Below are 71,351 nucleotides of genomic sequence, written 5' to 3'. Positions count from 1 at the left end.
TGAGATTATCCGACTCTTGGTGCTTAGAATTCTCTCGTATTCCCATAATAAAAGACAACAAAACATCAATAAGCATAAACAACAAAACATAAACAATGATATCATTCACATTTTACCGGTATTTGCCCGAGCAACTTATGGCTTTTATAAATAATAATAACGTAAACAACAAAACATCAATGTATAATAATATTTATGAGTATATAGTTATGGCGATGATTGATATTATAAGAGTAATGATACAGCCACAAACTCTTGTACAAACTTATTTTGTACAAACTGACGTGTCATTAATTCATTAGTTGAATGAAAATATAAATTAATAAAAACAAATCATGTGGGCCAAGTAATATTTAATTCAACCAATCTTATCATGCCACATTAGTTTGTACAAAATAAGTTTGTACAAAATAAGTTTGTACAAAATAAGTTTGTACAAGAGTTTGTGGCTGTATCATTACTCATATTATAAATATTGAGGGTGTTAATATTTAAAAAAAATCAATATTTGATCCTATAAATTATTCGTAACATTCCTAATTATCTCTTTAATTAACATAAGAATACAATAAGCATTCTTTGTTAGTATTTCTCTCTTGTAATCTCTCTAAGTGAAATAAGTGGTTAAATTCAATTTTAACATTGATAATTAAGTTATTTTTTTACTTATTTATAATTAAAACAATTTTTTTTACTAAATTTAAAATGTCAAGAGAGAAAAATCGCTAAGAGAGAATGCTAATGCTATAAGAATAATCCATCAAGCAGTTTAACAAACCAACGAGAAAGCAAAATGTATTCATAAAACTTTTGTTGCCTTAAGTAATTGCTGAGTGAGTCAACTACTTGACTAGGCTCCTAATGTACTTCGACAAATTTGAGCCGTTGTGACCTTATATTCACACCCTTGTGACGATATATTTTTGACTTTTTTAACCTTTTTAATGCAATTTACTAATATATATTTCTTTTCCAAAAGTAATTGTTGAGTGTGTTCCTTTATTTGTTCTTTTTTTCCAAAAATAAAAATATATCTTTACCGTCTAGTAAAATTATAAAAATATATTCACACTTTTTTTTTGTTTAAAACATCCGATTTCTAGCGCTGGATTTAGGATGTAGTCACAATTAAAACTCTTTATCTCTCTTAAATTATGTATTTAATAAAAATCGAATCCGATAACTCTTTCTTCTTACCCAATTTATGCTGTTAGCTGAGCCACAACTGTTTGGTTAAAAAATATATCCACACTTTAAAAAATAAAAAAACCCATGAGTCCATGACTTTTCTGCAAAGAGCGCGATCTTCTGCCACGTAGGCGTATGCACTGTGTGGGGACCAACATCCCCTCTCTGATTTAATTGTCTGTTTTTTGATTGCCTGTCAAAATATTAATTGGTATGTGGTCCCGGCTTGGCTTTCATCCGTCGCCCTTCGATTAAGACCAGCGGGTGATTGTTTGACAGTCAGAAGATGAGATCGATACCCGCATGCTTGTCGAAATTTTTCAATTGCTTTTTTTTTTTTTTGACAATAAATTTTTCAATTGCTTGCACGTGAAAAACACGTGAGAAATTAGTCGACAACAAAATTTCAACAAAAATGATTTTACCTAATAAAGTGTAAAATTAAGTTGAATAATATATAATTATATCTAAATTATTTAGTTTAGGAAACTAGTACTTTACAATCCTTATTTTTTAAAACAGTAATAAGCTTTTTTTTTTAATCTCTAATCAATTACAAAATTTTCATTGTTAATAAGTACAACGAAAAAATTGCAATTGGTGCAATACTGAAATGTATAATAATTGTAACGAGGAGCTGTACAGAGAGCCTAACATTGTATGTAATAGGGATACTATCATTTTACCACCTAATAATTTTTTGATATATCACTTTATCATTTAAGTTTTCTAACAACTATTTTTTACCCACTTAATATTTTTATTTTTATTATTTTATCATCAAACTATTAAAGTTAACCAAAATTTTAACTAAAGTTATAAAATCTTGGTGTAATTTAACCTTCTAAAATAAAAAAATACAAAATTAATTATATATAAAGAAATAATAATTTTATCAATTAATTATACAAAAATAATTAATTGATAAAATTATAAATATTATACCTCGTGAAATTCTTAAAATACTAAATATACTAGAATTCTTAAAATATCCCTTTGACATCAATAATTTATTAATGGAACTAATGGTTTACTAGTTAAAAAATAAAAAATTGAAACTTTAAATGGGAAATAGCAATTGTCAGAGAAATTTGTTAGTAAAATGGTATGTCAAAGGCATTAGTTGATAAAATAATAATATTCGTATATAATATTAGTTGCAAATAAAATTTGAATTTTATCTTATCAAACATTCATTGTGCGTCACTTATTAATTAATGCTCATAAACAATAATTATCAGATTAATATATTAAATATAAACTATAGAAGTAGCTCAATTCTAAATCTCCTACTATAATATAATATGAATATGAGTTGAGTGGATGTACTTTCTAAAATAATTGATTTATGAAGTTATATAGACCTCTAGATTTAAATTGTAATAAGTTTCCTATATGTATGTAATAATTGTAGAGTTTGCCTATGTTGCAACAGTTGCTACGTACAAAAACTTTTGTCTTTTTGTATTTAATTACATTACATCACCTTATATTTTCTGCAAAATTCATTAGGAACTAAAAGTTACAAATTTTTACATATAAGTTCATTTTTAAAATAAAATGAAAATTGAAAAGAATTTTAATTTTATTATTATTATTATTATTATCATTATTATTATTATATAAGATTATTGCTATTAAATTTTATTATTTTAATTGTTGTTATTTATGATTATTACTGTCATTATTATTATTAAAATTTATTACTTTTATTATTTTAATTGTTATTATACTGTAATTAATTCATTATTATTAATATTTATCTTGTTATGATTAAAATTAATGTTATTATTAAAATATATTAAATTTTTTTATTTTAATTATTGTTGTTATTATTTTTATTAATAATATTATTATTAAAACTTATAAATAATTTTTATTATTTTAATTATTATCATTATTAATATTATTATTTCAGTTAATTTTGTTGTTGTTGTTGTTAAACTTTATCAATTTTTTGTTTTAATTAACATTATTGTCATAATTATTATTTTTAGTTTTATTATTATTGTTTTAATTATAATATATACAAATAATATTAGGGACACAATTAACAAAGGGCATTTTAATAATTTATAATAGTTTATTCCAATTATAAAATAAAGTAAACACATCAATGAGAATGTTGTTCATTCCGATTTCTTATTACGATTCTATCTCATTTCGATTCTTATTTAATAAACGCACCATTAGAATGTGCTTAGAATATAGTATTGTATATTGTTATAATATTGTTCACATTAATTTATTACTTACCTATGTTTGGAAGTTTTAAAAGTTAGATTGTAGTCAATTATATAATTCACTCAATGTGTTAAATTTTGTCTTAATTGAAACGTTAAATATATTTAAATTATAATTTTCTTTTTACTATAATAATTATAATATTAAAAATAAATTATATTATAATATTATTTTATCATATTATATTTATATTAATAATTAATATAAAAATAATAATTAAATATCATTTTTAATAAATTTACATAATGAGAGTAGATCTAGAAATGATAGTAATAATTAAAAAAATATGAAATATTTATGAATTTGTGGAATAAATAAACGTATTTATCTTTTTGAAGTTAGGACGCAAACATAAACTTTATTTTAACAAGTTGTGGCTCTTATAAACTAGTATTGAATCATGTATTGTAATTACATAATATCAATAATAAAAGTCCTCTTAAATTTCCTACTTATTCATATCATTTAACAACTAAGCCAATAAATAAAATAATAATAATTATATTTTTTTCTGACATTTCAGAAAATAAAAGGGATTGCAATGAAAATAATCTAAATAAATGCAGTCTGCCGTTAGATTTGCTTTTACAATTCTTGTCTTGATCCAATAGTTAAATTACAAAATGACAAAAGAAATGGTATGTTGCAACATAAGCTTATATATATATATATATATATAAATAAGGTTGGTGCTACGTTATGTTAATCGTAACGTACGTCACACATAGCAATAATAGCAGATCCCATCATAAGAACTGTTGTTTTGTGTGAATATACGTAACGTGGCGGTATCCAATATATAATTGTATGTGTGCTTATATATATATATAACTTGATAAGTCATTGTCATTGATTGATGTCACATACGGTAGGATAAGATGATTATATTTCAACTCTGAAAGTATGGCCTAACTCCCTACTAGGTTAGTACTTAGACTCAAAAGTTAATAGGCTGTCCATTTCGCTAGACCATAAGATCAAATGGATACTGTGTTGAGTTACCTAACCTAAGTTTTGTTATCTGGAAAAACTAAATAAGTTTAGTTATTTTCTAACATTTGTGATATTATATTATATTATACTTTTGTGTCTGTTTAGTTTAATGTTTTAAACATGGGGGTATAGTTTTGTCCACTTTATTTTTCTTTTTCTTGAACAAAAAAATAAAAATTAGGGACCGACCTTTGGACAAAATTGAGAAAAATGGACAAACGTGGACCAACAACATTCATACCTAATCATAAAAACAAGGTGGAAAAAGCAAAAATATGTGGGCCTTTACACTACTTATTAGGCTGCTGGAAAATTGAATAGTTTGTTAGTTGAAGTGTTGAATCCTCGTGCACAATTTAGAAAACATGGGCATGACTCAACAGGCAGCCCCTGCCTAATTCGTCATCAATGTGATTTGATATATTCCTCTACCTTAGCTTCTTCCTTTATAATTTAGGATATCTACACTCTTACATTAGAGGTTAGCAGGTTCGAATCCAGCTCACACTAATAAATTTAGACCTGATTTAATTTGTATACACGTAATATTTAACATATGATGTTATGCGTTACATGTATCTTGGTAACGTTATTGGGACAATTGCATATTAAATTGGTGTCATTTTATGTGTTAATGCTAACAATTTTAGACTTTACAATATGCACACAAATAATGAGATGCATGTGTCCCATGTAAAATTTATTGATTGCTCTTTCTTTCACCGGCTCAATGCATGAAACTAAAAGGGAAAGAAAAAGCAGAAGTTGATTCATTAAAGTGACACATTATTGAAGTAAAAAGGCGAGTAGGCCTGCGGTTTTTAGGTTGATGGGTCTAATTGGCGTTATTTTAGGTCTCCAAAACAAAGAGCAACTTTGAATTCGCAGCCTTACTCGCACCAATGCAATGTTTTTTTTTTTAACAGGCCATGCGCCTTCTGCTGCTGCGACCCAAAAGTTCGAAGAAAAAAGCACTTTTGAGGGGGTTTAAATGGTTATTATCACTTCGGTAGGCGTGCCCGGCTACCCAAATTCGGCTTCGTGGCTCAAATGGCTTAACGAAGCAAATTCCTGTGAAACCGGTTACAGATCATTAATGGTAAGCTCACACTTTGAACTGGTGAAACGACGTAGTGTTGCAGTCGTTTACGGGAAAAAGAACAAGCGACGGTAGAGTTGCTAGAAGTTTACTGATGACGAGAGCGGCTGCTCTGTAGAATTAAGTTACATTACATCATACCATTAGAAAAGGCAACAAAAATTTGGAAAAAAAAAAAAATAATAATAATAATAATACAAAATCGGAAACAAACGTAAACTTATAAATTTACAATGCAAAAAGGCATGCCTTGAGTGGCAAGTCAATGGTACGAAAATGTCAACCGAAGGGAACATTGATTGTGACTTATTAATTAATTCAAAACAAATATATATATATTTTTTCCATTTTTCTGAAAGTAGATGATAAGTACTTATGTAGTAAACAATTTTTGAATACTTCTCCGATGATTGATGATATAAACAAATAGTATAAATATACCCAAAAAAAAGCATTTTTTTATTGTTTATTAATTTTTCAAAGGCGTTTTGTTAAAAAGTCAATGTATATACAACATCTCGAGGAATTTAATTTTTTATATGAAAAGTCTACGCACAATAGTCCAATTGCCATTTTAGCATAAAAATAAAAATTTAGTAAAATTTCAATTTGATACTACTCAATCTAAAACAAAAAAAACAAAAAAAACAAACAAACAAACAAACAATGATGACCATAACTAGGGTAAAAAGTTTTGAGTAGTGCTACACATTATTAATATTATCCTGAAATTTTTTTTACTAACTATACAATTAATGACACATAATTTGAGATTAAATTTAAAATAAAAAATTTGGGTTGTCTATTATTATTCAAAACTTTTTTAGTTCTTATAGTTTGATCAAAGTGTCTATTCGATCCTCATATTTTGAAATATATCTTGAAGTTAAAAAGTTAAAAATTTCTTTTTGAGTGTAGAACAATTATTTTGAATTAAAACAATTTAAAATTAAGAAAATCACTACATTAAAAATGTAGTTTAACAATTAAAAAAATAAATGACGTTAACAAATTAAAAATAAATTCAAGGTAGATTAAAAAAAAATGCAACCTAAAATCTACCCTTTCTCTTCTCTAACTGCCCACCACATCCCAAATCAAACTCAGAGCTTTCCATTTTACCTCTCTTCATGCCATCACTATTTCAATTGTCAAGACTCCATTATGTTCGCGCTGGGTAATTTTCAGAAACCTCCCTTGAGGTTTGGCTTATTCTCACTTATATAGAAAGTATCTGCGCATTCTCAATAGCCTCCCCTAACGTTAGTATTCTGTTTAGTATATGTTGAGTAGTGAGGGCAAGATTGTAAATTAAATATGTTAATGACATAACTATTCAAATTAACTTAATATTTTTGCATTGGACTTTGGAAATGATTTGACCATTGTTAATATTCAGTGGAAAATAAATTGAAGTACGCTTTTATCCAACAGACATTAACAAAATAAAAAGTGTTTGTCTCTCTACTCCACAAATCCAAAGCAACCAAGCAAAACCCATTTCATTTTCTCTCTAATGCTTTGATCAAGTACTTCGGCCATAAATTAAAGACCATGACGATGAAGCCAACTCTATTATCGGCTACGAATGATTCACGACCGCAAGTGAGTTTTGCTGGCAACTAGCCAAGGTATTAATTCTTTCAATGCATGCTAGTTTTATTAGCTGAAATTGGTAGTCTCGGTGAAAAATTAGCAAATGGATCTTGAAAATTTTTTAAGATTGTTGCTGTTGCTTTTGATTTTAGGGATACATAATGACTATATACGATTTGTTTCCCACTCTATGCATTAATTATTTTCTGCTATCAGAGTTTTTATTTGTATTGTTGTGATGATTGTAGATGTTCAACTTTTATTATTATTTGCAGAGAAAGATTATTAATCAACCCCTTGGCACTGTTAGAAAGGGCAAGACTGCTAATGATAATCTAGTGTTTGAAAAGAAAATTTTGAATGATAAAAAGCAATGTGCAGGGCATACTATGCTTGTTGACTTGGGGAAGGATGATGTTGGAAATGTTCATTCTTAATCTTATTTGGCCAGTTTTTCTTTTTTTGTGCTTCATGAACTTGTTCGTCTTGGTTTTGTGGTGATACAGACATTACCATACTTTCAGAACTACAGACTTCCCAACTGCAACACACGTTGACATTTTTATTCATATAAAGACATGGATAAGCAAAAGGAATAGATTGCTATGGCTGGCAGTGACCCTCATGACAAGCAAGAAGGTGCGGGAACAAAGCTGTTGCTCTTGCGTGTGCCATTCATGTTGCAAAGTCTCCATTTGTTGATAAATGATCAAAATTAATGCCTTATGGAATCTCTTGATTTTTGTTGAAAGAGTTTTTAAATGATTGATGAGGAGATAAAATGATATTTGCAGTGGTGGTTCGATACTAAAGAAGGAAGATGAATGATTTATCTTATATCTTGAGTTTGAGAAGCAAGTTGAAATTAAATTTTAAATTTTTTTCTATTTAAAAAATTCAAATTTTTTTCTATTCCCCCCCCCCCCCCCCCCCCCAAAAAAAAAGACTTCAAATTTTTTTCTCTTTTAGCTAAGTTATTTTGGAAAATGACAAGGGTGATTTGGTACTTTCATTGTGTTTATATCTATTTGGCGCCAAAACAAATATGATGCTATTAACCAATCGTACATATTGTACATTAATCTTAATATAAAAAATGTGTTGTTTTGAAGTCAAGGGTATGTTGGTCATTTTATCAATCAACAAACGGTCTAAGAGTAGAAATACTAATGTCAAGGGAGATTACTGAGAATACGCGAATACTTTCTATCTAAGTGAGAATACACCAAACCTCAGGGGAAGTTTCTGAAAATTAACCTTGGCGCTAATTGTGCTCCCATGCCGCACTACGGTAGATTAAAATGAAGTTGAAGCAGAGAAAAAAGAGTGGTGATGAGGAAAAATTGAAAGAAGCTTCATGTGGGTGACTGACGGAACACGCCAGTAACTAAAAGAAATTCTTTATTTCATTGAATTTTGTTGGTGGGGTTGAAATTGCTTACTTGAAAATCATATTTTAAACTTTGATTTGTTTGTTTCCAACAAATATCAATGAAATTTATTATATTATTATTTTTATTTGTGTGTATATATAATGAAATTTTTTGCATAGCTAAGATGAATCTTTTGTTTTAAGATTTATTTGTATAATGTAAATATTAGTTTTAATAATTACTTGTTTTAAAATATTTGAGTAGCCGTTAGTAAGTCCATTTATTATTACATCAGTCAATATCTAAAGAGTAAAGAAGTAATAGTAATATAAATATAACTTTTAACTCTAACGAAGACAACAATAAAAATATTTTAAGATATCTTTTTAAAATATAAAAATTAAACGAACACTTTAATTAAATTAACTGATACCCTATAATCATAATTCAAATTGGTTATGGACCCAAAAGGGCCAAAATGAAAATGGTGGAAACCCAATCATGAGAGGTACCACGTGTGCAGAAATAATGGATGATGACGTGGCAGAAGACAATTTGTAAAGCTCCAATGGTGGTGGGATGGGGATAAGGTAGCCCAAAGAAAGAAAATCTGGTTGCTGCCAAATTCCAAATGGACCCCCAACACAAAGAGAGAGTCACAAAACAATCTGATGCAAGTGGATGACATGTCGGCAACCTAACAAAATATTCTTTTCAATTTTTCATTTTCATTTCTATGTATCCAGTCTACCTACTCTTTGATGTGACCATCTCACTTGCAAATAACGTGATACAAAAAAATAAATAAACAAATAATTGTGGCTTTGGACTGGGTCTCGGTTCCCATGGTTTCGGTTGTACTGTTGTAGACAAAATTGGTGCATCAAAATCACAATTATATGCATAAAAATGATTTGGCTAACAATTTCGATCAGACGATCACATAACACTATCTAATCAAGCCATACAGTGAATTTGTAATGCTTCATTAATAATGTGAAAACTGTGAATTAATTAGATAATGTTACTTACTATAATTTTAAGTTTTGAATCAATTCATCGAACAAACATGATTTTTACTATTAATTTTTTAAAGACAAAGAGGTGCTTACTCCTTATGATTTAATCTCGGCTGGCTAGACACACATTTAACAAATATGTTATTAGAGCAAAGTAATATTTCAGCCTCCGTTTGCTTCTCTAGTCCCTTTAAATTCATGTGACCTCAAAATTTAATCACCCAATTGATCAAAACAGCTAATTAGAACTTCCTTTTTGGAGTTAAGTATTTCGGTTGGTTACCAATGGGCCTTTGGTCCAATGTGAGAAGCCTTGCACTTACAATGTTGAGTGCAAGGGTTCGAGCCTCCATAAGAGTATTATGGAGGTTAGTTTCAGTTCTTCCTCAATTATCAATTAATTAAGTGGAGACAGTCTCTCCCTTACTAAATGTGAGTGGAGCAGGCACCCCTCGAATATTAGAGAGGGTTTAAAATATCTGGGCATATACTTCAGTGCGTCAATGTATGGTGGTGGTTCCAGTTATATAATATGATTGTAAATATTAATTGTAATATCTGATGTAATATCAGTAATATCTGCGTATAACAGACTTAAAAAATATATATATATATTTCGGTTGGTTTTCTTCACTTTTAAGACTGGAGATTACGGTTATTAAGTTGTGGTATGGATGATTTAACAAGTCAATAATTTTTTTCTGTTGGATTGATGCCTGCAACTCAAATTATGAGGTTGGATCGAATTGGATTAGTTATATTAGTTGTTGATGCCAAAAAATGACCTCAACAGCTGAATTTGTTTATGGTGGGAAATTAGTACGAACCAAGCTTGAATATTGATCTGAACTTCAAGTCTGCAACCTGAAAACCATATAAATCGGTCAGGACTCGCCGGTGGGGGTTCCGGCTAGAACCCTCCGATGCTTAAGTTAGATTAGAAGTAAATTTAATAGTTCATTGGAAGGGAAATAACTCAAGCAAAATAACACAAAAAAAAAAAAGATCAAAAAACCGAAATCCCCTCCCCCTTTCCATGGAAGATTAATTTTCTTTTTTCATTCTCCTTAAAAGTCGCTTGTCAACATGGGTAGTTAGCTCACCTAGAATAACTGAACCCAACATTAGCAATGGGTTCAGTTACTATATCCTTACTTACAAATTAAATATCATCAGATTGTCGAAAAGTTAATAAAATCAGATCATTTGACGGTGCTTAGAGTGTAAAGTATTGTACCCTAATTATATAAATAATAGATCCATCTACAATGTCTTACCCATAACCTAATTCCATCGAATGGTTAAACAAAATCGAATCATCCGATGATGCGGTGACTATAAGATAAAGTACTTTAATTATGCAAGAAACTCCTTACCCAAAACAACTCAGGGGTCCTTTTGTAATTTAACAAAGGAATAAAGCTTGCTGTGGAGAGTGGAGGCTGGAGGGGGAGACGCGAGCAAGCCAGCAACCAAACTAGCAAAAGCTCGAAGTTGAATGTTTATATTCAGACCCCAAAATGAAAAATAAAAAAAAGGAAAAAAAATCATGACTGTGAGTCTGTGAGAGGTTGGAGGGCGGAAGAGATCTGAGGTAATCTAAATTTCTTTATCTAATTCGCTTTCAATGTCAATTTAGTTTCGTATGTTAAAAAATGGAATGGATTTGGTGTTTCCACGCTGTCTGTCAAATTGTCAATGATCTGATTTGATTAGTTAGAATTATGCTAAAGTTCCGTTAAAATGGTGAATGTGTCGAGCAGACTCCACCCAAAAAAAAAAAAAAAAGAAATAATTCTTTGGTGGTCTGGTGTGTTAAATCAATCCAATCTTCTTCCATCGAAGATTATGGACTGGTCCTACAAATTTGCATGCACTGATCTTTTCCATTAATTCTTTGGTGGTCTGGTGTGTTAATAGAAGATGGACATCTTCTCTTTTGTAAAACTAATTTTCTAAGTGCACTAACAATTTTCTGCACACATTCAGGAAATGATAAATAATTGTCTTTTGCAAATTTCGAATGCAAGAATGCTTCTGCTTTGTTGATCACTAATTAAAAAAAAAAATCATTCAGGGATCTGTAACAGAGTGATTCAGCAATTTTTTTTTTTGTTTCCCCCATAGTCAAGAACATCAATGACCCAGCAATTTCTTGTCAGAAGGGATGTTTTGTACTGGTTTGTATGTTTTAGTCTACCTCTGAACCTGTCAAAATGTTGTCTTTGAGGCATCTTAATTTTTAGTTTTCGCTGCTAATTAATCCACTCTCTAAATCTTCCCCATCTCCTGCAGCGAGAGTCAGCTCGTCAGCCCTCTTAGCCTGAAGTTTCCAGTCTGTGCGGATCAATGTGTATACCATCAAACACACACAGGAGATCTGCGCTGACAGTAGCCCAAACCAGAGTCCTTGGAAGCCAACTTTGAATTTGAAAGTCAAGAGAACTGCAATTGGTAATCCAACGAGGTAGAATGAACATAAATTTATGCGTGCGCCATCTTTAGGACGTGCAGTTCCTGTTAAGACCCCGCAGGCAGCCGTTTGTGGAGAGTTTCCCATTTCACATAGACCTACGATTGGAAGTGCAACTGAAATCAAATCAAGAATCTGAGGCTCGTCCGTGAACAGCTTCCCCCACATTGATTTCAGGACGGTTGTGAAAACAAAGGCAGAGAGTCCTAAACCAAATGCCATGGTGATGCCAATTATGGCTGTCCACTGCGCACGCGAAGGTTGGCCAGCACCCAAGGCATGGCCAACCCGTGTTGTTAAACTGCAGCTTAATGCAAATGGGAACACATACAACAATGCTGTTGTTTGAATAAGGATGCCCATAGCTGCAACACAAGCCTCTGGATTGCTGAGTAAGCCGCAAAGAAACAGCATTATTTCATACCACCACCATTCCAAGCACACAGATATGCAGCTAGGAACTGCTAGTCCCAGCAATGGCCCCCAGCCTTGAAAGAATGAGAGAATTGTAAACCCATGCCAAGGTTTGAGTGAATTTTTCGACATGATCACATAGATTATCAATCCCAGGTTCAAATTAAATGTATTACAGGCCAGAGCCAATGCAACACCTTTGATCCCCAAATTTAGATGTATTGCCAGAATGTAGTTAATGGGAACGTGGAGGACGACAGCACAAACGGCAGCAATCGTAAGGGGAGCCGTGAGGCCTTGTGTTCGTAAAAAAGCCCTTATCGGATGGAGGACAGCTTGGGCTAACAATTCTGGAATGGAGAACACCATGTAAACTTTAGCAACTCTGGAGATATCAGGATCTTGTCCTAAGCGTAGGAAGATCGGTTCAGCATTTAGCCACACGAGTGCAATGGGTATACAAATAAGCAAGAGGAGGCACAGAGTTTTCTGATAGATTTGGCTGAGAACCGAGAATCGTTTGGCTCCGTAGGCTTGGCCACAAATTGGATCCATTCCCATAGCCAGGCCTTTGATGACTGAATTGCCTGTGATATTTGCACACCCAAGTGCCAGGGCGCCTCCAGCTAACTCTATTTTGCCTAAATGACTCAAAAATAGCATAGAAATCACTGATCTTGAATATATAAGCAGTGTTGTTAACACTATTGGGCCTGCAATTTTTCCCAGCACCAATACCTCCTCTCCAACCTGCATCAAATTCATATAGTTAAGTGTTAATAGCATACAAACCAAGTATACAGAAAGATTTAGAGCATATTTGGGGTTGAGGTGTTTACACTGTGTGAAATACAATCATTGATTATAAAATACTTTTAATAGTTATGCTTTTAAAATTAAGTGCTTTGAAAATCTAAGTACGTTCGGAACAAAGTCACATAATAGCTTAAGAATTGGACTTTTTGTTGTCTCCCTTTTGGCCAATGTTGGAATCAGACTACAGTTGGTGAAATGACAAATATTCGGTCACCTTAAAAATATAAAAAATAAAATAAAATAAAATAAGAATTGGAACTCAAGAGCCTTTTCGGTTTATTAAATTCCATGTGTGTCCAAAAGTAAAGTGCAAAAGAGCATGGTTAACTCCTTAAAAGTATGTACTGGAAATTATTCTACTGTGCCCATGAATAAAAATATTTTTAAAAACATAATTCTGTCACGTCAATAGATTTAAATAAGGATCTCGCCATCTATAATTATCATTTTTATAGGGCAAGGTGAAAACTTTTGAGAAGCATTTCATATTTTAATTGCCGGAAAATAAATGGGATTGGGTTTGGGATTCACAGGTTAATGGGTCCTTTTCGTACCCAAATGAAATTAAAAAACAAAATCAGTATGATTCAGTGAATATATAGGATTGATTTGAATGTAAAAACAAATGAATACCGTCTAAGTTGTTATGGCCACCGTCACTTCTAGTCAAAATACGTACAACAAATATTGCTTTCTCTATAAATAATTTTTTATTTTATTTTATGAAGTTTAAAAACAAAAAATGTAACGTAGTACAGAGTGATAGCCTAAAAGTGGAATCCACTACCCACCTGAATTACACAGTTCTTTGTATGGACAAAGCATATCGGTCAATATTTGAAAGTAGCACGTACTTGGTTTTGTTTAAGAAACAGAGCATCACGAATTCCCAATCATAACAACTAAGCTCAAAGAATCAACCAAACAGTAAGTACACTGACTGCTGGCAAGCTTTCTGGCCCAGAAATCAAGATTGAAACTATAACTCGTCTTCCTCGAAATAGGTATCTATCCATTTCCAAAACCCACCATCCCATTTCAGAAAACAAGCTCTTAATGGGAAAATCACTTATTTTCTGTCAGAGGGGTCGTCGTCTAGGGTTATTAAGTGTTTACACATTATGTATCATATGGGGTTAACGAGAAAAAAAGAATATTACTGGTGTAGGTTTGGTGAAAGCGCTTATTTGGTAAGAAAATCACTCTCCTTATATTCATAACTTGTTTCCAAAATAAGCATAAGCTAATTGAATTTTGACATGTGAAAAATGGACTGTAAATATGAAGAAGAAGAGAGAGGCTTGCCTCATTCAATGGCAGTCCACGGAGACCATTCACCGGAAGTTTTCTAAAAATTTCTTGAACGAATCTGCTTTCTGTTCTTCTTGCTCTTATTCTTTCTTCATTGTAATCCCCTTCTTTTGCAACGATAATTTGATCACCACTCACGATTTCTGATGACGCCGCTCCACTTCCCGGACACATTATTGTTCCGAAAAAGTTGACGAACAAAACAATGAAATTAATAAACCCAGAAACAATAGAACCAAGGCCAATTTTTCAAAGAATAAATATCTGGATTGTCGTTGGAAACATGTTAAAAATTTATTAATAACAAAATCTTAGCATATATGTGTGTGTGCATATATTTATGTGAAGGGAAAAAATCTTTATAAATAAAAAAGAATCCCAAAAGAGAAATATTGTGAAGTTGTGTTGAGTGCTTAAGCTTTCAAAGCAACGGCATTGGAAGTAATTTTGAAGAAAGAACAGAGAACTATGTGCATTGGGACATGAAAATAAAGGGACCTAAAAAGCTTGAACATACAAATCCTAGGCCTTGAAATTTATACTCAAGTTGATTGCGATATGGCCACTTAACTTTTTGCTGCATCCAGGAATCTTTATTGTCTTATACAGTGTCTATTTATTAAAAAAAAAGAGTTGATATATCAGTGGACAAAGCAAATAATACAGCACAGTGCTTTTTTATTTTTATTTTTATTTTTCATTTTGATTTCTTTTCCCTAGTCAATAAAATAGGGGAATTCTACACTGAAATATATACTATACAATTTGGCCACACTCTAAGAGGCCACAAATTATGGATCATTGTTTTCAATTTTTTTTTAATTAAACACAAATACAAACTACTCAAACCTAAGACCTAAGCTTTAAAAAGATTGCCCACTAACGAATAAAACTAGGGCCTTGGTTGAAATGATGGAAGCATTTGGTATGACTTAAGTATATATTTTTTTTAATTAGAATTGAAAATGCTTTTAAATAGTGGCGTGAGTTGCTTAATTATCAAACTGAGGGCATTTGAATTGCTATTAAGTGCTTTTATTGATATGGTTGTAGGATCAAGGCTAAGACGCTGAGTATATATATAACTACCCAATAGATCACTCAACATGTCGCGAGAGCTAATATATCTATAGAGTTTTAAAGAAATGATGAATTTTGAATTATTTATTTTCCCATTAACTAATTATCTTTATATTATTCTCTTATGTTCAAAAACTTCAAGCTACCTTATTTTTGTTCAAAAAATGAATAAAAAAATAAGATTTAACAGAAGATGAGGTGTAAATTGAGATTTTTAAAAGTAAGGAGAATGATTTAACAATAATTAATTTATAGGAGATAATTTAAAATTAACCCTCTAAAAAAGTTAATTAAAAATCATTAACTAATTAATTCTCATAATGCATATTGTTACCCTTACATGAGATGAATTATTGCATAATTAATTTTCACATAAAAATAAGCTTAATTTTCACATACCGGCTCCGGACCTGTAGATTTGGATTGATTTAGACCTGTCACTTGCTGCATTTTAATGCAATTGCTACAAATGGGGAATCAATATCTTCTTATCAGATTTTTTTTCACGTTATGGGTTTATAATAAAACACACTTAGAATTGTACGTGGACAAATTAAAAAGAGGAATAAAAAGATCTTTCACATGATTTCCCTAAAGCCAAGAATGATGCTGTCTGCAATATTTCTGGATTCTACTGCTTGGCTGTTTTCCCATTTCATCAGTTATTTGATAGTAAACGATTTCTCAAGTTTACCAAATTTTATCTTTTTATATTATGAGTTTCATAGATTGCATTAATGTCGCTTAATACAAACTCAGTTGAGATGATCACAAAATTTGGTCCCAACAATTTAAAAGTTATACTGTTCATTGGGAGGAGTCAAATTTCGATATTAATTTTTCCGCGAGTAAGTTCATCTTCGTGGGCAGTGTCAAAACGCGTAATGGTAATTAATAATTAGAAAGAAGAAGAAGGAAAAAAAAAAAAGCTACCAAGTACCAACATTGCATCTCTAAAAGTAGACAAGTGTTAGGATACCCATACATTCGATTCGAATAATAGGAAGTCCTCCAGCCAAGAGGCCGACTTTCAGTTAGTCAGCCAAAATCCTTTACCAAACTTTTTCTTTTCTCTTTTTTTTTTTGGGGGGGGGTTTTTTTTTTTGGTTCGTTTTAGCATGGAAGAGGTAATATCGTGAATTTAATGAAGGTCCGAAGAAATTGAAATAGGTGAATTATTGAGACAAAATGATCACGTACGTTAGAGTTTGAACACAAAAAAATTTATTTTAATACCAGGTTAAATGAATTATATGATTTTCAAACTTAAGCTAGTAGGTAAGAATTCAAAATTGAAACGATAATTAAAGTTAAATCAAGAGGGTTGATTAAGAAATAAAATAGAGAGAAAAAAGTCTAAAATCTACTTTTGCATTGTGCCCAACAATAAGCATTATGCAATAAAGCAAAAAGGTTAAAGACATCAAATCACACTAAAAATTAATTAATTTTGAGACGGGGCAATAATATGTGGGTGGATTTTAAAGTTTCCTAGGCATGGCTAAACTTAGCACAAAAGTGTAAAGCCTTCTCTACCAGAAGAATTCATATTATGCAAACGAAGCTCTATCATCTTTGTTATCTTTAACTTGTTTCCTACATAGAACATGTAATATATATAATTGAACTTAAGAGTCAAAATTAATCATAGATTCCTCTTGCGACGTATACCTAACTTAGCCAGAAAAGAAGATGACAGTGATTGTAAGTGGGAAATGATCTTTGTCCCCACATGAAATTGCTGCCTTTCGAAATCAAAAAATTTAGCTGATCAGGCATGCGCATTAATGCAATTAAGAATCCAAATTAAATAAATATAATTACAGCTTATTTAACTTAACTTTTCGGTTTAAGTCAGTTCATTTCTGACAGATTACAAGATTTAAGGTGAGATTTAGCCCCTCTGTCGCTCAACATGGTCACTTTCTTTTCAAGTTGGTCCTCGCAAACTGCTGTAAGGTCTTAGCTGTGCTGAGTACGATTTGCTTTTCTTTCATGGGACTTAAACTCACTAAGCTCACTATAAATGGAAAAGAATATTTCTACTTTCACACATTTCTATCTTGAAAAAAAAAATAAAATGGTGGGTGGAGCACTCTTTATTAATATCTTTATAATATTACATAATAAAGATCAAGCTTAAGCCTTTTTCAGCCTTTGGAATTTTTTTTAAAGGACTCCTTTGAATTAAAAAAAGGAAAAATATTAAAGCTCCTTATCATATTTCCCTTCTTACTGCTGTTGTGTGTGTGTGTGTATGTATGTTTATGTGTGTATGGGTGTGTATAAAAAAAGAGAGAATAACTTTTCAAGAAAGGATTCATGACTATATTAAAATCATAGATGACTTAAAAGACAATAAAATACAAACTCTAATGCAATGTATTTTATCTTTCAGTATATTAAAATTTATATTTTTTTATCTTTAACTTATTCAAGACTCTAATATCGTCAGAAATCCTTAATTAGAAATTTACACTCTCTCTTTTCATATATATGGAGTAATGTTACTATAAGAGATTCTTTACTTTATTAAAGTAAAGAATGTTTAAGAATAGAATATTAAAATACACAACCAAAAAAGTTAATAGTTAACAGTTTCTTTAGCAGAAAAAGAAGTTTAATTGGATCGGTTTTCAAACATGAGTGAAGAAATAACGTGTTTTGATTAAGAATAAGTGGTTGGATCATATTTTTTTCAAAATAAGTTATATTGAACCATTTCGAACTCTCATCACATGAGTAGGAAGAAGATTAAATTATTTTTAGACTAAATAAAAAAAAAATTATACAGAATCATTCTACTTGCCTTTCCATTGTTAATTTTAGAGTCTAAAAGTCGAGTTCCTATCACAGACTTTACTTCTTTACACCTAGGATTTGTTCCTTTTAGGATCTCTGAGTAAGAGCCACCATTATGTTGGTAGTATGGCTTTTCAATTGAAAGAATACATGTTTTTTTTCCCCCCAAAAAAAATGCTGCTAGAAGTATGGGAACTAATAAAAAGTAGGTTTAGCCATGAGTACCCTTTTCTTATCGATTGGTTCTTATAACTTCAATTATTTGAGGTTTATTAACAAAATGATGATGGCATATAGTGCCCATGTCTCCTTTTATCCTCACAGTCACCTAATATTGTTAATTCAACTTCAATTTTAGGCGATTCTTTTTTCTCTATTTACCTCTGGCTCTGAATGTCTTGATAGAGACAAGTTTCAAATAATTGTTTGATGACTCAAGTGCTTCAGCTGCGGCTTCATTATACGCACGTCACGTATATACTTTGGAATAAAATTTCATATATGAGCCAATAAGATTTGATCGAACTCAAAACTTTTGTTTCAGATTGGGATGTAAAGAATATATTTTGTATGCCGGGTCTGATGAGCCATTATTGGAAGCCATGCATTAATCAAAGTTTTGAAAATGTACATAAATCGGCACAAGAGAATGATTGTATTACCATTTCTTAATAATTAATCAAAGTAATAATAATCTCTTTGAAACAGAATAAGTTCAGCGCTGGCAACATGAAGCCAAATTAAAACAAGTGGGTAGATAGCTTTGGCAACAAAAAGGATTAAATTACGTTGGGAATTGACAGCAATACTAATAACCAAATACATTAAAATCGCTCAGCAGGAACCTTTGCCTTCTGGTCCCGTAACCTAAAACTTGCTGCTTGTTAAGGATCTTTATGCTTCTTTAGTTGTTTTAACAAAGTAATTTTATAAAGAGAGCCGTACTTTATTTCTGCATGCGTGCTAAGTCAAAAAATTGCATTTGCATGTTTGCATTCAATCGGGACCAGGACCTTAACGGTACGAAAGATGCCAGATTGGCCAACCAAAGCTTCAGCATATGCAATCCGAAAATTCTGAAACTCTTGCACCAACTTGTCCATTTCATTCAAGCAGCAAAGATGTGGGCAATTAATTTGATAATTTGTATTGCATTTCTTTTAACATTAATTAACCTACTTTCTTTTTGTTTTTTAATGAATTTTAATTGACTGTCTCTACAACTTCGTTCATGTATTCATCACTCTTTGTTGATAATCAAAAACTCTTGAGACAACATGAAATGATGACATTGCTTTTCTTTTTCAATTAAAGGGTAGTAATAAATATGTTTGTTTGGCTTTGCTGAGTATTTTAAATGTTTAATTGTGAGGGTCATATGGAAAAATTAATTATTACACATCATTAAGTTATATTATCTCATTTAACTAAAATATTTTAATTTTCTATTTGGATAATGTTTTTCCTTGAAAGTAATTAACAAATCCCATAAGATGATAATAAAAACTGATTGCAAACACTTTATGAATTAGTTTATATGTGTATATAATTTGGAGGGAATAAGGCATACCCTATAGGTAAATGGTCTCCACATGGTTAAGGTTTTGCCTCAGCTTAATTACACGACAAAACATACTCCTCCTGCTTAACTTATTCTTAACTTTACATTAAGTGAGTTTAAAGTAGATGATTAATGTATTAACTAAACTATTTAAATATCTTCTAATGTAAGTGCATGCACTCTGAACATACGAATAAGAGTTCACTTAAACAAATATTTAAACAACTAATGTTCGTTTCTAAAACTTTGTATGTTCAATCTTTTATTATTCAAACAAAACCTAGCTAGATGTTTTATACCAAGGCAGTTTGCTTCCAGATCTGATTATTAGTCTACAACTGCTGTATGAAAGTTCAAGTGATTTCACATTTTCACTCCAAAGTTATCTGATGAAAAATCTATATGATCCTTGTTATTTTGGTAAAATCAATAACTTGAAATAATTCAGATTTGCTATTGTTATAAATTTTTATTCTAGAGTTATAGCTTCCATTTTTTTAGCAACGGTAGTTTTTAAGTTACAACACATAATATTTATTTCAAATTACTTACATTCTTTTTTTTTTCTTTTCTTTTTTAAGATAATTTGCATAGCATAGCATAAATTTATTGATAAATACTTTTGAATAAAATCTACAGGACTTAAAACTTAATCCAATGTCTTTGGGGATTTATCTGATCTCTTAAAGTCGAAATCCAGTCGAGAAAATCAACTCTCAAAGAAGAAAAGAAACATACTTCCACATAATTATAGGAAGATTCAAATTTTTGACCTCAACAATAAGGTAAAGAAATGTTGTCCGCTGAATTAAGAGGATATCATATCCCACAACCTACAATTTTTATAACAAATTTGAAAATTTTTTTTCCCCCACCTTTTTAAATATAGCTGTGAGGATAAAATCATATAGCTAGAGTACCTTCTATAAATGTGGTTATCAACAGCTTTTTCGGAAGGAAAAAAAAAAAATGCTTTCGTAGATATACTTTCGAGAAAAGAGAACACTTTTCCCGGACATCCCCTTGATCAATAAAGCCCTGTCATTCATTTTCCCACCCGAACTTTAAAAAGCCCTTGTGAGCCGAGAAAAAGTTGAAGACACTGTATGTGTTTGGTTTTATTTTTTATTTTTTAAAATAACTTTGTATTCGTAGATTCACCGCAGTGGGGACAAGCAATGCTCCCTCCATTGTCATCCCACTTTCTTTGATTTTTTTTTTTTTTATTTTTCAATCAGGAAAACGTCTAATCAAAACTAGTGGGTCCATCCATTTCGAAAAACAAATTGTTTTTGCTTTCGGGTTGATGATGATGATGATGATGATGATGATGCACCAAAAACTGGCTGTTGCCATTTGCTGCAAACTCAAATTATGACAAATGGCACTTTTGTTGTAAAGTCAAAACCTAGATGCTGCCTTGTGTTGTCGCAGCAACACCTGTACATGTCATGAATTTAGCAGCAAAAACAGTTATTTCGACATCCTCAAGATTCATCGCAGCAGAAACACAATACCACAACCCCAACACGCGCGCACACAGCTCTGCAGAAGAAAGTCTCCAAATCTCTGTATTTTATGATAATGTATATATATAAATTAAAAAGAAAAGATATTATTATTCCTTTTTTTGTTCTTTTTTTTTGGGTCCTAGCTAGGTACACAGCCTGCTATAAGCCAGCGTGCTCAAGTCACCGACCAACAAATTAATTTATAGAATCGGCGGCCATGTGATTATGTAAGAATTAATTAAAGTTCCAATAAAAATAAATAAATAAATAAGGCAAGTTGAAATAAAAATTATGATTTCAATCTGTTTTCATAAACTTGTCTGAAATAACAAGAGTGAACGTTGCTAAATGCACCCCACCAGTCTCCCCATACCCCAAACTTGCAAGCAAATGCAGCAGTTGTAACTCATTTAGAAAAGGGTTTGATTAGGATATAAGTAACGTTCTTTCAGCCATTTTTTTTCTTTCTTATTTTTTTTTAAATGTTACATTAATATATCTAAAATCTGTCTTAAATTAAATATATCTCGGTGATCTTAAGTAAGTTTTTAGCATGAAATAATGCGGACTGATGAGAATGGGCTTTCTTTTGATCGTTTTGTTCTAGGCCCAAGTTTGATCCAATCTACAAATGTGGAAAGTGGGCCTGCTTGGAAACTTGCTACTGCATCGACCGCTTGGATAACTAGTACGCAACCAAATTAGCATCCAAGAAGGAAACCAAATTCCTATACCCACAAGGTTTTGCCGCCTATAACTATAAATATGTCATTAGCCCATGCAACTCTTCCGTTCTCATCATCAAATTTATTAAGCCAAAAATGAAGATGGGTTCTGTTTTCAAGAAAACCTTCGGTGGAAGCCATTTGAAGAACCCTAATTACAAGCGGCTCTCGGTGGCTGATCACGATGCTGAGGAATCTGTTGGCATAATTTACAGAGCCGGTTACGTGCCGTTTTACGTCGGTGAAGAAGAGAAGAGATACCAAGTTCCTGTGAAGTTTGTACACTTTCCTCCATTTAGGGAACTGATGAAGCAGTCGTACGATCATGATGTGTATGACATGAAAATCAACGGTCCCATAAAACTTGCATGTACCCCCAAGGCATTTGAAGAGACATTGAAGCTTGCAAAGAAACTTTAGCGGGCATGCAGAAGCAGCGGCTCAATCGGAGAGCGGCCACTTTACTATATTTCATTTTGTTGAAGTCAAAAAATAAAATTGAAGGCTTTTTTGGCCAAAGAATAGAATTTGTCAATAAACTTGATAAATTGGCAAACATTGGATAATTTGTCAATTAACTTGACAAATTGGCCAAAGCAATACCCAACACTTTGACAAATTGCAAAGGGGTTGGTGCAGTAGTGCCATTGTTTTCTCTATAAATAGACGACACTCTTTCCATTCTAATCATCCCAAAATTTGAGAGTTTAAGAGAAATTGCAAGTGAAATAATTCTAGAATTCTGAGAGTGTGAGCAATTGAAGTGTGTGTGTGTGTGAGTGCTTTGGGTGTATTTAGGTTTTAGGAAGTGAAGTTTTCATTACTCAAATATTGTACTCCAATAATTGTTAGTAATACAATTATTGTTCTCTTGCTCCCGGAGACGTAGGCATAATTGCCGAACCACATAATTCTTGTGTTCTTTATTTTTTGTAATTATTTAGTGCGTTTGATTCCACATTTCGTGTGCAACACTTTTTTCTTGCTATTGTTTTCCCACTGTATTAATTTTTGAGAAAGAAGAGATTGGTTAATGTGAATTCTTTGTATTCTTTTTAATCAAGAAACAAAAATGTTAATATTCTTTTATATTCTTTACTGTTGCAAAAGCTTGCAAAGTTGCATGCGCGTCGAAGCAATTAAGTTAATTTGCCAGGAGCTTTTAGATGGATGATTCGACCTCAAAGGAACTTCCATTGAATGGATTAAGTCGATTTATTCGCTCAGCAGCTTTCTAAATGATACATAAGCTTAATTATTGATGAATATATCCAACGAAATCAAAACTTTAGATTCTTTATTCTTCCCCAAATTCTTTGTTTTTAAATATTAATTTTTTCGCCATTTCAAACAAAACAATGATTTTAATATACTTTTATTTTATATAAAACACTCAACAGACTACTTCGATCCACTCAAGTATTACAATAGAGGATTCAAGTTTATCATTAGGTGTTTTTTTTTTAACATCAAATTATTAGTTTATTATTTGTTTCATTTAATCATCTTTGGAGTCATTATGCTGCAGGAAAATATTACTAATACCTATAAAGGTCACCCTAGTAATTATATATTTAATAACTGTCGGTCCAATGTTACAAGAGGATTTTAATCATAAATTACAATTATTTATCCATGAGCCTTTTGGATAGTAGAATATTAATTTTATTAGTTATGAAGTTCAATATCTAATAGATAAATGACACATAATAGTTGGATTCAGATTGGAACTCAACTATTAGAATCTCGAGCATTATTAATAAAATATATATTTAAATAATAATATTAATTAAATAAATTTTGGATTCAAACAAGTTTATTTGACTCATCATCTAAGTTAAAAAAAGTAATACAGATAGGAGTTAAAAATTTAATTTGAATTTTATAAAAAAATTATCTAATGAAGTTTTATGAAAATTTATGAAAAAAAGGAAAAAAAAAACAATATTTAGGCTAATTATGATAAAAATTAAAATTTGGGTAGTTGCGTGTACTGTTGAACCATAATGAATAACAAAGACAATTCTATGAATCAAGATTTGACAAAGAACTAACAAAAGAACTTCTGCTTCTGCAAGAAAGAGGAGCGGTTAGTTAGGATAGCAGAAAAGATGAAAAAAGAATTCCAACTCTCTAGTCTAGAGAGAGAGAGGAAAAGGATTCCTATTTCATGGTCCACCATGTAACAAAAGAATAGACAAAATACCAAACAAGCAGAAGTATTAAAACTTACAACTTTATTGCGTTAGAAAATACAACAAAAGCCCAACTCCATAGAGCAGACATCACAAGCTTCGAAATTACACTAATAAAAGAAAAGAGGCAGATGGAAATGACCATTGCATGAAGAAGCAACAACAACAAATGTAGCGGCTCCCGTCAATTCCACTTTATGATTCAAGTCTTGGATTTGGATCTTGCATTAGCAAATTTTTTACTCATCTTAGCCAATTCTGCTTTCAGCTTAGTCACAAGAGTTTTCTCCTCACTCAAGCCGTCAAGCGTCTCTCCAATTCAGCAATCGTTCTTTCAGAAGCTTAAGCTGACTCAAGCAGCCCGTGTTTCTCTCCATCTCCAGTGTTCTCATTCTCCTCTTTGATGTTTGGATAGAGCAACCAAGCTTAAAAGAAAGAAACGAAAAATATTATCACTCAGTGGTTTCCCATACCAAAAATGGCACCAAGATAAAAAATGGTTAACAGACCTGGCGGAAGAAATAAAACATGGTAATGTATCACAAGGATCAGAATTCTTGATGTATCTCGCCTCCAACTTGATTTTTGCAGCAGCCTGTGATGATGATGCTGTGGTTAAATATTGTGGTCTGTCCCCAAGTAATCTTCTCAAGACCGGGTACCTACAAAACATTTTCTTTTTGCAAGCACCATTGTTAACAGGAGGCATGGCTAAAAGAAGGGGAAAAAAATTGGATGGGCCATGACAGTCTTTCAAAGTATAATGCCACCACGATAGGTAAGAGCAAAAATACTTAGCAGTTCAGTAAGTATTCAGAATTTGATTTAGCATATATGAGCATATACAGGACCATGCAATATAATGAATAAGACTATGTTCTATGAGAATGTAAACTTTAATAGTAGAACAACACCGTTTAATTCACATTATAACAAGAAGAGCTGGCGAGTACAAACCACTGAATTAACAAAATACAAATATATACTTGTAATCTTTGCACATGCTTTATGATTAAAACTTTAAACACATGTAACTACAATCGTCTTGTTACTAAATTCATAATCACTCTTAACATATATATATACAAACAGGGCTTGCAACAGCATAGCATTTTTAAGTTATCATGAAAGGTATATTCGTTTTTCAAAAGGGAATAGAAGATATATTTTACCTGAGTGATCAGCCCAAGATCAACATAACTTGATAATCCCGCAAGTTTAAAGCAGTAACTCGTTCTTGGCCGGAGCTAAAGTCGTCAATTACTATGCACGTAATTGGCCTCTCGGCTAGAGTTGAGAATTGATTTTTTTTTTTTAAAAAAAAAAACGCGGTGAACAGTAACATGGTTTGAACAATATTATCAGTTTGGTTATAAATAGAAGAGCATTTCATAAGTTTTATCATTCCAAAAAATTCATTTCCTCTTGTATTTAAAGATAATTTGAGAGTTGAATATAATTACTCTTAAATTGAGAGTTTTGGGTGTATTTGAGGCTTGGGTGAGAGAAATTATTTCTGAGAGTGTGGTTGTAATAATTTTTCACATAATAAATAGTTTTCTCTGGTTGTCTTTTTTACAACGGCCGTGGTTTTTCTTTGAATTTAGAGTTTTCCACGTAAATCTTGTGTTGTAGGATTAATATTATTCTCAATTTAATTTTTTTATTGATTTGTTACTTGACAAATTACTTGAAGTGATTTTGAGAGGAAGCTTAATTTCCTAACAGCTAGATTGTTATTTCTTTCAAGAATGGAGATGTGGGTTTTTGAGGATTAGCATTTGACGGTGAGAAAAAAATGATTCAATCCACCTGGAGTCGGAGAATAAACTAAAAGTCTGCTCAGCTCTTTGTTACCTTCGCAATCGTTTGTGTGGTCACCAAATGGTTCACATCTATTTATTTGGATAAATTTTGAGAGGGTTACCACTATTGTTTGAATAATGTTATTTGCACTATTACTCTAGTTGTTTTGTTCAAATATGGACTATATGTTGTATATTAAAATTTTGAATTAACCAAACAGTGCTCCCTTTAAGGTGAGCACTATAACTTGCTAGATCATTATTCACATATATTATACAATAATATAAAAATATTGCATAATACTAAATCTCAATTGATGTGGTATTTAACATTACATTAATTAATTGGGTTTTAAAAGGTTTAACACCCCAGTTATGAACACTAAAATCAACCAATTAACCATATATGAACATCTTTTAAAATACAAACTATCTCGAAATTTTTATCAACTAAACCATCTCCCAACCTGTTGATGATCAGAATCTCATCTCTCTTTTACCACCTCAAAGTTTTTACCAGTTACCCATCAAGTATCGACACAGAGTACAAGGCCACACTCAAGGTTACACAAGAAATATCTAGTTACAACTTACAGAGAGCTGTGAAAAGGACTAAAGAAATCACAAAGAAATTGATAGCTCTTTCACCTCTGGTCACCAGACTGTTATGGCTGCATTACTAGTGAATCACATCCTTCATTATTAAACTTCAGCTCACTTGGAAGTAACTGAAATTTTTTGACTGCTTAACAACAGAAATTAAGGTAAATACAGCCATTCTTCTTCTGGCCAAGGAAGCAGTAAACAGTTGCAGGAAGTATTGGAATTTCAGATAACCAATTGGTTAATCTCAAAGTAACCGAGCCATCTTTACCAACAAATAACACTTCCCTCTTCATTTCATCATGTAAATCAACTCATCAAGTAGCAAATTAGAAATTGCCATCGGAATCACATATCTTATCAATCACTGCCCAATAGTACAAATTTAAAACAAATCATTGTCTACTCGCTGCACAATACAAATCTAATATTTGAGTTCGCTTAGTCGAATGATTATTTGTTTTATGCATCACCGGGTTACTTGTATTGTATTTGCCAACACAACCGGATTCGAGATCATAAGCTTTAGATGGTTCCTTAACCCGATAATCCAGCAAGTAGAAAGCACAGGAAAAAATTGATCATAATAACAACAATCCAGGCTAATGGATTCGGGAATCTTGAGATACAAGAATGAAGATAAGAGGGCTTTGGATCGTGTTAAGGGCTTCAGAATGGGAGAGTGGATCTTTTGATGGACGAGACAGACCACTGTCTGTTATTGTGTCCGTGTTTATTTGGGAAAGGAGCATGAAACCGTGACACACAGAAAAGCAAGATGAAAGAGAAGAATTGGCGAGTCATTTAGTTGTTGTTTAGTCTTTGACAATCGCGAGTGATACAAAGAGTCAGTGCACTTGAAGAGTGAAGTTCACAAGTGCTATAAAGTAAGCTAAATCCCCGCCGTAAGTGTCGTTGGTACTTCTTTTTGTGGCGCTAATGAGACGGAACATCGGACAAATGTTCACTGCTTTTTTATGTATGGTCATCATTAAAGAGAATCTGTCCTGGTTACATATCAATTATCCATATCAAACAAACAATAGTGGACCAAGTGTTGAGCATCATTATAAGTATAATCCTTGATCTAGATTCAGCTAAAACGTTCTTTGAGGTATTTTTTCAGTAAAAAATTACATACAACATCGGAAGCATTTTCCCAGTCTTCAGCTAACATGTCTAATTTCTACAAAATCCAAAATCAAACAAATTCATTAAAAAGGTTAAAGCATTACTTGTATTGTGTTTGACTGCAGGTTCCCTTCAAGACCTAAGGGAGTTTCGGTCTCGCACTTCTAAATGGACAAAATCCATGTTGACAGGAGTTTATCCAATGACTTCCATGCGACCATTGGCATGAATAAATCTGGAACCGACAGAACATGTTTTGATGTTCCATCATTCAACCTTTGCCACTCCATCACCAGGCATGCTACTTTCTGCAACAGTCTCCTGCAAAAATCTGGAAACAGTTGCAGCAAACCATCAGAATTTGGGATATTAGTTGCTTGGATTTTCACATCTTTTAGGTCTTGTTCCAGAGTGAAAAGAGGCAGAAAGAGTACCTTGTAAATTTTTCCCGAGATGATTCCAAGATGTAGATTGAGAGAATAAAAGACAACATGAGCCCTGTTTGCATGAATGAAATATGTTTAATCTCCAGTTGTTATATAGCATTTAGTTGTGTCCATGATTGAACTGAAGAATTCAACAAGCTAGAACCAAACTTAGATAAAATCAGGAAGAAATATACAGCAAAATAAAACAATGAAGCCATTTAGAACTCTTTCCCGACAAATAAAACACAGAAAAGATATAGAAAGCAAAAGTGAAAGTAGGCTACGAATCACTGCCAACAGCAAACAGCAATTTCTTTGAACTCTAATCATTTTAGCGAACTTTTGCTTTAGGAAGTTAAAAGTAGTTGTCACAAAAAGTTTCTACAGAATCTACTGGCTAAGAAGTTAACACAACAACTATGGGATATTAGAGCCCTGTATAGTAGCCAGTACCATTTAGAACCTTGATTTGAGTACAAACTTTTACCTGATGCAAACAGAACATAAAACCCAGAAGCCACGTCTATCTCTGATTGCTCTTCCCTGTATTCAAGAAGTTACATAGTCAGGCAAACATTTTATTGCAATTTTACCTAAAAAGGAAATGAACTTCTAAGACTTCTGATGCACCGCAAACCATTGAGAAGCATGAAACCGAAGGTGGGTTGAGAAGTTTAATAGGCTTTTTCTCTCTGAGGAGATTATGATAATTATCAAGAATTTGGTGGATATAATGTGTAGAAAATCAAATTTGACCAATTCACCAGAAGAATCAGAAAAAGGCCACACAAAAAATTAATACCAATCCCATGACTCTGAATTCAAACCAATCAACCAATAAAGATACTTGTAAAATTATTTAACCTAAACGCCATGATACTAACCACGTGTATCTAATAAGCACATGTTTTGGCCAACTTTCAGGTTGCCAAAAGTATTTTGGAAGATCGGGATGAATTTCGACATCTGTTCAAAACAATGAAAAATAGAAGCTGGTATCAAACCCTTACAAACAGATTTAAATTGACTCCAATAAATCACTGAAAAAAAAATTCACATCACGGTACTGCAATTTATAAAATGGAAAATATTCAAGTGACATTCATTCATAAGAATATCATGCTATCTAACAAAGACGAGCAGTTTCAAAATTAGTTTTAAGTCAATCTCATTTCCTGAATAGCATTAGCATATTCAATAAAAGCAATTATAATAGAGCAGCAATCTGAAATAACTAGATGCACATTTCTTTGATGGTATTCTCCTTTCTCTTTAGAAAAGATAAATGAACAAAACTATTGAACCTAGGGCACCTTGCCTCACATCATAGATAAGGCGAAGCTTTTTCTTTCAAAAAAGCATCTAAGATAGACGAGAATCATGAGTTATACAAAACAGAGAGGACCTAAGGCAAAGTAGATAACTTCGAAGATGTGAAATAACATTAACTATGAAGATGTGAAATGAATATCTAAGAGTAGCCACTTTCTTTTTTCTTCAAAGCTAGAAATTGAAGACATGCGCACACTGTGAAACGAGTAAGAGGGGTATAAAGTAATACATGATTATTTACATATAAGTGCAACGTAGAAGTTCATAACTTCCCATTTGAGATGATAGGACAGCAAGAAGCACTGTTAAAATAAGCACCTAGATGATTTTCTGTGGACATAAGAAAGATGCAACCATGGACTTTTGAAGTAAAATTATTGTGGATCAAAATGATTGTAATGCGAAGAAAAAATTAAAAACTACCAACCACAAACAGGCACCTGATTCAAAGTGGAGACTACAATTGGAGGTTCAAAATGAATCGATTGAGGTAGAGAGGGAATGCACAAGGCTCTACAATGTCAAAGTACAAGAAAAGGCGGGAAAAACATAATCTCAATAGGGAGACCCTAAAAGCATATTTTAAAAAAAAATTATTACAGTTGATGTGAGCATGATAAAGCTCTCCTTGGTTAACAAACTGATATAGAGAAGAACTACTTAGGATAAAGCTACATACAATGCTGGGGCATATCCACAATTTTAGCAGTGACACCAAGCAGATCATTTCCTGAATACCTCTGCATCAGAAAACCACAGCACAAGTTCAGCACATGATAACCGAAAAAGATACAAAAGAATTTTCTGCATAAACCGAGAGCCATACCAAGTGCACGTCGATCATCGGAACCTGAGAGCTCTTACGGTTTATCACAAAAAGCCATGGAACACGAAACTTCTCTCGTCCAACTTGAAATGATCTGCAAATAAATCATTTTTATTTAATGAATATAAATTGCTATTTCAGTAATAACAATAACACAATTCAATCAATTTTTGTTTATATTTGCCGATATAAAATGAAAGAGAGACTTTGTTTCTCACATTTTAACTGGATCAGCCCCCGTGAAGCCAGTTGGTTTTGCTATAGGAATCAATGCCTACACCAAGTAAGCCAAAAATTAAAAATCATAACAGATATAGGTAAAATTAAAAATCAAATATTTTTAAGGTTACCTACCTCACGATTTACGGCGAAAATTGCACAGTGTTTACCGATTACATCATGCCACACAGTTCTCGACTGGAATAATAAAATGGACGAATCTTAATTAGTTTAAAATTTGCAAATAAAAAATAATTGAAATTAAATTTGAAAAAAAAATTAACGTTTTTGTAAACGGACATTGTGATATTGACTCATCTTGCTCATCGGAACGATGTCTCCAGGCCGGTAAGCGAGGGAAATCGACGGCAGGGATAGTAGCAGTAACAGAAGTGACGTCATAATTGTTCTTCTTCTCGGTGTCATTATCTAATTTCTCGTTTGAGAATCGAGATTTTGCTTGAATTGAATTACTTAAACCCTTTTTTCAGAGTGGAATAATGCGGAAAGCGTTTTCTCGTAAGCAGTTTCCAGATGAGTGTACATAGAAAATATATGAAATGGTGTGGGGCTAGATAGCACTGGGTTCTTGAATTGATTCTTTTTCGAAGAGTGTAATTAGAACAAGATAGGGTATACTTGGTATAAGTTATTTCGCCCAACAATGTGGACTGATAAGAAGGTAAATAAAAATTGGTGTTCGGTGATTTGAATGTTCCTTCATAGCACCTTTTTTTTTTTTTGGAAAGTCCTTCATATCACCTTAAAATTTAACAAGTGCTTTTTATCTTGAGTAAGAATTTTTTTTACTAATTTTATGTCAATTAGCACCTAAATTTTTAATAAATGCGAAGCATTTTAGGGTCACCCGTCACCGTGAGTAAGAAATTTTTGGTAAAATAATTACTAATTTTACATTGATGATTTTATCTATACAATTGATCAAAGATAGCAAAACTTATGAATCGACAACATTAAGTATTAATCTTTGACTTTAGATTTCATTGTTCGTATAAAAAAAATTGAGGAAATTTGTGTTTAAATTTAAGACAAAACACTTTAGGCCAAATAATTCACGCACACATACTATATATAAATGGGGAGAGATTATTTCAACTTAAATTTTTTACTTAATTTTGACACATATTTTGAGAAATTAATTTTATACAATTTGATGTTGGATGAATTGACATAACTAAATATTTCTTTAACTTTCAATATTTGTCATTGAATTGATTGAGATCACTGGCCAAACTTTTTATCAAAATTTTAAGTTGAAATAATCGCTTCCACACAAGAAAAATAAAGTTTGTATAAAATACTTTTAAATTATATTTTCATTATAAGAATAATATATCATACCTTAATTAAATAAATTGAAAACAAAACATAAAACATTATCTGCTATTGAAATGCTCTTAAATTTAAAAAATAACACCAAGCATAAATGTGAATCCAATTCATAATGACAAATAAACAAATAAATTATTATTTTTTATTTAATATAATTATATGTGAATAAAGCGATCTTCTAATGGTCAAGAGTAAGAAGGGATCTCCATACATTAAAAAGAAAAGTGGTAACAATTAATAATTTTTACTTCGCACATAATATAATAGTTAATCGAACATTTGGCATATAAGATTGCCAAACGTGCTCTAATAATAAAGAATACTTAGCTTTCGAGATTTTAGATATTATTTTCACAAGTAATTGTAGATTTTGCAATAATATTTAGTAACATATATTATGGGCTTCAATGGGTTTACATTCCTTTGTAAATTGTAATTGCCAAATACGGCAACGCGATCAAAGGTCGTGATGCCTAACAACATTGAAATAAATTCCATAAAAGCCAAGCAGAGGCAAGCGCACGTCACTTGTGTTCCCCGCCCACGGTTAAAAAGTGAAAACTTTGTCGTGAGAAAAAAAAAAAAAAAATCCAAAATACATAATCCCAAAACTCACTATGATCACTTTTTTGTGCTTCCTTTTAAAAACCAACCTACCTTCATCGCCACCTGTTCACAAAAAATTCTCCCAAAAATATTTTCATATTTCACCTGTCGTTTTATTGTGATTCGCCTGTCGTCTGTCTTTATTTCGTTTTTCGCTCCCTGCACTCCGACCGCCGTGGAAGCCTGATCGCCGATTATTTGACACCGTTTCAGATCGGGAACTCGATTTTTGTTATCTGATAAGCCTATTAACCAGACACGTGGATGGTTGTTCGGTTTATTCGTTGATTACGTGGATATTCCTGGTGTTTGTATTATTTCGTTGATGGGCGATCTCCGAGATTGGTCGCCTGAACCTAACGGCGCCGTTTTTGGAGAGCGGCCGTCATCGTCCTCGTCATCAGTTCCTTCAAATCAAACGGCAATTGGTGCCGAGTACTGGCAACGAGCCGAGGAGGCGACGCAGGCCATAATTGCCCAGGTTCAGCCCACTGTTGTCTCCGAAGAGAGAAGGAAAGCCGTCATTGATTACGTGCAAAGATTAATTAGAAATTATCTTGGTTGTGAGGTAAGAATCTATTTACAGTTATGCTGTTATGTTAAATGTTAATTACAATTATCTTGTTATTTAAATTTTTAACTACAATTATGCTAATGTACTTTCATTTCAATTGATTAGGGTATTTAATTTATGTTTATAATTAGGTTAATAGTTTAGTAAGAATTGTTAATAACCCTAAATGTTACGTGAAAGGCTGAAATTTGGTTGCTGTGATATTATTAATACAGTGCATTAAGCAAATAGCTAGGGCTTGTCTTTCAGTACTTTGATTTTGTGAAGGATTGGAATACGTCTTAAGTGAAAGGTGATCAATGGTTATGGCTAAATAGTCTGTGCTGTCATTTATTGTGATATATATGGAGTCTTGACGTAAATGAATGCGGAGAATATGGATAAAAATGGGTTTCTTTTTCTAACTTACATTTGTCATAGGTATTTCCATTTGGATCAGTTCCGTTGAAGACTTATCTCCCTGATGGAGATATTGATCTGACAGCTTTTGGTGGTCTAAATGTTGAGGAAGCTTTGGCCAATGATGTGTGTTCTGTCCTTGAGAGAGAAGATCAAAACAAGGCTGCCGAGTTTGTTGTGAAGGATGCTCAACTAATCCGTGCTGAGGTTCTTTGCTTCAATCATATGTTCACTGGAGATATTTGTTATCATAACTTTTTTTTTTTTGAATTTCTTGATACTAAATTTCGATGTTATTTGGAGAAATTTCGTTACTGCTTCATTTCTATTTCTTCTTTCCCCGCTTTTCTAATTGGAAATATTTTATATCTTCTATGAAGTGTTGATTATGTAAATACGAGCATAGGCGGAGCCGCTTTATCACAAGATGGGGCAGATGCCCCAAAAGGGTTTGGAAGAACTTTGTGATGTGTGGCATCAAAAAGCTCTTCGGGTCTTAGAATTTTGAAATTGCCCCCTCTGATTTTTAATTTTCCAAATTAAGCTTTGTGGAAGTCACCCTTTTGCTTATGTTTTGAACTTGCCGCACCTAGAGTAAACGCCTTGGTACATATACATGGTGCGTGAAACTAACTTGATAACCCTTTTGCGTATTTAGGTCCCTTTAACTTTCAAATCTCCTAATAAATATTATCATCTGTCACTATTGTTGTCCTTCTTTTGTTCACTGGTCAAACCATTCAAACATGATAAATGATATTTGATGTTCTAGAGGTGGCTCCATTCTCCCTCTCATAAATTGATTGATAACACTCTTTAGAAAACTTGTAATATCCTTAGTACAACTGGATTTTTCGCGCTTGCTTTTATTTCCTTTGACAGGATTGTTCTTAATTAAAATTCTACAGATGCAGTGAGGACGATATCTTTTTCCTCTTTGGAATTTATTATCCACTCTGTCCGTGTTGGCTCAATCTTTGGTGGTGCCGTGCATGCATTTTTCTTTAGTGACTTCTTGTCTGGGAATTGGATCGGAAGTTCAGATTTTTCTAATTATTTTTGCAAGCTACTCTGTGCTATATCCAACCACCTGACAACTATTCTCATTAGCTATTGTGAATGGTTGCTAGTGTGTGTGTTGTATGCTATGCAGTATGCTATTCTTCTAGGATGAAATGACAGCACACGATTGATTTAGATACGTCATTGGGTTTCAAACATCATTTATGATTTAGAAGTCCTTTTTTTTATGTTTCATTACATTTGGCATCTTAGACCCCCTTTTTTTGGCTGCAGGTTAAACTTGTAAAATGTCTGGTACAGAACATCGTAGTAGATATCTCCTTTAATCAGTTAGGAGGGTTGTCCACACTATGCTTTCTTGAGCAGGTAGCATTCTTCATAAATGTTTTGACATATGTGAGTGGAAGCGTTTTGTTTTTCACAGTTTAATTGAATGAATTGCTATATGTTACTGTCTATGGGTATTCCTAGTGCAAACTCTATGCATTATGGGCACCTTTCATTGTCTCTTTCGGTAATTTTACAAGCATGCTTATTGACCAGTGGGTTAGGACGTGAGGAACATATGTTACCTCAGAATTTTACTGTAAATGCAATGACATATAGTATGATTAATATCATGATTCAAAACTTTTTAGATTTATTGTGTTCGCATGCTTACTCAAATTATACTTAGTAAAGTGTAAATGCACAGCTTATCTTCAGTCTTGTCTTTATATCTATTTTTCTTTTGTTTTGATTGGTAGCTTTTTGGTGCAGAAATTCTTTTATTCTACTCTCAATTGCAAATATTGGAAATATCTTTAGTTTTTACTATAAAGAGTTTGCGGATTGTTGTTGTATAGAATATTTTGAAGAAGTTGAATTCTCTATTAAGATTTATATTACTCTTTAGTCATATTAGGTAGGGTGTGGTTATACTTGAGCTTTTGAGATAGAATTCTGCTTGTTGTACAGGTTGACCGTCTGATTGGAAAAGATCATCTCTTCAAACGCAGTATTATTCTAATTAAAGCCTGGTGCTATTATGAGAGTCGAATTCTTGGTGCTCATCATGGCTTGATTTCTACATATGCCTTGGAGACTTTGGTTCTGTATATCTTCCATCTCTTCCACTCTTCATTAAACGGTCCTTTGGCGGTGAGTTCTTGCAGGAATTTGGATTGGTACAGTGCTCAAATTTATCTGATAAAATTAACTCACTGATTTCGTGATGATTTATAGGTACTGTATAAATTTTTGGACTACTTCAGCAAATTTGATTGGGACAGCTACTGCATTAGTTTGAACGGGCCTGTCCGTATTTCCTCACTGCCAGAAGTTGTAGGTGAGCTGCCAATTTTCAATTTTGTGCTGCATGTATTTGTATATGAAACTTGATTGCTAAACTTCTTCTTCTTCTTATCTTCCCCCTCCGACACCAACCCCCCACAAACTCTCTTATTATTCCTTTTGCAGTTGAGACTCCTGAAAATAGTGGAGGTGACCTACTGCTCAGTAGTGAATTCCTCAAGGAGTGTGTGGAACAGTTTTCAGTTCCTTCAAGGGGATTTGACACAAATTCACGATCATTTCCACCAAAGCACCTTAACATAGTCGATCCGCTGAAAGAAAATAATAATCTAGGACGCAGTGTGAGCAAAGGTAGAGATCATTTCTGTAGTCAAGGTGGAGAGGCCAGGAGGCTTTTTTTGTTTTAAATTATTATTGTTATTATTTTCAGCTAAAATTTTTCCGATGAAACCAATTATATTTTGGGAAATATTTTGACAAAGTGAAGAATGAGTGTGCCAGTTAGACAACATTAATTATTTAATATATTGCTGCAGAAGAAACACTAATGGTGTGAAAATGCATATTGTTCTATCAGGAATTGCTTTTCTTGAAAATACTGATTTGACAATGTACTGTTATGCAAGTTCAAGATTTTTGGAATCCGGAAAATTATGAAATTAGTTCCTATAAGTTAATAAAGTGGCATGTAAGTTGCTACTGTTGATGATTAGTTAATGCTAACATAATATATATATATGATAACATGAATTAATGTAGGAAAATGGAACTGTCAATGTTAATCCACCATTTTCTGTACAGGGAACTTTTATCGGATAAGGAGTGCTTTTACTTATGGGGCTCGAAAGCTTGGGCACATCCTTTCCCAGCCAGAAGAAAGTTTAACTGATGAACTACGTAAATTTTTCTCAAACACTTTGGATAGGCATGGAAGTGGACAGAGACCTGATGTTCAGGATCCTGTTCCACTGTCTAGATACAATGGCTTTGGTGTCTCATCCACTTTTTTGGGCACGGAGTTATGTCGGGAAGACCAGACTATTTATGAATCAGAGCCTAATTCTAGTGGCATAACAGAGAATTGTAGGATAGATGATGAAGCAGAGTTGTGTGGTGGTGTTGGTAAAATAAAGGTATCGGGGATGGAATCAAGTTATTGCAGAACCATCAATGAACCACACAATTCTGGAAATGGGACAGCTGTTTCAGAAACCCGTCTCTCTGGGGACGCAAAAGACCTAGCTACTTCCAAAAATTTGAATCTAGTAATTTCAAATGAAACCTCTAAATGTTCCTCTCTTAGTGGTGAAGAGAGTAAAGCACGTCATGCACCGCATCTTTATTTCTCTTCTTCAACGATGGGAAATGGAGAAATAAGAAATGGAAATTCAGAGTGGAAACAGCAGTTGAACTCTAGTTCTGCTGAGAAGAACATGACATCTGGGATTCTGCCTACTCATTACAAGGAAACTGGCTTAATTTTACTTAATGGTCAGGATGAGAACCAGTTGGATGTTAATCATGGTGCTTCATCTCCTGTTGGATCAAACCACCATCCTTCACTCATGAGTACGATCCCTTGGTCGACAGAAGAGTTTAATTTCAGTTATTCTGGTTATCATACATCACCTAGGACTGTTGGAAGCCCCAGAGCTGCAAACTCATTATCAGATCTCAGTGGGGATTATGAGAGTCATCTAATTAGTCTAAATCATGTCCGGTGGTGGTATGAGCATGCCTTGAATTCATCCTATTCTCCCATGTCTCCACAGTTGCTTTCTCAGTTCCAAAGCAAGAATTCGTGGGATTTAATGCAACGGTCACTACCATTCAGGCGAAACATTATACCCCAGATGAATGCCAATGGTGCTGTCCCAAGACCGTTGTTTTATCCAATGACCCCACCAATGTTACCTGGTGCAAGCTTTGGTATGGAAGAGATGCCAAAGCATCGTGGAACTGGGACCTATTTTCCCAACACGGTATACTTATTCTAAGCCTTTGATATTATGGGCATTTGAATTTTATGTTATGTTTGCTATGTGGGGCCAGCTCAGTTGATGTTGCTGTCAATTTGCAGCATCTGTTTTTTGTTAAATTGTTCAGGTGGTGGCCCTCGTTGTCTCAAGTGGTTTTATGCTTAAATTTTTGCAGAACCATTACAGGGATAGGCCCTTGAATTTGAGGGGAAGGAATCAAGCACCGGTCAGGTCTCCCCGTAGCAATGGTCGTGTAATGACACCCCCTGAAACAAATATACTTGAGGGAAGCAGCCGTGAGCCATCACCAGCACATATCCATGTTCATCAAGTTGGTGTTAAGGCTGGACTTTCAGAGCCCTGCCACTCTAGTTCTCCTGAGAAAAAGACACAACCTAATGCCAATGGTTTGGTGCATCCAGTGGACAGGGTTGTAGAATTTGGGTCAGTTGGGCATCTATATTACGGGCCACCCTCACTCGACAGCAACAGGCAACCAAACACATGTTCTACCATTGGTCAGGACTCAAGTGTAGGTCTCTCATCACCAAGGACTCCAAGGTCCAGACCTGGGCTGGGCACGGATCAAGATAGGTATGATAACATTATGAATTTCCTTTTTTTTTTTTTAAATAGCTGTTATAACATGTCTGGAATTCTGCTTAAGCTTTCGCTGTCTCTGGAATTCTGCTTAAGCTTTCGCTGTCTCTGGAATTCTGCTTAAGCCTTCTCTCTCCTTTACTCGTGTAGGACTGATGTACAATACCATTTGAAAGATGAAGATTTTCCACCTTTATCCGGCTGATTGCAGTTGGAAAGAATGGTTTTTGCACTGTTAAGTTAATAGATCGCTAAATGCTAACAAACCAGCCTGTGCCAGAGCTTCCTGCTTGTATGGCTTCTTACAGCAATCCCAGCGCACTATATACATGGAGTGTTGGAGTTCATGATTTTGTGTGTTCAAAGGCATTTTGTACATTCTACTGATTATTTTTAACACCTTAAAATGTCTTGATAGCTGTGCATTGGTTTGAGTTGTTTTCGTGTATAGGATACTTGAATTACGGTTTTTAACCAGGTTTTTCTACCAACGTTTCCCCCGTTGTAGGATAAATATAGACAGAAAAGATTGTTGTTGCCAATGTCTGTAACTTATACTAGAAAATAACGTTTTTTTTCCCCCACTCTTGTTTTGGCAGCTGCCAGCTGTAGTAGTTTTACATTATTGGCTACCCGTTGGTGGCATAATGCTTTGGTGCTAGAGGGTTGTTTTAGACATTTGGTTTCCATTTGGTTTCCAATGTCAACGACCCCTTTTTATTTCTTTTTAGACACATCGAGTGCGATGAAGATGATACATTTGTCAGATGTCAATCTCAGTTGCTGGCTTAAGGTTGCTGCTTCGCTGCTAATAAGGAAATTCTTTTTGCCATCATTTTAACTTTTAAGCCAACACTCCATCTCTCCTAATTACTTTAAATCATCCAATGTGGATGTCTTCACATTTAAAAAAGCTATTTAAGATCAGATATTATAATTACAAGCTATTAGATTCACATTTGCAAGTTTGTACATATCTATATCTATATATATATATATCTATATATCTATATAAAGTTAAGACTTGAGGAGGTGATGTGACATCACCATTTTACTTCTTTGTATATTCTTTATTATCTAATAAATAGAGAATTTTTTTTAGATTTGGCTTTTCATCTTTTCATAATTAATTTGATTGTATTTAACTCATTTAATAAATAGTAACTTTATTAATATATATCATTCCTCATCTTTTTATATTTGCTATTATCTAAAATATCTAAAATATTGATGGATATTCTTTGTACTTTTTTTTCTCTTTCTATTTAAATTCAACAATATGTAATCATTAATAATAATTAATTATAAGTCTTTTGAAACATTTATTTATTTTATTATGGTAGCAATTAAACTTTAGTGGCATAAAATACATGAATTAATTAACATAGAAAGAGAGGTTCTTTCATTTTCCCTCAACAATGCCACTAAGGCCTAATTTTAATGCCATAATCCCATATTTAATTATGCAACCTTTTGTTGAGTGTCTTTTGGCTTCTTCAAAATTTATTATGCTATCAATTAAACTTTAGTGCCTTAAAATACATCACCTAATTAACATAGGAAGAGAGGTTCTTTCATCTTCCCTCAACCTCATCTTTTTATATTCTCTATTATCTAAAATATCTAAAATATTGGTGGATATTCTTTGTACATATTTCTTCCTCTTTCTATTTAACTCCAACAATATGTAACCATTAATAATAATTAATTATAAGTCTTTTGAAACATTCATTTATTTTATTATGCTAGCAATTAAACTTTAGTGGCTTAAAATACATGAATTAATTAACATAGGAAGAGAGGTTCTTTCATCTTCCCTCAACAATGGCACTAGGGCCTAATTTTAATGTCATAATCTCATATTTAATTATGCAACTTTTTGTTAAGTGTCTTTTGGCTTCTTCAAATCTATATATATATAAAGTTGGGATTAGAGGAGGTGATGTGACATCACCATGCTATGACAGAGGATTTCGTGCTTGATGATAAGTATGTGATACCAAAGGACGAGAGTGTGAATTTCATGGCGGCCGACATGGATTGGGATCCGAAAGTTTGGGAGGATCCAATGGGATTTCAGCCCGAGAGGTTTTTGAATGATCATGATCGAGATTTTGACATAACGGGGAGTAGGGAAATTAAGATGATGCCATTTGGAGCTGGCAGGAGAATCTGCCCCGGTTTTGGTTTGGCTATGCTTCATTTGGAGTATTTTGTGGCTAATTTGGTTTGGAATTTTAAGTGGAAGGCCGTGGATGGTGATGAGGTTGATTTGACTGAGAAGCAAAAGTTACCGTTGTGATGAAGAATCCATTGCAAGCTTTTCTTTCTCCTAGAATTAGATAAGAACATAACTCACCTTATTATTATTAGTATTATTACGCATTTAAAAATTAAGAATCCATTGCAGGCTCTTCTTTCTGGGACTTGACTGACGTTGGTGCTTTAAGAAGTCAAACATCGAATGGCAAGACTCAAGAGAGCATGAGTAACTTGTGTGCCACTCTTTCCCAAGTGTCCTGCGTATTATCATTACACGACTATCGGAAGAAAAATGAAACCCAATGTAATTAATGACGGGCCATATGATTATTAGGACAAGTTGCTCATAGATTTTGCGAATCTTAATGTTTCCGAGCTCCCCCATTGGGAAGAAATTTTTCACTCTTCAGGTCAAATAAAGTTGGGAAAACACAATTGGAGAAAATCACGGTGTAATTTCAACTTGGAAAAGAATGGTAGCTTGACTCTTGGAAACATACTCAGCACCGAACAGATGGTTTTAGTGGTAAAATATTTGAGTTAGAACAAAACATTCTAAATCTTTTTATTTGAAGAGTCACGTTAATAAGAGTATTACTCTAATAATTTTATTTTTTAAATGCTTATTTATTTATTTATGTGGCAAATAGAAGAGTGAAAAGGTAAACACTCTTTCAAAAACCTCTTCAAATAAAAAATAAATTTCTTCCATCAAGACAATAGCAATCATAGCACTTATTTCTGTTTTATAATAATAAGATTTAAAAAAATAACAATATAATATTATCTTAAAGGCTCCAACTAAGATTTTTCAAAGGAAACAACACTTCTCATTGTTTAATATTGAAGAGAGAGGATGACACTTTCATTCAAACTTTTGGTACCGCTTTAAGAGTTTTAAAAGGCTCTTAAAAATGAGATTCTTATTCTTTAAACAAGATTATTATTCTTAATTTTCAATGTTGAGAAGTGGCTTCACCTTCTTCAAATAATATTATACTACTTTTTATATCATTATTATTGAGAGAGAGAAAGAAGTATTATGAGTAAATTATTAAAAAATAGAGGGTAGTTAAATTTGATGAAAGAATAATTTGATTAAAATCATATTAAAATTATTTATGTGGAATTTACCTTTTAAGCTGCGCGAAGCACGATTCTATTTCCTAGTATATATATAAAGTTGGGATTTGAGAAGGTGACGTGGCATCACCATTTCTCATTTTTGTAAATTATCTATTATCTAATAAATAGAGAATTTTTTTTTAAATTTAGTTTTTCATCTTCTCATAATTAATTTGATTGTTATTACATAATAACAATTATGTAAAGATTTTAACGATGGATATTCTTTATAATGAACATCCAATGGAGAATGTTATGAATTTATTAAAATAAATGTAAATGTTCATAACATATATCTCTTAGTCTCCTCACTATCTCCAATTAGCAATCTTTAACTTCTCTATAACTCCCACTATCTCATAAAGAATTATGATCCATAATTTTTCATTAATTTCATGGAGTGATTATGTAATTATAAAAAGAGAGCTCATTTTTTTGTTTTGTACACACGCAATTGAAATTAGTAAAATCACTTTATAATATATTCTCTTTTTTTATTCTTTATCTTGCGTTACTTTTTTATTTGTATTGCTGGCTAATAATTTTTTTTTGTTTTTTATAAGGCTGCCTCATCTTTAAAAAAAAGTTAATTCATATTTTTTATCAGTTTCATCAAGTGTGTATATATATATATTTGTGTGTGAAAAGTATGAGACTTTGTAATTAGCTAATGTTTTGGATCAAAGACCCAAAAAAAAAAAAAAGTTTCCAAAAGAGCAAATTAAAAAGGAAAAAGAAAAAAGAAAAAAAAGAATGAACACGTTGCATAAAGTTCGCAGATGTTAGGGCTATATTGATTGTCTTATGGTTACAAACTTTGTACGTAATGCTTACCCAAGAATCTTGAACGTGGCGTCCATCAACAACAAGGGCGGCAGATGGATAATTCCTGGAGCTTAAATGCAGCATAAAACTAAAATACCTCTCTTTAATTGTATTCTTTTATCATTATCACTATTTTAATAGAATTAATTAATATGATAGCCAGGACTATGCATATTAATACACATATATGATCTAATGGGAGGGGTAATTGGCAGACATTGTCAACTCTTCATTAATAAATCTTAGAATGTGACAGAAAAAAAAAATTGATATTCATCTATTTAAAAATAACTCGGCTACAGACAGATCTGAGAAGAAAAGAATAAATAAAATGTGGGGATTTTTCCAAAAAGTCCACAATTCTAATCAAATGGGAAAAGTGAAAGAGAAAGGTTGTTCTTTTGTCAGCGCAATACTCATGACCCAGACACCAAGTACCTTAGTATGCGAGAATTAGTGCCACATTTTTTTTTTTATTTTTTTTAAGAAAAAAAGAACAACTGAATTGGTTGCCTAAAATTGCATTAGAGTCGTTAAAGAAGAGTTATCCTCAACATTTTTTTCTCTAATAAATTACATAAACCAAAATCCTCTCAATCTTAATATGGTCACAATTTATACTCGATGATATTTTTATTACAAGCATTTTTCAAGCACAAAATGTTAGTAAATTTTTTTTTTAACAACTATTGCTATCATATGTATATGTATTCAAATGTTCAATGCTTATAGGTTTAACTAACAAAATTATTGGAGTGATTCAAAAGATTTGATGTTTAAATTCCGATCACGTAAGTGTAGATGAGATTTAATTTGTATTAAGACACACAAATTTAAACAGGAATAATTTTTTTTTTTTTAAAAAAAAAGATAACAATAAATTGTCGCTATTACTTTCTATTTCTTTAAAACACGACTTTTCCAAATTTAATTGCGAAGACAAATTTGAAGACAATTACTTGCAAAATTATTGAACAGGAAGGAAGAAAGAAATGATTATTGTTTACTCTGCGTGACGTGCGACTTCGAGAAATCATACAATGTATTTGGTGGATAATTATTATTAATCAATGGGACAGATGGCTGCCGATGAAAATGCTTTGACAATTCGGCAATCGGCATTCGGCATTCGGCATTCGGTGTGTGCGTGTCCTTTTGCTTTTGCTTTGCTCACTGGATCACCACACACTAATATCCTCGTCAACTATCAAAGGTGATTTGTTTTCGTTAGGGTTCCCATATTTTCTATTTATTTCATTTAAGGCACGCGGTTTAAAGAAACGGACACTTAAATCTCCTATAGTTCAAAACTTAGCTTATCATTTGAGTCCCTTGATCAATCAATCTGTCACCAAGAATGACAAAGACAGTTTTGGCTATTTCTTCAAAGATTCTATTTAAAATAAAGTAAACATAAATATTGAGGATTTGAGTGAAAATATCCCAACCAATGAACTAAGCAATTTTGGGCGTCATCAATAATTTGACATCTAAGCAGCTCTCTTATCCACTAATTGTTTCAACCTCTTTCTAATTGATTTAAGCGAGAACTTGGTGTTTGAGATTATGACAATAAATAATTTTTAAACAGTTTTATTTTAATCGTAAAGATGCTGGGGTAACAAAGTTTAATAATAACTACTGAAATACTAATGATAATCATACAATTATAGAGAAAAATATTAAATTTGTGTTTACTGTTAACGATCCGACATTCTTCATCAATGCTCCATAGTAGAACAACTCCACTGTAGTCACTGCCATGAACTAATTATGCTTCGAATGAAAGTCCGGGTTGCTGAACTTTCTGTTTAGCCAATCCTATAATTCAATTCACACAACAAAAGGTTAGACTCACATTTAGCAAGATTAACCAAAATAATAATATTTAACCCCCTCAATTTATCAAATTGATATTAACTGCATTTAGTATAAGTTCAAGGCACATCAAGGCCCGAACCATATTTCGGCTCGTAATCAAGCCATAGATGCCAATCGAAAATAAATAGGCACTCAAAACAAGTACATGCTCGAGCATCATTAACCAACTCCGTACCAATTTCGATTCATTTCAATTTAAACAATAACGCAAGTAATATGATTGCTTAAAATATATGAGATACTGAATACTAATCCCCATTTTTCAATTAACTTTTATTGATTTTTTAAAGTACTCCTAATAAAAAAAAAGTAAAATTTAGAATTTAAGAAAACTTGCTTTTTTTACTTTGTCTTTTCGCTCTCAAAACACACCTTCTCTCAGATTGATCAACCTCTCAATCGCTATGACAAGTATCCAACCAAATTGCAAATCCATTCAAATATGTGTATTTCTGTAACATCATTTCAGCCACCATGACATTGCCAGCAGTTGCAGCAATTGAAGGTGTTGTTAGTCCCGTCGTTGTTTATGACCTAGATGCGAGGCTTTCACTCACAATACGTTCATTAATTAGCAACAATTCAATTTTGAAAGAAATGAAAAGACTTGTTTCCAAGGAAAAACAGCCCAAACAATTTCTCACACAGAAGTATCAATTCAGGGGTTTAGTTATGTTGCAACTGTGATATAATACTATAGTTGTTTTCAGCCGTTGGATCCACAGTTGCACAATTACATTAAATTAACATAATTTTTCACGATTACAACATAATTTTACCCTCAATTCCGCTATGAAATTCTTATTTTTCAATTTTTGGTTCAGTTTCCCGAGTCAACAAACTTCATATGGTACAAGTTTTGTTCCCACTGCGGGTTTTGATTGATATGAAATTAAAGTGAAAAATAGAACCATTAATGAACAAGTTTTCCAAAAGTAAAAAAATAAAACAATATTTTTCTTTTCTCTTTTGTTTTGTAGCATGGTAAGTCCACAATCATTTTAACTTAAAATGAAACATAACTTTCAAGCCGAATTTGGAGGAGCTTTGTGGAGAGATGTGAGATTTTAATTCAGTTGGTGAGAAGGATAAGTGAATAGAAATTTGTGGAATTAAACTAAATTTATTAGAAAAAGATTTTATTAGAGTAATTTTAGAAATAAATGAGATTAATTGAAAAGTGTGGTTAATGAAATAAATGAGATGTTAAATATTACTACTCTGTTAACAACTCACATTTATTAAAAGGTGAGGTTATTTAAATCCAAAAAATTTCACTATACACCCATTAGAAAAAAATTTTAATTTTATTTTATAAACTTCTCTTAATATCTTAATTAATCCTAATTAAACAATTATTAATTTACTTTATATTTTTCTCGCCACGCTCCTAATTGTTCTTTTGCAGCAATCATAGTTTATCCTCCTTCCATCATATTTTTTTCCCAATCCAAACATGTCATCATCTGCAATTAAACATCAAATTTTCTTTTTCCGTCATAATTATTCTTGATACTTTCAATAAATGAAAGCTTTAAAAAGAAAAATAAAAAAGCTAAAATCACTTAAATTTCAGAAAAAAAATTCTTCACAGATCATACATTACAGTAATCAATCCTTTTAACTTTTGATTTCTGAAAAAGTTCAAATAAATTTTCTTCTTTCTCTGAGATGTCTTTGTGTATGTCTCAATAAGAACCATCATTTTTTGTTTAAGTTGAAAATTTTTGTGAAATTGATGGATTCATGACATGTGTAATTAAATTTATTAATTTGATAAAATCACTATTTACATAGTATTTTTTTAAATAAATACATATACACCGTAGCATTATTTACTTATTTTATTCCTGACATGGTACTTTTGATTTTATTCTTAAATTTCTTCCGTAAATGATGAATTGGGTATATATAAATTATAAAATTCTAATTATTTAATTTTAAAAATACTAATTATTTATCTTTATTAACATTTTTTCGAAGTAGGATCTATGAGTAATTTATTAAAAAATAGTTTAATATTATAAATTATTATTAGCAGGTGAATTTAAAAAAAATATTTTTACGATTACCAACAACCGCACCCACGTTAAAATCCTATGTAATAAATTATTATTTCATTTTTGGACTGCGTCAATTACCGCCGTCACATTCATAATCTTGGGGACCGCCAGTAACCCCCCCCCCCCCCCCCCCAACAAAAAAAAAAAAATTGACCAACCACCATATAATTCCTTTTTCAAAGAAACTTTCTATTCTAGAGCTATTCGGTTGTCTCTTCACACATTCTGTTCAAGCTCCTGTGTCTTATCTCTCAAAATCTATATCAAAAGGATAGAATTTTCCTTAGATTCTCAATATCTCAGAGTCTTTTCCTTATCTGGGTTGCTCTCGTATCCACAAATGGCGCTTTCAAAGCGTAGCCATAGGTTCTTCAAATTCAGAATAACAATTATAAGCCCCCTTCATTTCACCACCTTATATTTCGAGCATTAATTCTCTCTCACAAAGATTTACACACCAAAAAGTTGTTCTGTGTGCTGACACAAAATATTCCTTCAATAGCTTTTATTCTGTTTCTTAAAAAAAAAAAAAAAAAAAGATCTTGGATATATCCTTTTTTTATATTCAATTTGTGTAATATTTTTGAGACAGATGATTTCCAAAAACTACGAGTTTTCACGTGCGGTAGTAGAGATGGCATGGATTATGCTTAGTGTGGATTACTCTAGGCTTTTTTGGCTATTATTTGGAGTATTTTCTTATGAAAATCACGAAGGAAAGCCGCGGATCATCTAGCATACAATAGCTCTCGCTTCTGTGTTATTGCTTTTAAATTTCATATATACATATATTAGAAATAAATAATACATATATATATATATTCAAATAACTAATAAAATTAAGCTTAGAAAATTTGGCTTGAGGGTGCGGGTGCTTGATTATTCTCAGCCATGTATAAGAACAAGAGTACTCGTTCAGCAGGATGTGTTGATGGTGCCAAGGCTCCGCTTGGATACGTCGAAACTGATCCTTCTGGTCGCTACGGACGTGTAAGTTTTTCCCTTTTTTTTCTTCTTATTTGATGGATGATTTTATTTGGAAAATTTGCTTTTAAAAATAATTGTAGCAGAGTCAGATATTATTTTACGATCATGTTTTGGAAAACACTTTCTTTGTATTATTCTCTGCAACGTTTTGACTCGTGCATGATGCAGCTGAAAAGTTTGATTAAGGAATCACTTTCAAGTAGAAGAAGATTGAACTGCCATAGTCCTGTAAAATGAGCCCTGTGGAAATTTTGATATTGCTCTACCTTTTTCTTTTTTGTTCTCGGTCGATTCCCCAGGTCAACTCTTCGTTGCAAATTGGAAAAAATTAAATTTATTGACTTTGAATTGCTACAAATTTTTTTCTTTTTTCATGATTTCATGTAGGAGATGTTTATTTTAATTAGATTATTTTCTTGGCACTTGGCTGGGGCAACACTTTTGCAATCTAATTAACTCCGTCCCTCCCTAAGACTGAAGAGGCACTTTTTTAATTTTCTTCATGTTGCTAATCAATTTTTTATTCGATGATTATTTTGTATGACAGTTCAGAGAAATTCTAGGCAAAGGAGCTATGAAGACTGTGTATAAGGCATTTGATGAGGTCTTGGCAATAGAAGTGGCGTGGAATCAAGTGAAGCTTAACGAGGTCTTCCGTTCACCGGAGGAATTGCAGAGGCTCTATTGTGAAGTTCATCTTCTCAAGAACCTCAATCATGACTCCATCATTCGATTCTACGCGTCTTGGATTGATGTTGATCGAAGAACCTTCAATTTCATCACTGAAATGTTCACCTCTGGCACCCTTAGAGAGTAATTACAAAGACCCTTTCATTACAGTTATATGCTTTTGCTCAATTTTGAAAGCACAGCAGCTGACGCGTCTGAACGTTATGAACATGAAACAGGTACAGGAAAAAGTACACGCGAGTGGATATTCGTGCGGTTAAGAACTGGGCACGACAAATTCTGCGAGGAATTGCTTATCTGCACGGCCATGACCCTCCAGTGATACACAGAGACCTCAAATGTGATAACATTTTCGTCAATGGCCATCTTGGGCAAATCAAAATTGGAGATCTAGGCCTAGCAGCTATTCTCCGCGGCTCTCAGCAAGCTCACAGTGTTATAGGCAACTCTCAATATGCCCTCTCAAAGCTAAGTAATTTTGATCTAATAACCTTAACAATATGTCTGACAAATGTTTGGTACGAACATTAGGCACCCCTGAATTCATGGCCCCCGAATTGTACGAAGAGGATTATAATGAGCTAGTTGATATTTACTCCTTTGGCATGTGTGTGTTAGAGATGCTTACATCCGAGTACCCATATAGCGAGTGCTCCAATCCTGCACAAATTTACAAGAAAGTGACTTCGGTAAGCTTTATTCTTGTGCATTCACAATTGTGGCACCACAGGAATCTGATGAATCTGTATGATTGATGGCAATAATTGTGTCATCGTCAGGGGAAATTGCCAGGAGCATTCCACAGAATTCAAGATGCAGAGGCACGGCGTTTTGTGGGGAAATGTTTGGAGAATGTTTCAAAAAGGTTACCAGCTAAAGAGCTCTTGCTCGACCCGTTTCTAGCTTCTGATGCAGGGGAGCCCTTGCTTATCCCACAAGTCCCAAGTTTTCAAAATTTAAATCCTAATGGAGCAGTGATGGAGCTAGTGCCAAAGTTTGCGGTTGATTCTGATCGAAGGAAGAGTACTGATATGACCATAACAGGCACAATGAATCCTGAAGATGATACAATTTTCCTGAAAGTACAGATTACAGACAAAGATGGTAAATTATTGAGCTTCTTCACTGAATTGTTTACTCCAATAAAATTTTCAGACTGTTAAAAGAACACCGTTTAATTTCTATATTACACAGGTCAAGCTAGAAACATATACTTCCCCTTTGACATTTTCAATGATACTGCAACTGAAGTTGCCTTGGAGATGGTGAAAGAATTGGAGATTACTGATTGGGAACCACTTGAAATTGCTGAAATGATAGAGCAAGAAATATCTTCTTTGGTCCCGAATTGGAAGGAATGTGGCTCTCCTCAATTCTGTCATCAACACAGCTTTAGCTATGAAGATGAAGATGATGACAATGACGACGATGGAATCTACCACCCTTTCTACTCTAACTCTTCCCATTCCTCGTCGCACGCTTCTCTCCCAGCTTTCTTCACAAACAATGCGAATTCTCCTCCCAGTTGGCTTCAACAAGGTATGTTTTATAAACCCGAGACATCTGTTGAACCAACCAGAACCCCCGCTAATTAATGATCTTGGTTAATGCAGAAGACTTGTTGGGCAATGATGATGCGAGTTCCAATGGTTCTGTTAGTTCTTTCAAGTACTCAAGCTGGGATTACCACTCAGGCAATGAAGATGATTCTGAGTTCAGCCACAGAGCAGGAGAGCCACTCTGCATTGCAAGGGCAACTCAAAAATCTACAAGATTCTGCCCTGAAGCTGCTATGAACAATGACCGCTGCAATAGTGAAGATGTAAATTCCCGGAAAGCTTGTAGGTCAAACAGTAATAACCACAGGAAATTATCCAGGATTCGGTCACTGGTGGATGTACGGAGCCAGTTGTTGCACAGGTCACTGGTGGAGGAAATCCACAAGAGGCGACTGTTTAAGACGGTTGGTGCTGTTGAGAACATTGGGTTTCATGAGCCAGCTAATTGTGCCGCTTACGGAAGATGCCCCGTTTCCAGATCATGACGAAAATTTGAAGCAGATTCCACAATGATGATATTGTAAAAATTGTTTTTGCTTTCTGGTGTGTTTAATGAATGCTTTTGTTGTGTAAAATTAAAAACTACTGAACCTTGTGAGCTGTGAAAATCTCGGTCTGTTGCAATAATAGGAACGACCCCGTTTCCAGTTGATATAAATAAAATAAAATGGTGGGCTTGATTTGCAATTATCATAATGAGGAAGGATCTTCTTTTTTTTAAATCTAAATTTCGGATATGGATCTTCCTTTTTCCCTTTTTCCTTCTGTAATGGAAAATCCGGATATACTTTGATGTATGCTTTAAAAGGATTTCATCAAAAAACAAATCGATTATGTTATTATTATTTTTCAATAAATAAATAAACTTACCCAAAAGACTCTGCCGGTATGAGCCCATCTTACGTGGCAAAATCTGAAGTGGAATTGGTCTCCGCCACGTGGCAAACTTCCGTGAGCAGTAGAATGATTATTATGCATGAACTCACTGCAAAAACAAAGAAAGAAGACGTGCCTACTAAGCCAAACGTGCGTTCCCCCCACCACCGGGCCCTTCCGTTTTGCATTTCGCGTTCTCATTCCAACCCATAAAAAGCACTTCCGTGAAAAAAAAAAAGTGCTTTTCCGATTAATCAACCCGGTCATAATCATCAGTCGATGGCCATGAATATGATGCGCTCCCAGAGTAGTTTAAACATCGCGGCGCCGCCTCCTTCGCCCACCCCGTCGGCGCCCCCGTCTCCGATTCCGAGAGCCGCAGGATCGCGCTCGGCAGCCAATCAGATCTTAGCCGAGTTCCTAGAAAAATCGCTGCAGGTTCCGGAGCTAGCATTGCGAGAACCGCACAGCCAGCGAGTTCCCGAAGAAATCAACCTGCGATCACTCGTGTTGGGAGAGAATTACTGGCTGGATCGGGTTATGAAATCGGCTCGTGAATTTGGCGCGTTTAGGATTAGATGTCACGGCATTTCGGCGGAGGAGTTACGTGCATTGGTGAGAGAAACCGAGCGAGTCTTCGGAATTCTGGAGGAGAGAGACACGGGATATCGGCGAGACATCGGGAGGCGAAATGACAATAAGGAGGAGATTGTGTGGGTTCGTTCTGGCAAGGAAAGAATGGAGTGGGCTCGGGAATATATCGGACCCGAATTGTTTCGGAGTTTTAGGTAAATTTCGGAACTTACTTTTGATGAAATTAATAAAATCTTATTGAACTTCGGGTCTAGTGGGGTACCCCTTAAACTGAGTTCATGAATACTACTAGCTGTCACCGTTACATAAAATTATGGGCCGAGTTACGAATAATAATTTTTTTTTTTATATAAAATTTATTTAAGCATACATGTTATATCAAGGAAGAGTAAGTACTCGGTAAGTTGATATTACAATGTTAATAACACAAATGATTTTCCAAATTAGTTAGTTATTTGATTCTGAAGTAAAGTTGACAACTAGGGTATGTCTGTAACGGCAATGCTTCTACTTTAGTTTAAAAGCACGATCATTGAAGTGTTTGGTTACTGTGTTTATATATATATATATATATATATATATCTGTTTTTACTAAGAAATTATTTTTTACAAATCATTATTTACACTTAATAACGAGCGATTCTCTATATTGAAATTCATGTAAACATGCTTCCCATCTGCCTTTCTCTACTCAAAGAAAGGCTCTTGATTACTCTCATTGCCATGCAGTTGGTCCAATTATTCCCAATGTGTGTGTGTTCATGCATTATGAACTCTAATATAATCAATTTTTATTATCAATTTGCAGTGAGAAGGTAGAGGATGTTGCAAGTAAACTTGATGCCATTGCCCAACTATTGGGTCAAGTTTTTGTACAACAGTTGGGTAGGCAACTTGGGAAAATGTGCCAGGAGCAGTCTGTTCTAAGCATATACAGATACAACCACAATAATATTATGAGTGAACAAAGTCCTTCACCCAGTGAGAGACATCACAACCATTCGTGTAATCAAGTTCTAAGCCTCCACCTACCCTTCAGGCAATGTAAATATTGGGTGGAAACAACACAATCCCCTTTCTCTTTCAATGCAGGTCCAGATGTGATCGTTGTCACAGTGGGAAAGCAGCTTGAGGTAACTTGCTTCATTTGTCTTTCTGGACCAAGTTTTTTAGCAGCAATAGAATTAGTATTTGCATATGTACTGCCATGCTTCTGCTTAAGTTTGAAAGCGTGTACTCATTGTCATCGTTGGAAAGCACACTAATTTTCACTTCGCATTGGCAATTACTGTTTACCCAACTAACCTTCTGATTATACTTTGACAGCTGATGATTTCATCTTGACATTTTGCAATTGTATGAATGATTTTCCGTGAATGTAAGGCTATCGGGTTTAACAAAATTTTGGTACCTGTGATGGCAGGAATGGAGTATGGGAGAGTTCAAAAGTGTTTATGGGGAAATGATCCATCCTCCAGACCTTAAAGCTTCTTACTCCTTGGAGCTCAAGTGTTCATCTCTAAATTTAAAACAAAGTTTTAGCAAAACCCAAAAGAAAATCTCCATAGTCGATCAGATTCTGATTGGGCTCGTCATTGGTGTCCTATATCATATTTTCAAGTTTCTATGGTCATGATTGAATGAATTAGGTATATATGGATCCATGATTGAATGGATTAGGCACATATTCTTGCATTCAGAGTGCCATCTCAGTGTTTCATTTGATAATGCTTCTATTTTGGTATGCTTGATTGGGATCCTGAATCTTTTCAATTGTTTGTTCTTCTCCAAAGATCTGCTAATTTGCTGTAAAGTTGGTGACCAATGGTTTCGAGAGTGTTTGGTTAATTTTGAAAAGGGTTGGTTATACACATTTTTTTTCTTTCTTTTTTTTTATATATATTAATTGAATGTAAATAAAGAAATCATGTACTGTTCTCTGATTGGAATAAAGCGGTTGCATTGCTTTTTTATTTCAGTCGCGTTATTTTCATATATTTGTGTTGCATTGCACATTACAATATATTCCATTTGAGTTGTTTCCTTAATCACACAACTAGATATGCTAATTTTTGTGGGTGAAGATACTAGCACTCACACAAGCTATTTGAGTATTGTTCGTTTAAGAAAAAGAATTACATAAATGTAAAAAAAATCCTTTTTCTGTTTTTTTACAAGCGACATCCGAATGTAAATCTTTCATATCACTTCAAAAGATTTTACTTATTGAATTTAAATATCCAACCATTAACAGTGGATAACGTAAGGTTGTTATTTCATTTATGTTGCATGATAAACAAGGACTAAAATCCTCTCCTTTATTTCGTAATCTAGCGAAAAAAATTGACTTGCTTCTAATTAAAATGAAAATATATATATATAAAACTAACCTTAACCGCTGGTTAAACAATGTGAGGGGTTTTCTTCATTTTAATTCCAGCAAACAATCTGTGGGCAGTGCCGCAGTGGGCTAGAGTTATTCAGATATATGGGCTTCCTGTAACTGGCCTAAACTGCTTTGTTCTGCTTAGCCCATTTGAGACTGGCAAAACACTGGGCTTCGGGCAGTATCAAACTCCTGAAACAAACAAACTCAACTCTCACTAAATTCAACATCTCAGAATTTGAGGTCCTTTATATATATATATATATATATATATATTAAATTGAAAGACAAAGGAATAACTATATATAAGAGGTTTATTTATTCAGTTACAATTCTATAAATTTGTAATGTTATGCTAGTCAATGGCTTGAACTAAAGACCTTGTGATTCAAAAGCCTATGTTTGAAATAGAAGGCCTACTAACTGGCTTGTTTTATATGTTTTTTCTTTCTTTTTTTGTTATCTTTTTGGGGCAAGGGCAGAGACTAATTGCCTACTCTATACCGATTGAGGACAATACCACCACAAATATCAATCATTTAATTAGGTAAAATTTTATTGTTATAAGTCAGGTTCAAAGCTACAGTAAGGATCTGTTGAATCCAGCATCCCTCAACAATTAATTCCCTTCCCTCTGAAGATTTCTCAAATTGATAATTCCGTTGATTACAAGCTTATTAGGTGTCTGACAAGATTGTTATCTAATTTTAACTGTCGGTTTCTATTTTTACTACTTAAGAGAAAATCAGATGTGTTTAGTTGAGATGTCACACTTGAAAGGCCCAGCATAATCTAATGAAAGAACAGCATAAGATTCATCATATATTAGCGCTTAAATGCATGGACGCAAATTATGTTAAGTACCTTGTACTATGGTGGGCCAAACAAAAAATCTCATGAAAACAACCCCGTTAGATTTTGCCAGTCACATTGCAATCACATCCATTGCCTGCCCCACGTGCTAACATATCAAAAACAACTGTAATTTAATTAATTAATTAATTAATTGATTCTACTAACCATGGGAAAAGTCTCGGATAATTGATTGGCAATTAAGTAGCCAAACTTATATGAGTATGGCATGCTTTCAAATCCCATCTTTGAAGAAAATGACCAGACAATCACACGTGTTCCTCTACCACCTTTATTTATTGTTGATTTGTTTCGCATTTACGCTGCTCGTTCCCCAAATGTTACGGTTTTTCAGCCTCCACGTTTACAAATTTGAGGGTAAAACGGATTGTGATTTGACCTTTAAGTTTCTTTTTTTTTTTTTTTCCTAAAAACATTGTCTGTGTGTTAATTATAATTAATATCTCCAATTCTAAAGCTGAAATATGGATATGAGATAAATTAGGGGAGTTATAAAGTTAGCGATTCAAAGGGGGGCGTTTCATGTATACAATACGGATACTTTGATTTAGTTTAGGCCCCGTTTGGGGGCGGCTGCGCTGCCACAAGCAGCTGTCCCATGCCCCATAAAAGAAGAAAAATTTTATAAGCGTCGGGTAGCTGCATCGCAACAAACGGGCTATTAGGTAATTAGATGTTTGCGGTACTCCAATGATTGTTCTTTCATATTTCTAACAAATTGCCCAAAAATAAAGAAATAAATAAATAAACGGGGAGTGGGGGCCGGGAAAAAATTAACGGGCAAGCAATGCAAAGAGTCAAAGGTAGAGAATGGGACGGGATTGAGCCTCAAAAGTGACACCGACGAATTCCCATGCACGGATTGCTCGCGTAATTTAATAATTGTGCGTGAGTGATAGAAGTTATGGTCCAAAATAAATAAGAATAATAAAAGCAACCTTCTTTTAGCTTTGGCATCTGATGGGGGACAAGGCGTTTATGAATACGACATAGGCATAATGCATACAAACAGTAACAAAATTAGAAATGGAGACAACTGCACATGACGTAAGAGGAAGCAAATCGCAAGTCAAAAACTACTACAATTGCATTAACATGAAGGCAGAGGCAGAGCCACCCGTGCACACAATGACAATGCTCTCGCTCTCCTTCTTAAGATTCCCTAAGATTTTTGTCTCCCTTCCCCCTCGTGCACTTTCCACCCCCCCTTCTTTTTTCTTTCTTTCTTTCTTTCTTTCTCAACCATTTTTTTTTTTTATCACAACACTTCATTAGTTGGGTGATTTACATATTTTCAAGCTGAACTTCAACTCAGATGCGTTGAAATTGGTCTTGACGGGTATGGGGTTGAGCTTCAAGTCTTGACAAAAAACTTTTATACCTCTATCACTAAATCTGATTTTTTTTTTTTGAAACAAAGAATGTGTCTTCTTCTGATTTATTGAGACGAAACAATAATGTTGACATTATTTATTAAGATAAAATAAGAATTGATTTTATTCTATGTTAGACATTCTCAATTTTACAAAATATGAATTAAGACTTATCTTCAACACACTTATCACACATTTCGTCGTTATAACCTTCTTAAGACATATATTCAAAGGGGACAAAAAGGACTTATACGGACAAAATAATTAAATCTTTTATAATTATTCACCGAATTTTACATCTAAATATTTCAAATCGAGTCATGTCACATTTCTCTTAAGTGTTGACATTTGGTGAGAATGATCTCTTGAGATAATTAAGTGACAATTACATGCCAAAATGTGGACAATAAAAGACATATGGTAAAGTACTAACACATACACTAAAGATGTATTAATTAATTTATTTTTGAAGTAGTATATAAAATGTAATAGTTTACAATCAAAGCATTAGATCTAAATTCATAAATATTATATGACATAAAATGCTCAAATGTGAACGCTGCACTTTATTCTCCCTTTTACATCGATGTGAAGGATTTTAATTGCATCAAAAATGATTTTTTCCATCAATGTGAGGGATGAGTTAAGGCTTTTACATTATATAAAGGGTTAAGTTCACACTTTAAAAAATAAGGACGTATGCACTGAGCATGACTTATTATTATGAAACAATGTACCGGTATTACAATCAATAAACTACTTGAAAATCTGAATTTTTAAAACTGTAACACGGTTTGGGGATCTACTTGGAAATCAAACTCAGTGGTTGGTACACTCAGTAAACTAATGTTGAACTTGAACAACTGGTGTTTGGTAGGCGGCTAGCAAATGACAAGAACTATAGCCTCTGCGGATCACTGCAACCCCTTTATCAACGAAAAAAAGCCTCACGACAAGCTAGCTAACAGGCAGAGTAGCTAGCTAGAGCTAGATTAATGACCGTGGCAAACGTCGGATGCTGCCCAAAAAGCAAAACCCCAGAATCTGCGGATTCCTGTTGGTCGTTTGGTCTTGTCCTCAACATTTACATATCTATCCTAATCCATTCTGATTTCAAAAATTAATAAGCCTTCCAAAATTGAAAATTATTTTCTTTGACCAAGTCTCTCCTTGCGGCTCGCCGACACATGCTTCCTCATTTTCTAATGATTTTATAATCAATTCTCCCTTCATCTGTCCCTATCCCCCACTCGGATACATATTAACACGTGTGCTTCGTCCCACATTTTTCTTGGTCCAGTGTGACATGGCAAAATGTATGGATTTGTTTTGGCTACGTGGCAATATGGGTAATTGTATATGTTACAGATGCATTGCATTCAATTGGAGAGGGACTGAAAACAAAACACTAGTATACAAATGTTTTTTTACATGTATTTTTTTCCGGCTCCGTATTCTTTAGCAGTTAGCTCTAGGGTTTTAATATAATCATTGAAGACTGAAACACTCTAGGAAAATTATGGTTTTTTTTTTTGTTCCGATTTGGCCAGTGTATGGTCCAAATAAAACATTATTGTCATTGCAGGCTTTTTAATGCCTTGAGCTTTCACCAACCTGATAATAATTAATAGGTGCCGATATTTATATCCATTTTCCTCTCTAGGGAAGTTGTTCTTCAATGTTCATCAACCACATTAATTTGTCAAAGATAAATGAACTGATGACATATAGCTCTCAGAAAAAGCAGACTTTAGTTGACCCATTACAATGAACATGACAACTATTTTCCTATAGCAAAATTAATGAGAATTCTCGAGGAGCAAATATATTTATATATTTGATATTAAACGCCCTTTTTTTTCTAATAACTTATTATCGGTGTGTTTAGTCTTAAATTCGTTTACAATTTTAGATTAATATATACTTAAATTTTGGCATTAATAAACTGTATGATGTGTATATGACATAGGAATCAAAATGAGTTTTATTTCCCCTTTTATTTTTGATAATATAATGTCTACAAGCAATTGGCAAGTTGGAGATTCATAATGGGCGAATCTGTTGCGTGTTGAGAAATCGAATTATCTAACATAAAAACGATGGCAACGTTTTGGTAAACTTCGAAATTTTATAACTTATATAAAAAAAGCAGTGTTTCAATTTTTTTTTAAAATAATTATCGGAAACCGGAAAGTTAGGGATGATTCAGAATAAATCCCGCTAAGACAATGTGATTTTTTTTTTCTTGTTTTATTATATTTTGGGTGTGTCAAGCATGAATCTCTTTGTCTCGCAAAGGGACAAAACTTTATATCGGTGCTTTTTATCAAAATTGGTTAAGACTCAGTTGCTGTCACACGTTAAAGTAGCTTTCAATCAAGAATATTGGCACAATAAATTTATTGCCTGTTTTGTAATATGATTTCTAACTCAATATTAATTCTTTACCGTCCATTAGGTTTAATATTAACATTTGTTACTCATAATAGATATTATGAAGTCAAGGTGTGGTAGCTTTTAATCTATTATTTAATTAAAGATAATTTGAGATGAAATCATTTGCTGTCATATTATTATTATTGATATTGTTGTTGTTGTGGCTAAATGTAATCTAATTTCTTCTCTACCCATACGAGTATAGTTCGAATTACAAATCTCCTGTTTTGAATTCAAAACAATTGATAAATATTAACCGTTAGATTAATAATAAGTGTTTACTAAATATTTTAACCGTTTGGTATTTTAAGTTGGTTAGAAACATGCTCTACGATTAATTTGAAAGTGTTTCTGCTTTTGAAATTATCGAAGTAACTTTAGCTTTTTAAGACATCAAATTTCAACTTTAGCCAAAGCTATGAAATTTTGAAAGCCTTGTTCCAACAGGCTATGGCTTTAGGTTGCCCACTCCAGCTTTTGTGGTTTCACACTGTGTAAAGAAATTTGAATTTACCTTTTCGATTTCACAAGCCTGTTTTATCAAAGTGCTTTTTTTCACCCTGAAGATTTTGAATTTACAGCTTTGCCTTATTTTAATGGCTCCTCTCTCTTTAATGGTGGAATGGAAAAGCTGGACATAGTGCCCAGAGATTGAACAGACCTTTAGATAATGTGATGAAATATTAATAAAATAAATTAGAAATTGAATCTTTGTCCTTGAAAATGGATCTTCTTTAGAGGAAATTTGTGTAAGTTGATGCAAAATAACAACTGTCAGTATTTGTACGTGAGGGTCCCTTTATATTTCTATTTTGTATAGTTATGCGCATTGAGCATGCAAGTACTTGGTGCTCAGAAAACTGAATTTCTGTCGTCTTGGTCTGTTTGAAAATTATGAAAAAGCAAAACCCAGCTTCAAATATCACCTCAAGTTCAAGAAATTAACTTTATTTTGCAGCCCGTTTGATATTGAATGAAGCATTAAACTTTGAACAAGAGCTCTACATTGGCCTTGTAATTTGTCTACGAAAGCTATTTCAGTACATAATTTGATGTAATTGGGCTTCTTGTATAATTGCTATTGTGGGGTCTAGTAGTTTTGTCAAAATGTTCATTGGAGAACAAAATTGCAATGGCAATCGAGCTTCACCTTTTCCAATGTGAGGAATTGAAACAGAATTTCTGTTTGCTTCTTCAGCAATACTATGCTTTGTTGATTAATAGAAGCACTGAAAATTAGAATTTTACACTTAACTACAATAGTACATTATTAAAAAGAGATTTTTTTAAAAAAAAAAAAAAGAGAAGGGTTTTGTACATATTGTTTGCTGAAGCAATTATGGCTTCAATTTGACATCAGTCAAATCAAACCAGATTTGCTTGAACACCTTGATGATGAGTTCATGATATTCATCAGAATTCAAGGAAAGGTAACAAGCTAGCAAGTCTTCCAAATCCTTCGATGCTCTGATGTTATTCTCTACGATCATCTCCACCATTGATTCTCTGAAGTCTCTCTGAGGATCAAATGATGACTTAACAATTGCAAAACTGTCAGACAAATTGCTCCTTCTTGAGCTTGAACTTGAATTACTCGATGAAGTGCTTCTTCTTCCATGAGCCTGAATCTTCCTGTTTGCGATTCTCGGAGAGTTCATTTTCATTCTGAGCCTTACACCAGGAGAATTAACAGAGTATTTCCTCAGAGGACTGACCTTGTGCTCTTTGTTAAAGATTCTCTCTTCTTTGACGACTTTAACAGATAATGAACCGTGAGCATGTGAGTCTTCGAATTTGACTGAGCTTCTTCTGTATTTCGTTGGCTCATTGGAATCTTTCTTATCTTCATCTAACTTAGAGGGCTTGGTTATAATTGGCGGAAGTTCAAGGTCCGATAAACTATCAAACCCATCAAGCTTACCAAGATTCTTGTCAACTGAAGCTATCTTATCAACATCAACCACTTTGATATCTTTTGCATTATCAGAACTGATTTTATTGCAACGACAAGAACTTGACCAAGCGACCATGTTATCAAATGATTCAGTAACAAGAACATGGTCTGACCTGTGGCAATTTTCTTGAACTCGTTCTGGCTCTGGAGAGCTATCAAGCGTTGAAGAAGAGGAGTAACCCGGCGGAGACTCGGTCTTTGTCCAGATTGTGGCACGGCAGCTGCAGCCGGCAGAGATAGAGGAGCTAACAAGCTTTGGAGCTGGCCTGTTGGTTCTTTTTCTGTTTCTTTTCTGTTTGGATGATTTTCTTGGTGGGTCAGGAAAATGGGTGTCTGTGGATTTTGTTTTTGTGGGAGAATTGTAGAATCTGTCACTTGCGGTAAGCTCTCTAGTGAAGTAATACGATTTTCTAGGATATTGAGATTGGTGATTTTTTGCCTGCTGCTGTGTTGTTGCTGTTGTTGAAGCCGATTTTGATGGCTGCTGCTTTTTCTTCACAGACTGTGTGTTGGTGGAGGTGGAGTTATGGCTTCTCGCTTTGCCCATGTCTTTCAGCCTGTAAAACCAGGCATTGGGCATCATATCTGAAAATCTGAACCTGTGATTTCCCATCAGAAAATGGAAGATGAAAAATGCTACAAAATCTTAAAGAAAAAAAGAAACCCTTCTTGATTTTTATCTTAATGGAAGAGAAATGATGAAATATTGAATATATAATATGAGACTCTAGATTTTGCTGTGGAAGAAAGATAATAGACAGAATTTGATTTTGGGTCCACATAAAGGAAGAAAAAGTTGGCATAAATAAAAAAGAAATGGGCCACCAGGTCAGGTGGTAAATGGCTTTACAAAGCTAATGACGCCTAATCACCTAACCAAATTGAAATTTGTTCCTTCATCATCATTACTTTACTTTTTGTTTATTTCTTAACAGTAAATTTATCACCAGCATTAAGTTAATTTATAACCTGGACTTGTCTTCACTACTTCTATGCTTTCGTACTACGGTGGATTAAGCGTTTTCTTTTGACGTGGCTCGCATGCTGGCCCTCTGATACAAAAGGTCCCCACTGAGTCATCTTTTAAACTTGAGAGTTTTTGCAGCAAAGGGCCCGGGGGGTCAGCTCGTTGTATCCTACAATTCAGGTTTCTGATGCAATTATATTTTGTTGCTGTAAAAGTGCTTGATGAAATTTCTGTATATTAGTGCTTTCAATCTTCTCTTTTGGCCACTAGGTTTCATGCTTTTAAGATACCGTCGGTTGACAAGCAAAGTGAAAAAGAACTCAAGGACAAGAAAATTAGGAGCTTTTGGAATTGGGACTCCGTGATATCAGTGCCAAACTTAAGAGAAATTCTATAATAAATTAAAGATATTACGTTAATCGTATAATAAATAAATAAGTCTATGATATATATGTATTTATTTTGAAATATCACCATGTAAGTGGTGATTATATTAAATTTAATTTTACATGTCATATATACACTAGTTGATTGTATTACCTCTGATGTATTCTTGAATTCTTCATAATAAGAAATTCTACAGTACATTAAAAGTATCGTGTTAGTTATACAACAAGTAAACAATCATATAACATACATGTATTTATTTTGAAAAATCATCGTATAAGTGGTAATTATATTAAATTTAATTACATCTGTCATACATATTTTAGGTAGCGTTTACTTTTTGGATTGGATTAGGAATCCTGGGGAGTGGGAATCCTAGGATTGGGAGTGTGGAGTGGGAGTGAGAGTATGTTGTTTACTTACACTGGAATGGAAGCATGGAATGGAGATCAGAATCCAATTTATGTGTTTACTTTGTCTTGGATTGGGAGTAAATAGTTTCAAATTACAATTTTATCATTATTTAAAGAATTATAATTTTTAATTACAAAACTAATAAAAAATATATTTAATGAATAATATTTATTTTATTATATTTGTAAATTTATTATAATTATTAATATTCTTAATTATGAACAATAAATTATTAATTGTAATTTTAATATAAAATGAAATGTTATTTTATTTTATTTTATATAATTATATTAAATTTATTATTATATAAAATAATAATATAATATTATTTAGTACAAAATTAATATTTTCTTAGAATAAAGTATTTATTATTATTAAATAAATATAGTACTATTATTTTTAAAATAAATATAATAATATTATATTTATTAATTCTCTATTAATATAATAATATTATTTTAAAATAATTTTAACTTAGAATCAATGTAAATTATTATTTAGTTAAATATAATATTATTATTTAAATAAATATAATATTATTTATTTTATTTTATTAATTATATAACATAAAATAAAAAAAAGGGTAGAAATGGGAGAGGTGGGAGTGGATTCCCACTCCCACCTCCCCCAATGGGAGTCCCACTCCCCACTCCAAAAATGAGTGGGGCCCACAGAGTGAGACTCCCAATCCCTCCCCATTTTAAATAAGTAAACGCTGGAGTGGGAGGAATCCACACTTCTCACTCCCACTCCAGCAAGTAAACACAACATTAGTCTAATGTATTCCAAAATATCTCCTGACTTAGAAAATTTTCCATGTGCCATCAATATAAATTACGCCCACTGAATTTCACGGAGCTTCCTTTTGCCTACCAGGGTATGTAATGTACTTAACATGAGTGATTAGGGAATAATGCTACACATATAAAGCTGAGATTTAAAAAATTTTGGTTTTCGAATTTATAATGTACTGTCACGCTATTTCCCACTTCATTAAAAGATGTTTCAACTTTTGATTCTGTTTGCAAATTTTGTTGAATTCCCTGCAGCAGCAATCTCATGTTATTGAATCATTGCCAGAGGACAAGAAAACAAAAAAATCAGGCCCAAAAAATAAAATTAAAATTAAATTAAAAAATTCCTCATGTAGCCGAAGCAGCTTGTAAAGTAAGGCTGAGAGATTGGTAGAAAGAGTAAAAATATGGAAAATTTTTGAACAAATATGATGGGTCACGGCATCATCAAACGGGTCCCTAAAATGGCCAACTTCATGTGTGATGCCAAATGCTTATCCTATCGTTTTCTGAATTCAGAACATCATCAACTAGGTAATGCAAAGATGTGCTAGCGAGGATCCTGCTAAAGCCAAGTTCATGGCTTTGATGTTGATGCCCATAATCTTTAGAACGTAGTGGCCTGAGATTTTGGCAATCCATCAATCAACTGTTCTATATTTAAGCTTTACGACAAATATTTTAGCGAGAGCATGTTATATGCAGTGTGGATGTATCTAGTTCACGAGAATATGCAAACAAATCTCACACACACCAAACTTTTAACTGATATATTTTGCGATGAATTCACGGTGAGCTCATATTTCTGTCAGGACTGCCAAATGCCAATGCAAACCACACGGCGCTGGTTACTGAGGGTGATTAGGTTTTACATGTAACGAAGACCTTTCTCAAAAGCAAAACCATAATTACACGACTACGCGAGCCAGTACAATAGTATAAATTGTCCGATGTGATCAATGGGCAATTTTGCATGTCTATTCCCATGCTATCGTACAATTTAAAAAAAAAATAAAAAAAAAATCCTTATCTTAATTGCTGGTTGGTGCAATTATATCTTCAGCTGCTGAGACGTTTTTATCAAATAAAACTCGAATGGGCCAGCCTCAATCCATTCGATGGTGAACCCTTAGCTAATTTTTGGTTGGAAGGGGAGGAAGGGGAAGAGAAAAGTAATTTGTATTTCTCTCCCATTTTTATTGTTTGGTTGATCATAAATTATAAAAATTTAATTCCTATTAGAATTTAATATATATCATAATGTAGAATTGAGATTCCAGTTCCACACCAAATAGTGATAAATTTAAAATTTTCTCCTGTTGTAAGCCAAAACATTCAAAATTAACCCTTCAATCTTTTATTATCTTGTTTAATGTTATCAAATAATGATTATTTTATTAATTTAATATTGTAAATAATTAATGTTACATTAGTAAAAGTTAAAGTAATTGTTTAGTAAAATCATTTTATTTATTTTATTAATTTGTAGATATAGAAATATAAATTTAGTAGTCATTTTAAAATAGCCGTTGTCGCCATTGTTGTTGCCATTGGACTGTCGCTGCTGCCATTTATATAGTATATTAAATAAATTTATTGTTTATGATTATATTTATGATAAATATTGAAAGTTTGACACAAATTATCCAAATAAAAAATGAGGCATCCCCTTTCTTTGTATAATTTTGTAACAAATTAAACATTATAAAAGAATTTCAATGACTCTCCTCTCCTTTCTTTCACTTTTCTCTCCTCTCATTTCCTTACTTTTCTTTTAACTAAACACCACTTTAGGTCAATTTGGTCCCCTACATCCAGCCCTCTTTATGATCAGGCTTCGGTTGGGTTAGCTTGACGTGTTGATTGTGCCATCAACTAATGAGGGGGACCAAATAAATTCTTCGTCTTTGCCTACAAGATGCAGTGGTTAATGATTCTTTGTTTTCACCCTGGAGCAAAGGACAAAATATTAATCTCAGGCAGTTAATGCATAGCTAGCTCACCCAAGCCAGCCAGAGCTTTCTTCTGATAATGATGGGCATTCACATGCTTGTTTGCTTTAGAGAGTTAAGAGGGAATGTTTTGTCAAGCATAGAACTCACAAACGAGTCCATTCTGTTTGAAAATGTAAGCCCAAAATTCTTGTTGCCAAACTGTTCTTCAGTTGGCCCATAAGCATGGATTTTTGACTTGAAAGAAACTAAAAATGGGTTATCCATTTGATCCTGGAAATTTTCACTTGGACCATCCTAAAATGGACCCAAACTTACCCTGGTCTTCCTGGAAGTGGTCCCATACTGCCTTCTTTTTGTAAATTGTACATGGATGTATACAGCAGTATCTGATAATTGATCTGGGGATTATTCAAGACTCTGTAGATTGGACCAGTAATGTTGCTGTGTCACAATTTCAAGCATAGGAGAGAAGTCAAGTCCGAAATCAATCATGTGTTTAATGAAATGAATGGCATTATCTTTGATCTTAGTTGACAAAATAGGAACAAAACGTATAATTTATTGTATATGAAATTACAATATGATTGTAACTAGAGCGAAAAAGTGTATCAAGTAATTGAAAGATTGATTAGAGATCAATCAAGATAGTTGTTGATTCGTTTGCCGGGACCAGAAGGTGGCACACGAGTTCCTTTAGGAAGGACATTGAGAATTAAGTACTCATACTTTCTGTTGCTGCCATTTTTCTCTGGAATAATCTGAGATTCAGATTCAACTTTCTTCTTCATAGGCATCTCCAGAGATCTTGATGGAACTTCAAATTTTTGCCGAGGGAGAGAAAGATATAGTACTTGTCCCTTAATGGGAACATCTTTTTGGAGAAAATTACCCACCAGTACTCTGGCACAAGAAGCTTGGCATATGACCATGACACACAAGAAAGCTGCAATAACAGCAGGGTCAACTTTTTTTAGTCCCACCATTGGAATTATAGATTGAAGCTTCAGTTTTGACACAGAATAAAATAATAATCGAAGAAAAAAGAATGATGTGGGCTGAGTGAGTGAAAGTGAGATGCTTTCAGGCAATTTATAAGAAAACGATTTGGAGACTTTGACAAAATTGGCATTCTTCTTAGATGGTGAAATTTGAAAGGCAGCAGTAGAAGGTTCCTGCTGGCAGCCATTTCGGTATAAGACCTTCGTGTTTTGACACTTTAAATATTTGACTTTGAAGCACCGTTTGTTTCAGTTGACAATCTAATGCCTTTTTTTTTTTGCGTCAGTGGTTGCAACCCCAAGGCTGGACCTAGGAGTCGTCGTTTACCCGGCTTAGCTGCAATTGTGCGCTGTGAAAAAATAACCCATTTTCACAGCAGCAGTTGCGGAATAAAATCAATAGCTATATAAAAAAAAAAAAAAAAAAAATTGTTGGGCGTTTGACAAATCGAATATCAGTGCAGTAAAAGTTTGGTGATTTTTTCACAAGCCAAATGTGTGAATTCTTGTTTATTTCTTTTTGGTTAATGCGTCATTTGTTGGAAGGGCTGCCGAGGCTTTACCAAACAAAGCCTGCGGCCTGCTTGACAAACATCAATCCCCAAAATATACTTCATATTATAGATTTGTTCTTTTTGGAGAATTATTGCAATTCGTGATTTACTAAAAATATGAATTAACATGCTTATGGAGATAAGACCTTAAATCTCATATTAAAAAAAAATCTAACCTTACCCGTAATTGTAAAAAGAGAAATCAACAATTATTGGAAAAGCCTTGGTGGGCAAAATATAGAAAAAATTACACCTGATCTAATTGGACATTGTATTGCCATTGAAAAGATTAGATGGTGGCGTACTAGAGCAACATTTTGGATAAATAAATGAATAACTATATTTATTTTACAGAGATTACGGATCAAAGAACAAACATATCAACTTAATTATTTGTAGCATAATTTACAATTAAACTTGGAGTAAAACATAATTGTAATTAAAATAATAATAATAATAATAATAATAGTAGTAGTAGACTAGTAGTAGTAAAATTGAAGTGTTAGCTTGGCAATACTATTCTTGAATTTGTCATAGCTGTCGTGGTGACGGTGGTGGTTGAAGAACTACGGGCATCTAACCCAGCAGCCCATCTTCTAAGAATCCTCAACAGTGCTGCCGCCTTTCTTCTTGCCCTCGCAGTTCCACTTTCCATTAATTCCCATATTACCCTCTCAATCCCCGGCACCGCTGCAATATCCGCCACCATCTCCGACCCGCCTTTTCTACATATAGTCACGAGAGTCGCCGCTGCACTTTCTCTCGACGTGTCGGACCCTTCCCTTAACAAAATGCACAGTTTCTTTATTGTATTATACGCCGCCACAATCGCCGTCAGCCCGCCTCTCTTCACCACGGCTTCGAGTATGGTTACCGATTCTTCCGGTAACACGTCCATCGCCTCAGCTACAATCTCCACAATTCCTCTCTCTACCAGCCTCCCAACAGTCTCTCTATCGCCCGCCAAATTCAAAATTGCCACCAACGCGTCCCTCTTTGAACTCGTGGGCCCCCCTTTAACCAAGTCCATCAACCCCTTCACGACACGTGTCTTCCTCCCCAAGGTCTTCCTGTGTGCGTGCACACCGGATAGACTGAATATGGTTGCTGCCGCGTTTCCTTTTGCCTCCCACGTGGCCCCGGATCTTAACACCTCGATAACGCCGTTTAACGCCCCTTCAGTTTCCATTATCCTCGTTTTGTTTGCTTCTAGAATTGAAAGGTTGAGGATCGTTGTAACTGCGTTGACTTGGAGGTTGGGGAGCCGCGAGGCTGTATCCGGACCTAAGTGACGTGCAAGTAAAGCAATGGCTCCAGCTTCGGCTATGCAAGCGCGACTATCGGAGTCTGTTTTAGAAAGGGAGCGAAGCTCGTAAACGGCGTCGTTTGCTGCCTCCATCGACTGTGAAGTAGCCAACTTATTGATCAAAAACGACGCCGTCATTTTCGTTGCCTCTAACGCCGCTTTGTTGGTTACAACTCCGTTAACTTTTTCGCTGCTTGCCGCGTAATCGAAAGGTATCCTCTGTTCGCGACACCACAAAGCTATCAGATTCTTCAAAGCCGTGTTCGTCACCAAATTCGTGTGGGCCAGGGTCTGACCTGTCTTGGGACACGTGTTGTGTCCCGATTCAATCCACAAACTTATCGACTGACGATCGTACGTCTGCCCCGTCGCCACAACAACCGGGTTCCGCATCAATTCTAAACTTATGGGACACCGGAAATCCGCCGGAACGTTCGCATCCGACGCCGATTTCTTCCGCCGTAGTCTCGAATCCGATTTCTGAACCGAGGCGCCGAAGAGAACGCATTTCGTGTAACGCACGAGTCCGATCAAAGCAGCAGCGAAATGTTTCGATTTTTGATCGGTTTGATTTTGAATTTCTTCTTCGAGACTCTCGATTTCTTCTTTACAAGCAGAAGAATTGCGTAATCCCAAGCTTTCAAACATTTGCTTAAGAATCGAATGATCAGGAACGATCTCTTTCTTGATCTGATCAAGCGTGGTTAAAACCTGGAGCCTTAGCTTGTCATCCTTCGAATCAACGAGAGCGCCTTTGGTTCGTTTCGAACACTGCTTCTTAATCAAAACGACGACGTCTTCGACGTCCTGGCTTAAACGGAGCTCTTGCAAAGGCATGATATCCAACAGCGTCGATAAATCAATCGTCAGCTCGTGGAAATTGTTCGCCGCCGTTTCGATTTGCATTAACAGCCACATCTTGCTGCCGTTATAACAGTCCTCGATCAGCGTCTTCATTCTTTGCAAAACTATGTACATTTCTTCAAAACAGAGAACCGCCGGCGGAGAGAAAAACGAAACTTGATTCGCCAAGAGCTCTTCGAAAAACAGAGACAGGAGCTTCACTTTCCGAATGATCGAAAGACAGCTTCTCTGAAGAAGAAATTGAAGCGGCTTCATTGATGAGACTTCCTGCGATAAAATGAGAAGCGATTCGACGAGTTTCAGGTCTGAGAGCGTCGGCGATATGAACGCCCCCGCCGATGGCCGCCGTTTTCTTGGCGGGAAAATTTGCGGCGACACAGCCATGAAAAATGATGATATGACGAAGGAAAATGGACGGTGTAAATTTTGTGTTAGAGAGCGGCTGAAACTTGAAAGCGTTGTTCTGATTCAAGCACAAGAAGAAGAGATAATGAAGATTGATGAAGTCGGTTTAAGGAATTCGTCTAAAGATAAGAGTTTCGGATGAATATTAGTACTTAAAAATAAGAAGTATGAGTCAGCAAGATTGATTGTTGGTATTTGACTGTTTTCCGTTGTTTCTGTTTCTGAAAACGAAAAAAAAAAAAAAAAAAGGGAGCGGGGGCGGTCTGCAAAATTAGAAGAGTTCAATTTCTATTTTGATTTTGCGTGGAAAATATCAACCGTTGGATGGATCGAGTCCGTGAGGACCGTGACCAAATAAAAAGGATAAGCAGGCGGCAACGGCAAGTGAAAACAAAATGATAAATTAGTTAATTAAGATAATAAGAAGATGAACTGGGAAGCACTAAAGAAATGGAGATATGGAAACAAGTTGGTAAAGGGGTTGTTGTGGACTTGATCGAGAGGGTTACGAATTAATCAGCACCCACTTGTGCACGCCAATAAAAAAATTTTGTGGCTTTCTTTTATTTTGCTGTACAAATAATATAATCCAGCCAGCCAGCCAGGGTGTTAAAGAACACTTTTTCTTTCATTTCCTTTCTAAAAAGCGTACAAAATAAATATAAAATATCATATTTCCATAACCAACACCAATTATTAGACCAGAAAATGCTGATGCAGTGATGCACTTCTAGAAAACCACACACATATAGATAGAGACTTTTTTTTAAAAATAAGTTTTAAGTGATTGAGCTTAATTTTATATTGATAGGGCTAATTACACTTTACAATATATTTTGAATACTCTTAATTTAATTAAAATTTTATATTATTAAAATGTTCATTATGTAAATTATATATTATTCACACCCATTTAAAGCATCCATTAGATTAGAGAAAGTCAATCAAAGTTTAAAATTAATGACTTTTTTTTTCTTTTTAACACTGATTGTGGTCCAATTTTATTTTTCTTAATTTATTCATAAGGCACGATAAATTAGGTGTTTCAATTTCATCCACGACTCAAATCTGCTATTGCAATATCTTTAGTTTTCTTCCTTTATCCTACTTGGTAAACGCTAATCGAGACCTAACAACAAGCAAAAACATTTTTTTGACAAAAAAAAAAAATTGTCCTAGGCCCATACTCCTATTTTAAAAACAAAAATACCTCTATTTTTTTTTTGTGATGATACAGCCACAAACTTTTGTACAAATTTATTTTATACAAACTGATGTAGTATTAATTCATTAGTTGAATAAAAATATAAAATATTAGAAATAAATCATGTGGGCCAAGAAATATTGAATTCAACCAATGAATTAACGCCACATCGGTTTGTACAAAAGTTTATGACTATATCATTACTCTTTTTTTTTTTCACTGTAATTGAAAATTTGTGATGGACATTTTCTTTTCTATGTGTTTTTGTTCAAAAGAAAGAGAAGAATAAAGTTTGTTAGGTGTGATAAATAACTTTATATAAGTAATTCGATGGAGGACTATTTGTGCATTTGAAAGAGTGTCCAAAATAAATAAATAAAAATTAAAATTGTTCAGTGAGTTTACAAAGTAAAAGAATGTACATAATAGAATTTAGACCGCAAATAGCTTTATGCATTTTATATTTAATAAATAGTGTTTTTGTTTATCTGAAACTTTTTTAACTTTCCTTGAATTCACAATTCACCTTAAGCTAAGATCATGTTTGGTATTATGATCGAACAACTATAGTTTAGAAGATCCAAGTGTTTAGTAAATACTTATTGTTGTGATTTAGAAGCTGAGCTGATTTTATTTGTATACTAAAAAATCTATTATATCTTTATTACCTTTGTTAAAATTATTATTTAAAAGTCATTTTTTTATAATTAATATAAACTTTTATTTTACAATTATATTTTCTTTTTCACGTAGTTGTATCTTAGAAGGCACAACACTTCAATACCAAATAGACTTTAAGTAAATGAACACTTGTTTTCAGTGATTGTAAATTTATTCAATTTTTTAGGTCAAACATTTCATCAATTTTTTTTTTTTAAAAAAGAAAATGCAAGAAAAATTGAATTTTACTTGAACCTTATTTTAATCTTGGGGTACATTAAGTCAATTTAACTTAGCTAGTGATGAACTTCTTGTTCGTTATTAATCGAAGGTTGGTAATTAATTGCGCGCGCGATTGTCGCTTTCTATGATAGGCATTTTCTTATAA

At 33.5% G+C, this 71,351-nt stretch overlaps 8 protein-coding genes across 9 annotated transcripts; 4 read left to right on the top strand and 4 right to left on the bottom strand.

Annotated features, from left to right (window-relative positions):
- Positions 1 to 11,529: 11,529 nt before the first annotated feature.
- LOC102623074 (protein DETOXIFICATION 53) lies at positions 11,530 to 15,040 on the bottom strand. The gene is made up of 2 exons (XM_006481113.4): positions 14,521 to 15,040; positions 11,530 to 13,149 (listed from the first exon to the last, which is right to left on the bottom strand). Exons 1-2 carry the CDS (start codon positions 14,698 to 14,700, stop codon positions 11,755 to 11,757), a joined length of 1,575 nt encoding a protein of 524 aa, XP_006481176.2. The 5' UTR covers positions 14,701 to 15,040; the 3' UTR covers positions 11,530 to 11,754.
- Positions 15,041 to 22,307: 7,267 nt separating this feature from the next.
- Positions 22,308 to 22,625, top strand: LOC107177443 (auxin-induced protein 10A5-like). The gene has a single exon (XM_015531216.1). The coding sequence runs from the start codon at positions 22,308 to 22,310 to the stop codon at positions 22,623 to 22,625; it is 318 nt and encodes a 105-aa protein (XP_015386702.1).
- Positions 22,626 to 27,854: 5,229 nt separating this feature from the next.
- LOC102622767 (uncharacterized) lies at positions 27,855 to 31,245 on the bottom strand. Its single transcript, XM_006481112.4, has 9 exons — positions 31,045 to 31,245; positions 30,880 to 30,942; positions 30,744 to 30,799; positions 30,526 to 30,619; positions 30,379 to 30,439; positions 29,252 to 29,333; positions 28,855 to 28,910; positions 28,374 to 28,437; positions 27,855 to 28,270 (listed from the first exon to the last, which is right to left on the bottom strand). Exons 1-9 carry the CDS (start codon positions 31,168 to 31,170, stop codon positions 28,207 to 28,209), a joined length of 666 nt encoding a protein of 221 aa, XP_006481175.1. The 5' UTR covers positions 31,171 to 31,245; the 3' UTR covers positions 27,855 to 28,206.
- Positions 31,246 to 32,647: 1,402 nt separating this feature from the next.
- On the top strand, positions 32,648 to 39,252 carry LOC102622468 (uncharacterized). 2 transcript variants are annotated; one of them, XM_025099698.2, is made up of 9 exons: positions 32,648 to 33,271; positions 33,698 to 33,883; positions 34,973 to 35,095; positions 35,657 to 35,839; positions 35,924 to 36,026; positions 36,158 to 36,343; positions 36,794 to 37,974; positions 38,147 to 38,565; positions 38,722 to 39,252. In XM_025099698.2, exons 1-9 carry the CDS (start codon positions 33,029 to 33,031, stop codon positions 38,774 to 38,776), a joined length of 2,679 nt encoding a protein of 892 aa, XP_024955466.1. In that variant the 5' UTR covers positions 32,648 to 33,028; the 3' UTR covers positions 38,777 to 39,252. The 2 variants fall into 2 exon arrangements, with proteins under 2 accessions (XP_024955466.1, XP_006481174.1); XM_006481111.4 differs by having other exon boundaries at positions 32,649 to 33,271; positions 34,973 to 35,065.
- A 7,658-nt stretch (positions 39,253 to 46,910) lies between these two features.
- On the top strand, positions 46,911 to 50,659 carry LOC102622163 (probable serine/threonine-protein kinase WNK5). Its single transcript, XM_052443132.1, has 7 exons — positions 46,911 to 47,717; positions 48,262 to 48,527; positions 48,623 to 48,850; positions 48,940 to 49,093; positions 49,184 to 49,508; positions 49,599 to 49,943; positions 50,018 to 50,659. The coding sequence occupies exons 1-7, from the start codon at positions 47,619 to 47,621 to the stop codon at positions 50,446 to 50,448; spliced, it is 1,848 nt and encodes a 615-aa protein (XP_052299092.1). The 5' UTR covers positions 46,911 to 47,618; the 3' UTR covers positions 50,449 to 50,659.
- Positions 50,660 to 50,954: 295 nt separating this feature from the next.
- LOC102621875 (uncharacterized) lies at positions 50,955 to 53,406 on the top strand. The gene is made up of 3 exons (XM_006481109.4): positions 50,955 to 51,627; positions 52,242 to 52,566; positions 52,857 to 53,406. The coding sequence occupies exons 1-3, from the start codon at positions 51,119 to 51,121 to the stop codon at positions 53,067 to 53,069; spliced, it is 1,047 nt and encodes a 348-aa protein (XP_006481172.1). The 5' UTR covers positions 50,955 to 51,118; the 3' UTR covers positions 53,070 to 53,406.
- Positions 53,407 to 59,710: 6,304 nt separating this feature from the next.
- On the bottom strand, positions 59,711 to 61,257 carry LOC102621579 (transcription repressor OFP3). Its single transcript, XM_006481108.4, has one exon. It carries the CDS (start codon positions 61,066 to 61,068, stop codon positions 59,839 to 59,841), a length of 1,230 nt encoding a protein of 409 aa, XP_006481171.1. The 5' UTR covers positions 61,069 to 61,257; the 3' UTR covers positions 59,711 to 59,838.
- Positions 61,258 to 66,839: 5,582 nt separating this feature from the next.
- LOC102621293 (U-box domain-containing protein 16) lies at positions 66,840 to 69,270 on the bottom strand. The gene has a single exon (XM_006481107.4). The coding sequence runs from the start codon at positions 69,076 to 69,078 to the stop codon at positions 67,027 to 67,029; it is 2,052 nt and encodes a 683-aa protein (XP_006481170.1). The 5' UTR covers positions 69,079 to 69,270; the 3' UTR covers positions 66,840 to 67,026.
- Positions 69,271 to 71,351: the final 2,081 nt, after the last annotated feature.

The sequence above is a fragment of the Citrus sinensis genome, chromosome 6 (assembly GCF_022201045.2).
Source record: "Citrus sinensis cultivar Valencia sweet orange chromosome 6, DVS_A1.0, whole genome shotgun sequence".
Lineage (NCBI taxonomy): Eukaryota > Viridiplantae > Streptophyta > Magnoliopsida > Sapindales > Rutaceae > Citrus > Citrus sinensis.
The sequence above is the reverse complement of the archived record's forward strand: the minus strand, read 5'-3'. Positions and strand labels throughout refer to the sequence as shown.

Bases quoted from the DNA above. Each gene is read 5' to 3' on its own strand.
- LOC102622163 (XM_052443132.1), top strand. From the start codon at position 47,619: ATGTATAAGAACAAGAGTACTCGTTCAGCAGGATGTGTTGATGGTGCC. The intron at 48,528-48,622 runs GTAATTACAAAG...AACATGAAACAG, and splicing joins ACCTCTGGCACCCTTAGAGA to GTACAGGAAAAAGTACACGC. The intron at 49,944-50,017 runs GTATGTTTTATA...TGGTTAATGCAG, and splicing joins TCCCAGTTGGCTTCAACAAG to AAGACTTGTTGGGCAATGAT.
- LOC102621579 (XM_006481108.4), bottom strand. From the start codon at position 61,068: ATGGGAAATCACAGGTTCAGATTTTCAGATATGATGCCCAATGCCTGG.
- LOC102621875 (XM_006481109.4), top strand. From the start codon at position 51,119: ATGGCCATGAATATGATGCGCTCCCAGAGTAGTTTAAACATCGCGGCG. The intron at 51,628-52,241 runs GTAAATTTCGGA...ATCAATTTGCAG, and splicing joins GAATTGTTTCGGAGTTTTAG to TGAGAAGGTAGAGGATGTTG. The intron at 52,567-52,856 runs GTAACTTGCTTC...CTGTGATGGCAG, and splicing joins CAGTGGGAAAGCAGCTTGAG to GAATGGAGTATGGGAGAGTT.
- LOC102623074 (XM_006481113.4), bottom strand. From the start codon at position 14,700: ATGTGTCCGGGAAGTGGAGCGGCGTCATCAGAAATCGTGAGTGGTGAT. The intron at 13,150-14,520 runs GCAAGCCTCTCT...AATTTGATGCAG, and splicing joins GTGGACTGCCATTGAATGAG to GTTGGAGAGGAGGTATTGGT.
- LOC102622767 (XM_006481112.4), bottom strand. From the start codon at position 31,170: ATGACACCGAGAAGAAGAACAATTATGACGTCACTTCTGTTACTGCTA. The intron at 30,943-31,044 runs GTCCGTTTACAA...TTATTATTCCAG, and splicing joins AGATGAGTCAATATCACAAT to TCGAGAACTGTGTGGCATGA. The intron at 28,438-28,854 runs GTAAAAGTTTGT...TCATGCAAACAG, and splicing joins TTATGTTCTGTTTGCATCAG to GGCTCATGTTGTCTTTTATT.
- LOC102621293 (XM_006481107.4), bottom strand. From the start codon at position 69,078: ATGGCTGTGTCGCCGCAAATTTTCCCGCCAAGAAAACGGCGGCCATCG.
- LOC102622468 (XM_025099698.2), top strand. From the start codon at position 33,029: ATGGGCGATCTCCGAGATTGGTCGCCTGAACCTAACGGCGCCGTTTTT. The intron at 33,272-33,697 runs GTAAGAATCTAT...CATTTGTCATAG, and splicing joins GAAATTATCTTGGTTGTGAG to GTATTTCCATTTGGATCAGT. The intron at 37,975-38,146 runs GTATACTTATTC...AAATTTTTGCAG, and splicing joins GGACCTATTTTCCCAACACG to AACCATTACAGGGATAGGCC.
- LOC107177443 (XM_015531216.1), top strand. From the start codon at position 22,308: ATGGGTTCTGTTTTCAAGAAAACCTTCGGTGGAAGCCATTTGAAGAAC.